The 53,809-nt window shown below is 38.8% G+C and overlaps 3 protein-coding genes across 5 annotated transcripts; 2 read left to right on the top strand and 1 right to left on the bottom strand.

Annotated features, from left to right (window-relative positions):
• The first annotated feature begins 347 nt into the window (after positions 1-347).
• Positions 348-16,673, top strand: GEMIN2 (gem nuclear organelle associated protein 2). Of its 3 annotated transcripts, none has more exons than XM_008519440.2 (11): positions 348-536; positions 938-1,022; positions 2,944-3,033; positions 3,284-3,343; positions 3,774-3,887; positions 5,597-5,641; positions 6,855-6,923; positions 10,761-10,871; positions 11,937-12,037; positions 12,641-12,699; positions 16,258-16,673. In XM_008519440.2, the coding sequence occupies exons 1-10, from the start codon at positions 367-369 to the stop codon at positions 12,672-12,674; spliced, it is 879 nt and encodes a 292-aa protein (XP_008517662.2). In that variant the 5' UTR covers positions 348-366; the 3' UTR covers positions 12,675-12,699; positions 16,258-16,673. The 3 variants fall into 3 exon arrangements, with proteins under 3 accessions (XP_008517662.2, XP_008517661.2, XP_008517663.1); XM_008519439.2 differs by having other exon boundaries at positions 11,937-12,032; XM_008519441.2 differs by lacking the exon at positions 11,937-12,037 and having other exon boundaries at positions 349-536.
• Positions 16,674-24,828: 8,155 nt separating this feature from the next.
• TRAPPC6B (trafficking protein particle complex subunit 6B) lies at positions 24,829-40,128 on the bottom strand. The gene is made up of 6 exons (XM_008519438.2): positions 37,202-40,128; positions 31,202-31,269; positions 30,327-30,444; positions 28,693-28,776; positions 26,964-27,057; positions 24,829-25,967 (listed from the first exon to the last, which is right to left on the bottom strand). The coding sequence occupies exons 1-6, from the start codon at positions 37,280-37,282 to the stop codon at positions 25,936-25,938; spliced, it is 477 nt and encodes a 158-aa protein (XP_008517660.1). The 5' UTR covers positions 37,283-40,128; the 3' UTR covers positions 24,829-25,935.
• A 140-nt stretch (positions 40,129-40,268) lies between these two features.
• On the top strand, positions 40,269-47,782 carry PNN (pinin, desmosome associated protein). Its single transcript, XM_008519437.2, has 9 exons — positions 40,269-40,643; positions 41,278-41,349; positions 41,750-41,818; positions 42,325-42,397; positions 42,514-42,608; positions 42,771-42,846; positions 44,206-44,361; positions 44,438-44,576; positions 45,312-47,782. The coding sequence occupies exons 1-9, from the start codon at positions 40,531-40,533 to the stop codon at positions 46,676-46,678; spliced, it is 2,160 nt and encodes a 719-aa protein (XP_008517659.1). The 5' UTR covers positions 40,269-40,530; the 3' UTR covers positions 46,679-47,782.
• The last annotated feature ends 6,027 nt before the right edge of the window (positions 47,783-53,809 follow it).

A 53,809-nucleotide genomic window follows, 5' to 3' on the forward strand; every position in this document is an offset into this window, starting at 1 on the left:
GCAAAAATTAAATGAGGAAATGTATGTAACATGTCTACAGGGAGTTAAAAAATTTAGAGCTCAATAAATGATCATTCAAAAAACATGTAAGGAGCCCTCACTACTACGGACGCAGAAAGGTTAACACCGCTCAGCTTTTCCCGGAGCCTTAGAAGAGAGACCAGAGGGTAACACGCACAAACGCTGCAGAACCGTTCCTGCCAGGAACTAAACTCGCAGGCTTCACGATACCGCCGGAGCCTTAATCTTGGAACAAACAGCAGGTTTGCGCATGCGCAATAACGCCTCCGAAGCACGGCCTCTTGCTCAACTCCCGGTGCCAAAGGTGCCTCCTTGTGCGCCTGCGCCGTAACCTACACTCGGCGCATGCGCTGGGTGGGACTGGCCGGATTGAAAACCATGGCGTGGGTACCGGCCGAGTCTGCAGTGGAAGAGCTGATGCCCCGGCTGTTGCCGGTGGAGCCCTGTGACCTGACAGAAGGCTTCGATCCCTCCGTACCCCCGAGGACGCCTCAGGAATACTTGAGGCGGGTCCAGTGAGTGATGTGGCCCCGTGCATGTGGGCCGGTCGTCCTCCCTGCCCCTGGGCACAGCGCCCGTGCGCCCCTGTGTGTGATAAAGCGCCGCCTCTGTTCCCGTCCCTGGTCTCACGCCTGTTGGGGTCGGCTCGGGATCCCTCGATTACATCTTTACGTGGACGCGTTTCTATGATCTTAGTTCTATTAAACTTGTGATTACCCATGTCAAGATGTGTGCTCTTAGATTTCTTTGCTTTCAGTCCAGATAATTTCAGAAATAGATTGTTGAGTATCTCAATTGCAATTCTAAACTTTTTTTCTGATTTCATAATGAACTGTCGAAATGCATCGCTCGTTTTACTACACGTGAACAAGGCACGATAGTAATCACGTTTCTTGCGTTTATTCTTTATTTGTAGGATCGAAGCAGCTCAATGTCCAGATGTTGTGGTAGCTCAAATTGACCCAAAGAAGTTGAAAAGGAAGCAAAGTGTGAATGTTTCTGTGAGTTTTATTACCCGTCAGGGGATTCTTTTACCCCCACAAATTAAAAGATCAAGGTTCTTCCTATAGTGTCTGACAGTGTCAGCTGTGATGTAGGTAAGATTTGATTGCACTCGACGAAGTTAAACGTTTGCTTGTGCTTTTTCCCCCAAAAGGAAAGTTGGTATTTATGTCCTCAAAGAGGCTTTCAGTAACCCCAGCTTTGGCGGAGATTTGCTCATCATACTTTAGGGACATGATCCAATGCTAAAGAAGTCTTTAAATAGGTTACTTAGGCTATCCTTTATTTTTTTATTTTTTTTAATTTTTTTTTTAAAGATTTTTTATTTTATTCCTTTTTCTCCCCAAAGCCAGTGCATAGTTGTATATTCTTCGTTGTGGGTCCTTCTGGTTGTGGCATGTGGGATGCTGCCTCAGCGTGGCTCAATGAGCAGTGCCATGTCCGCGCCCAGGATTCGAACCAACGAAACACTGGACTGCCTGTAGCGGAGCGCGCGAACTTAACCACTCGGCCACGGGGCCAGCCCCTGGCTATCCTTTATTTTTAAGGAAACTTTCTCCAGCTCTTTATAATAATTTGACCAGTGTTTAATGTGTGGTTTGCATGTTCTGATTTGACTGGGTTTTGTTTTTAGAAACTCAAATATCTTACACTTTTCTAGCTACTTGCACACTGTGAACATTTTCACTCATTTATTTATCCAGCACATTTTTTTTATTAAGCATTTGGATTGTGCCAGGCACTGGGAATACAACAGAGGATGAGACAGAAAAAGTCCTTACCCTTGTAGGGTTTACATTCTCCAGAGGAAGACAGAGTAAACAAGTAAACAAATTAAATAATTAAATATTGGGACTATTGCTGTGAAGACTAATAAATAACGGAGAACTGCTTTAGATAGAACAGTCACAGGTCTCTCTAAGGAGGTTCTATGTAACCTAAGGTCAAAGGAGAGTAACAGTTTTTAAATTGTGGTAAGTCCTTTTCCTTTTATGTTCTAAATCTGATGTTTATAATCATGAAATTTTAGTTTAGACACTATAATGTTTCGTGTAATTCCTTTTCAGAAGTTTTTAGTTGATGGAAGATGATGTCTTACATACCTACTTTGTGTGTGTGTGTGTGTGTGCGCGCGCGCACGCGCGCACGTGCATGCGCTGAGGAAGATTCCCCCTGAGCTAACATCTGGTGCCAATCTTTCTCTTTTTTTTTTTTTTTGGCTTGAGGAAGATTCACCCTGAGCTAATATCTGTTCCAACCTTCCACTATTTTGTATGTGGGCCACTGCCACAGCATGGCTGATGAGTGGTGTAGGTCCACGCCCCTGATCCAAACCTGTAAACCTGGGCTGCCGAAGCAGAGCATGCAAACCCAACCCCTGGGCCACAGGGCCAGCCTCAATACCTAGCTTTTAAAAAGTGGCTACACTAAGTTTTACTTCAAGGCAGTATGTGATCAGTTGTGAACTATGTGCTGTTTTAGGAAGCGGAAGTAGCCTTGTAAAGTCAAGTGTCTTAAATTATTTGAGTACATTCTGCTCATACCCAAAATTATGTATTTGGGGTATATTTCTCTTTTTGTATCAAAGTGTTCTGCTATTATAGAAAGGTAGGACTAGGTTATATCCTCAGGGCTCATTTCATTTAGGTTTTTTGGGAACTCCAACTATAAACCGTTCCAGATTGCTCTTCTGAAGTCACTATAAAAGATCTTCTCCTAATGTTTTGAACTCAGACATAAATAATGAAGTGAGATGCCTACTTTTTTACATCTGCAAAAAGTACACTATCTTTCTTGTCTAGTCTTAATCGTTTCCTTTATTATTCACTCTTCATCTTGATTCTGCTTTTACTTTGCAGAGGCGTGAGATTCTAGTTCTAACACTAGCATTGATTCTGACATTTGTGAACTGGTCTCTAGCTTTCAGGATGCCAGCCTGCTCCTGAGGGCTATTCCCCCACACTTCAGTGGCAGCAGCAGCAGGTGGCACAGTTTTCAACTGTTCGACAGGTAAGTGTACTGTAATCATTTAATTAAATTAGACCCCCCCCCCTCAGATTTATTACTGTTCCTGAGACTGTGCTTGGAAAAGTAAGATGATTCTGAAATATAAAGCTTAGCATATTTTTAATCAATGATCAAATTATTATAATCATTAGACATAATAGTTTGAAACATATTTTCCAAGTTTTAGGATTGATTGTTGTCTTTTCGTTTACCACTTCTCTGAAGATTACTTGTGTAACTTTTCTTCCTTTAGAGTGTGAACAGACATAGAAGCCACTGGAAATCGCAACAGCTGGATAGTAACGTGACCATGGTATGTAAGTTTCTCTGTTGAAGTTGTCCGGTTTGATTTCTCCTGAGGTCTCTCTGGCTTTCAGGTGGCCGTCTGCTCGCTGTGTCCTTATGTGCTCTTTCATTCTGCACACGCATCCCTATTGTCTCTTTCTATGTCCAGATTTCCTCTTATAAGGACACCAGTCAGATTGGGTTAGGGCCGCGCTAACAGCCTCATTTTAACTTCATCATCTCTGTAGAGGCCTTTTTTCCAAATTCAGTCACATTCTAAGGTACTGGAGTTTAGGACTTCGACATAGGAATTTGCAGGGGGGCACAATTGAGCCCATAACAGGCACCATATCTTTGTTTTGAGGTGATGGGAATAGGGAGGAATCCTCACTTCTTTTTTCACTTTTCAGTATAAAAAAAATACATAGAAATATGTAAATTTATTTTTTTTCTTTTAGCCAAAATCTGAAGATGAAGAAGGCTGGAAAAAATTTTGTCTGGGTGAAAGGTTGTGTGCTGAAGGGGCTGTTGGACCAGCTGCAAGTGAGAGTCCTGGAATCGACTATGTACAAGTAGGTGATATGTGGTTAAACAAATCGAAAAGGGTTCTAATTTTGGTGTGTCATTTAGTATAAAGACTCAGCAAACGGCAGCCTCAGCCAAGTCCAGTCTGCAGCCTGTTTTAGCCCATGCGCTAAAAGTGCTTTTTATGTTTTTAAACAAACAAGTAATATATGACCAAGGCAGTGTGTGGACTGTAAAGCCTAAAATATTTACTGTCTAGCTTTTTACAGAGAATGTTTGCCAACCTCTGACTTATTTTATTGGCTCTTTAACTTAAAACTTGGCAGCCCAGTTTCTAAAACAATGTAATGTGAGTTTTTTAGGTTGGCTTCATATCTCTTATGCTTTAGTTATGTAATAATTTTGTGAGTTAGATAGGATTCTGTTTTTTTTAGTGATTAGGCATGGGTCAAACAGTGAGTTATAAGTAATCAAGGAAAGAAAGGAAAACATATGATAACAATTAGGTGCTTAAAAATGCTCAGTAAATTGCATATTCTGGAGATGGAATGTTGAGGGTATCTTTCAGTTTCACTTGGCTTTATTTTCATCGTAAATTACATGGCCAGCTGCTGCTTGTCCTTCAGGATTCACCCGCCCTCAAGATTGCAGGTGTTCCTGTGAGCCCACTGCCTATGTCCACATTACCACTGACTCCCCGTACTGCATCGTCTGTTCTGTTCAATAGACATTTATTGCTTGCTGTGTGGTACACGGTGTGTTTTTCCCATTTAAAACAAATTTATCCCAAAAATGTAAAAGCTCTAAAAATCAATAAAAAGACCAAGAACCCAAAAGGAAAAACGGGCAAAAGATATAAATAGACATCTCACAGAAAGAAAATACAAATTGTTATGTGAGAAGATCCCCAAACCCACTTGTAGTGGAAATGTAACTTATAACTCCACTGAGCTGTGATCATTCAGGTAACGTTGGCAAAGAAACTTTGATATACTGTGTTGACAGGCCCTCTTACACATGGTGATGGGAGTGTAAACAGATTCAGATCTCTAAGTGAGCTAATTCAGCAGTTTCTTATACAACCTGTTGTTCTTTTGGATAATATCCCTAGTATATGTTACATTTCAAAATGTGTTTTAATTTGACAAAGAATTAAAATTTATTTATTTAGCTTGTTATTACAAAATATATATAAAGTAAATATACAAGTAAAATACACCATATGAAAGAATCATTTAAGGACACAAGAGTTTAATGCATATCCTCTTCAGTTTCTCTCATCTCGGTGCTGTTTTCATAATCAAGGCTCTCAGCATTAAACTCCAAAGTACTGTTTTTAATTGAATCAGATTAGGTTTGAAAGAAAATCATTCTAATTCAAGTTCCCTTAATTCCTGAAATGTTGGCTTTAGCTGAAGATTTTGAAAAAGTTGTTAGTATCATAGTATCATTTTTTAAATGTGTCAATAGTATCAATAGTGTAGTATCGTTTTTTCAAATGTCATACTTTAACATTTTAATTACTAAAATCATTCTTTATTTTTAAATTTGCATGTTCAGATTTCAAGACATTATTTTCTTGGGCATTACCAACATAATAGTTTATGGAATATTTGATTGTAATGGGCAATGAAGGAATTTTCTTTTATCCATGGTTTGTTTTTAAATAACCGTGTGGTGAGAAATTTACCAGTTTAAAAAAATGAAACCCCCTTATAATATCATTTAGTAAATTTCAGTCTCATTTTTCTTTCAGATTGGTTTTCCTCCTTTGCTTAGTATTGTTAGCAGAATGAATCAGGTAAAATCCATCTAATAATAAGGATATATATATATATATATATGCATTCTTTTGTTTGCAGCGTGTGTGAAAGTATTTGAATACATTTACTGAATACTTAACAGTATGTAAGACCCCTTCTTAAACTCTCTAACAGTTCTTATTTAATCCTCAGCACAACTCTAAGTGGGGAGTTGTTGTTAATATCCATTTTTTTAATACATGAGGAAACAAAATAGCAGGTTAAATGCCTTGCAGGTGGTTTTTCAGCACATTTTAATGGCGGCAGTGGGATTTGGTCCTAGCTTGATCTAATTCCAGAACTCATGCTCTCAGTCATGGTGCGAACTATTCAGTTGTGTGCATTTCAGTTAGAAGTCTTAGGTTCTGGGGTTTGAGGTAAATACTGAGATGAGATTGCTATTTCCAGTTCCAGATGTCCTACACACTCAATTAAGGATGAAATACATAATTTCTTGGATCAAAGGGGAAAATATGCACTTTGATTCTTCAATCTTTTAGGACTAGGAGCTCTGTGATCCATTTAAAGAGCAAATGAAACTTTGTTTCGCCTTCACATGGCGTCTGGTACCCTTGGAAGATCAGGTTTTTTTAAGGGTCATCCTCGGTTGTAAATCATATACTGGCTGACAGTTTCACTTACTTGTAAATCATATACTGGCTGACAGTTTCACTTACTTGATCATTTGCATGAAGATACTGTATTAGTCATACTAAATTCAATGAGAGCGATTTTTCTAAGTGTCCGACTCTATTTGAGTAAGCCAGAGAATATTTTCAACAGTTTGATAAATTCTATCTGTAATATCTTTAAAACAGATCTTTCTCTAGCTAACTTTCTTTTTAGATTTGTACTTTGATTTAATGAAAATAATCTGAAGGTATTTACACAACGATTTTTTTTAAGAGCACATGGAATTTTTCAAGTAGTTACAAACTAAGTTAGTCGTTACAAACTAAATCCTGGAATTTACACCAAGGTATTGATACTTGACAATATATAAGAATATTTGTCTAAAAAGCCTCCTCTCACTGAGAGAGAGCCATCTAATCAAATTACTAAATAGGGTAACAATTTTCTCTGGAAATCTAAAGAATGGGGCCATTTTAAACATCAGAGTTGCTTTCTAACTAAATTTAATGAAACTTATGTTGAACTTGTCAATTTTTTATTACTAATACAATTCTTCCATCTCCTTCCCCGTTTTTTTAGGCAACAGTAACTAGTGTCTTGGAATATCTGAGTAATTGGTTTGGAGAAAGAGACTTTACTCCAGAATTGGTAGTATTGCATCTTTTTGTTTTCATAATACAAAATTATATATACACTTATCTATGAGATATGACTCTACTGTGTTTATATATATGTATTATACGTGTATGTATAACTATGTACGTAATGCAAACAATGCTTGTTTGCAGGGAAATAAGGAATTTCCACTAGAATGTAAATCAGCATACTACTTCCTTCATTGAGAAAGTCTTGCTTTGGGAAGAAATGTCAATTGTATCCTGGGTGAAGCTGCTTATCACTGCAGACCAGTAACAAACAGGTCACAGACTGGCAACCAGTCTGCAGACCCCTTTTTGAGTAGCACTGGCTTAAAGAAATTTGAAATGCATTTTCTAAAGTGGCCTTGAAATCGAGTCCACAAAAAAATGCAGAAATAATAGCAAGCACTCTGTGCCAGGCATCATTGTAAGGACTCTGTGTACAATAACTCTTTGAATCCTCCAATAACCCGTGAGCTCTTACTTCCACTTTACAAGTAAGGAAAGTGGAGCACATAGGGATTCAGTGACTTGCTGACGGTCACAGGAGTCCTAACTGGCAGAACTGAGACTCACGCCAGGCCCTCAGGCTCTGCTCTGAACAGCTGTGCTGCACTGCCCCTCTATTTTATTGCTTTATGTTCACAGCTCATTTTCACCTTCAAAACTGGGTAAATTTGGTGGGCGTTATGTAAATGAATTACCTGCTTAGGCCCCTAAGAATAAATTTTATCATCCTTTGAAGTTAGATTTAATTTTTAGAAACAAATATTTTTCACAGTTGAGGATATTTGCAAGAGTGTATCTGAGCTTCCAAAGCTCCCTGTCAAAGCATCTGAGGTAACCTTTGCTCTCTAGAAGCTTATACTGCAGTGTTCGCAGTACAGTGCGTGAGTTTCCCAGCCTGCCCTGCAGCCAGGTGGCTTAGCTAAGTCTCTTCATAAGTATAGTGACCATATTCTTTATCACTAGATTTTCATTTTTGATTGTTATATGTTCATTCTTTTAAATCTCTACTGTATAACATACTTTTTAAGGGGAAAAAATTCATGTTTAAAATCACTGTTTCTGATTCAGTGGTCATACCTGTCTTTTACATAGTTGTAATTAATGTATATATTCTGACTTTTTAAGCTCACATTTCGTATATATATTCCTATATGATAATGTAATTTACATAATTGCCATTGTCTTAATGTCTCATGGTTCACTTTGATTCTCTCATTATTGACCGTTTGGGTTCTTCCTTATGTTTTACAGTCACGACTAAATTATAAACATTTATGCTAATTTCTTTTTTATTAATTTCCTAGGATATTTCTAGAATAGAATTATTGGATCAAGGTTTTATAAGCCTTTGTTACATTCTGCCAGATTGCTTTCCAGAAGAAATTAACCAGCTTATAATGCTGTCAGCAATGGATTCTTAATTTCTCTTTCCTACAACCCTACTTTAAGTTGAATCATATGGAATTGCCATTTTTGTAGGGTAAAAACATTTGATTATCAGCAGTTCCATATGGTTCAATCTAATATTTCATAATTTGTTTTTGTTTTTGTTTTTCAAATTTAGTGAATTTATAGCAGTACTTCAAAGTAAATGTAATTTGCATTTCTTTTGGTGTCAGTAAAACAGTATTTTTTCCATGCATTAGCATATTCACTACACCTTCAATAGATAACTTTATTCATATTCTTAGGCTGCTTGTTCATAGGAATCTAGATGTTGAACTTTAAATTCTGTATCAGTTCTTTCTGTCTGATAGTGACCTTTTATCAGTATTATTTATCTTACCTGTTTTCCTTCTCTTTTTTTAATCTTCATTTTTTCTTCCTTGTAAGATTTTTTTGGATTTTTTTTTTAACTTCTAAAGATTACTTACTCAAGGAGGTGATAAGTTTGACTTTTCCTGTTAATTAGTGGAAGCATATTACCAAAAAGTAGCTGTATTTGCTAGAGGAACCATTAAAGTGTTTCACTGACAACTGATGCGCTCCATTTTAACCTGATTAATCCTTTGAGTCTTATTTTGAGTATTCTGTGTCTTAAATCAACAGTATTTAATTCCTCTAACCAAATAACTGGACTATCAGAACTTAGTACTGAGAATATCGGTGTTTAAAGTAAAAACCTGTGTCACAGGAAGTAAGTTTGTCATAAACCAGCAAAAGGAGAAAGGGTCCCTGTTTTTTCTTATTTCTTTACTTGAGATTACTTATCTAATATTTTTTTGAGAAATACAGCTTTATTTTGTCATCCAAGTGTGACACTGTTAAGGAAGGTTTTCAGCTGTTTGGGTTTTCTTTTTATTTTTAGTATTGTCACATTGTACTTGTTGAGTTTGTGAAACGGAACCTTTAATCAGTAAAGGTTTCAGCTCCTTCTAAGTGTAGGGGCTATTTGCATGCCTAAATGCCAGCTTTATATAGGAAATGTATCCCTCAAAATTTGAGTCAAGTTTAGATTTATAATAGCTTTCTTAATGTAGAAGAGAATTCTGCTCACTGGTTGTAAAAGAAATCTGGATGTGAATCTTTTTAAGAAAAAGTCATATTGATTTTATATTCTTCAGGATTCCCTAAAGTGATATGTTGCTCAGATAAACTCAGTCATATACACTGCTGGTGGAAATATAATTTGATATAACCTTTCTGGGGTACAATTAGCGATTATATCTCAGAAATTTTTATGAGCATATATACCTTTTGATACTACCATTTCATTTCTAGGAATTTAACACAAGAAATCAGAGTGCTCTACAACTTATTTTCAAAGATATTTATCACAGTATTTTTTATATAACAGCAGCAAATTAAACATCCTAAGTGCTTAACAATAGGAAATTGGTTAAGTAAATTATGGTGCATCCATGGAACATTCATTCCACAAATATTTTAATTAAGCTATTGTGTCCCAACTCTAGACTGAGTTCTAAGGGTGTATTATCTATCTTTACACTCTCAGCGTTTGGGGAATGAAAGAATAAACTAGCAGTGACAGGAAAGTGTGTTAAGTGCTTGGTTTAAAAGTATTTATATAAGTGCCTTGTTGAGACTAATAACAGCTCCTTGTTAATCCCATTGAAAAACACGGGAAATGTTTATTTTGTATTGCAAGTAAAAAAGGTGGCTACCAAATGGTATTACTACATTATTAACATTATTGCAATGATGGAACTGTGTTTTTAAAAGGGGTACCTATACATAGGAAAAAGATAAACATTTTAAAACTTAGCAGAAATTTTATCCGGGTGGTGAGATTTTAGGTTTCTTTTTTCCTTTGCACGTTTTGTATTCTTCGGTTTTTCTGCGTTGAATATGTATTCCTTTTGTAATTAAAAAGAAAAACCAATTTTGAAAGGGAATGGGGATAAATTTAGCTTGCCATGATATTTATAGAAGTATCAAAACATTATTTCATCTAGAGCATAGTTCCTACATATAGACTCGGGACAAAGTTATAAAATTATAAAATGACTTGTCTATCTGTCTATAAAGGGCAAAGAAGAAAATGTTTCTTAACTTTTGATAGGATTTTTACCCAGCTTAATGTAGTTTTCTACCTATGAATTAGGATTTCAGCTGTAGTACGAATCTCTGAAACAGTCTCTTTGGGGGTAAGGATATTTTGAAGGGTCTAATATTATGTGTCTATAGTTAGAAGATACAAAAGCTGTCACCTGGCTGGCTAGATGACCCTTTGCTGTCCATGTCCAAACAATACAGTTAAATGTTCCATGAGTTTGTTCATAGCAAATAACCAGACACAACATTGGACATTTTTTAAAATAAGTTAAACTTATGGTGCAGTATTTGCCTACTTACTACTTTTTAAAATTCTATTTAGGGAAGATGGCTTTATGCTTTATTGGCTTGTCTTGAAAAACCTTTATTACCTGAGGCTCATTCACTGATTCGGCAGCTTGCAAGAAGGTGCTCTGAAGTGAGGCTCTTGGTGGTAAGTTACAGCTTACTGTTTCAAGTTAAAAGCACTCACCAGTTTATGTGGTGATAAAGAAGGATTCCAATGAAATGGGACAACGTGTAATATTTTATTAGCTGGGATTCGATTTAGCCACATAATAGAAAAGCCCAAAATAACAATAGTTTAAATAAAATGGAAATGTTTTTGTCTTATAAAGGAAGTCTGACGTAGGCAGATCAGATCTCAGGTGGCAGTGTCCAGGCCTTGAGCTCTGCCACACGTGGCTTCCGTGCTCCAGCTCACCCCGTGATCCAAGATGGCTGCTGGAGCTTTGGCCATTATGTCTCACTACAGGAAGCTGAAAAGAAGACGAGAAAAAGGTCATCCCCTCTAAGGAGCCTTCCCAGAGGTTCCACAAGCACATCTTTGTGGCTCATTGGCCAGAAGTTAGTTGCATGGCCATAAGGAGCTATAGGAAATGTTTACTTTTAGCTGGGTGGCAGTGTGCCTAGCTAAGACTGAGCTTCATTTGCTAAATAGTAAGGGGAGATGAGAAGCTCAAGTGGGCAGCTAACACGCCGGCACAATGATTGTTTTGAACTTATCCAGTCAGACCCTTCCTCTGCCTCATGCCTGCAGCATCACGATATAAATTAATTTGATGCCAGGTTAAGCCACTTCTGAGTTTTTTTCTTTCATCCCTCCTTTCTCCTCCATAAAATGTATATTTGCTCTCCATTGACTACTCCAGAATATTTTCATTAAACATCCATGATATGGCCGAAACTTATCTGGCCTGTACCTCAAGCAAGATGTACTTGCTGCTCACTAAATATTCCCCAACCTTTGTTCCTCGACTGTCTTCCCTCTCCGGAAGTGCCTTTTCACTCCCTTCCCATCTGCATCTAAATACCATTTACTTTTCACAATCTGACTCATATTCTGCCACTTTCAAGGATACTTTCCCTTGTCCTAAAAACTGAAAAGAACCTCTCCATCCTCAGTTTTCCCAGTATACTTTGTATCTTTTCTGTGGGACTTGACACATTTTTCCTCTCATTAAACCTAATATGGATATTTCATCTTCTCTACTGTTAGCCGGTGATGTGTTTTGTTCAACTTTGTTCCCTACCGTGCTGGGCATGTAGAAGGATTGAATACACTAACGTCATGGAAGCCTGTCCCGAGTTTGAAGTAATGTATGACATATCTGTTATAACATTCCTCAATAGATTATTCTATTCCTCACAACGCATAAAAATAAATTTCATACTCTGTAAGACTACTTTCTATGTGTCTTAGAGCTGTTATTTTAACAAATATTTAAAGTGAACTTTATAAAATGTCTAGTTCAGGAACAGCCTCCGTCATAATTCAGAACCCTAATGTGGAATATTTTCTGGTCTGTCTATGCTGGAAGCCAGGATTTCAGTCCGTCTCAAATAAGTTCTTTAAAATATTTCTCTATAATGTTTTTTGTTACTGTCCAGTTAGGACCTGGGCTTTTTTCGCTCCTCTGCTTGGAACCAGGCAGTATCTCCCTCCCAAGTCGTCCTCCTTAGAACCCTCAACTCATCTGTTCCCTGTTCAGGACCTTGCTTTAAAAGATGCTCTCAGGTGTTGCTCAAAGGACCATTAACTCTACACTTTTCCCCTTTTTGCTTTGAGGTTATCTGTTTCCCTGTGATTATTACTATCATCTGATAAAATTTTCATGTTTTGCATCTTAAAAGGAAATTTGTTTCAAAAATATTAGGGGAGAAGAGACTACATTTTAAAGTTTCTTTCTTTCTTTTTTTTAGGACAGCAAAGATGATGAGAGGGTTCCTGCTTTGAATTTATTAATCTGCTTGGTGAGCAGGTCAGTAAGCTTTGGCTCCTGGCTTTATAATAGGGTTATTAGTGATGGTGCAGAGTACTGTTTCCACTTTACAGCAGAGGAAATTGAGGTGTGAGGAAACAGTAGTATGTGTCACAGTTCCCTTTGTTTCTAGTTTTTCTCTATAAATAGTGCAGCATTGAAGATCCTTATACCTACAGCTCCATTATTTCCTAAGGGTCAATTCCTAGAAGCAAGTTAAAGGGCATGCATGCGCTTTAAAACAGATATTTATTGCCAGTGTGCCTTCCAGAAAGCTCATACCATTCTGTGTTCCCTCTAACGTGTCAGCAAGAGTGCCCATCTCCTGTTCAACACGGGGCACTTGCAGTTGATATAAATATTTCCATTCTAATAATAAAAGATACAAATTATTTTTATTTGCACTTATTTGGTTACCAGCAAGGGTAGAACATGTTTCATTTTATTGAATTGTATTTTTTTTTTAAATTTCCTGTGTCTTTTGTTCATTTTCAGTATGGGCTTATTTTTATTTAGGATGTGTTCGATTTCATTTCTTGAAATTCCACCTGGAAGTTAGTTGAAAACTTTTTCATATTCTGAATGCTTGTGCGTGAGTGTGTGTATATACATACTTATACATATACACACACCTGTTTATTTTAGGACATATATTTATTTTAGGTCTCTTTCTGGAGTTGATACTTTTGTTCATTGGTCAGTGTTGTTATTCCAATGCCAATACCTTTTTAAAGCTTTATGATATATTTAAATATTGGGAAGGCAAATAATCCTGTGTCCATTTGTCCTTCCCCCAAACAAGATACTTTTTGAGAATACATCCACATTCAACACGGAGTTTCTTGATCTACAATAATTATGCTGCTGATGACAATTAACACTTAGTGGGCATTCATGCCAAGCATTTTCTTAGTGCTTTGTACTAGGAACTCATCGAATTCTTAGAAGGTGGGTACTATAATCAGTTTACAGACGAGGAAACCATGGCAGAGAGAGGTTAAAGAGCTTTGCTACCATCACAAAGCTAGTAAATGGCAGAGCTGGGATCCAAACCCAGACAGCTGTACTCCAGAGCTAAGCTCTTAACTGTCGCAAAGTTAGTACCTGCCTCATCTGCTGGTAGTAGGATTAAATGAGAGGGTGCAGCGTGGCCCTGAGCACTGTGTTGTACTGGATCTCTACTCCTTACAACAACGCAGGCGCTTCTTACTTCCTTTTATAGATGAAGACACAGGTTCAGTAAGCTAGTACTTAATAGAACCAGAGACTTAAACATATCATCTGACTGGTAGTCCTCTGATAGTTTATAATATTATGCAGTTGTGAGAGAAGAAATATCCAAATGTATTGGTCATTTATTTTTCCTGAAAGTTAAATAAAAATGGTAAAAATTCTAGGCTAGAAAAGTTTCTGAGACTATAGGCTTCGCTTGGGAAAACTTACAGAAGATTATAGTAAGTTTAAAGTAAAGATAACATAGGCCTTGACTCTCTCTTGCAGCAGCTTCAATGTAAGTATCAGGTGTTGTTTTAAGTCTCGTGTTTTTTATTGTTGGTTTTGCTTATTTTGGTAGCTTTAAGGCATAACTGCTAATTGATAGAAATACCTACTCAAATGAGTGGAAACCCATTCACACTGGATCCAATAGTTATATGTCAGCCACCTTCATTATTTTTACCCTTGATAATTTTTTTAAGCTGCTTCTTATGGAGATTTTCAAACACATAGAAATGTAGTAGGATAAACCCCCTAGACCAATCCATCCCCCAGGCTCAACAATTGTTAGCTCTTCACCAGGATATTTCATTTATCCCATCTTTTTTGTCAGTATATTTTGAACAAATCTCAGACTTATCATTTCTCCTGTCTCAGTATATCTAAGTGATAAGGACTTTTTTAAAAAACATGACTGCGATACTGTATCACACCTAACAAATTTAATAACTCCACATTATCATCTGATGTCCAGTCCATGTTTCATATTCCCTAATTGTCGCAAAAATCTCTTTTTACATTTGAATTGCTCCAGTGGGGATCAGAGTAAGATGCGCTCACTGCGTTTGTTTGAAGTCTCTTAAGTCTCTCCATCAACCCCCGAGGTTTTTTCTTTGCCATTTATTTGTTGAAGAAACTGGGTCCTTTGACTTGTAAGATTTCCCACATTGTGGTTTTGACAACTGTATCTTCATAGTGGTATTTAACATGTTTATGTGTCCCCCGTATTTTCTGTGAACTGGTAGGTAGGTCTGAAAGCTTGGTTATATATAGCATTTCTTGTTTGTTTGACGAGATTCCGTGGGTGCTGTTGTGTCGCATCAGGAGGCACACAGCGTCCAGCTGTCCCACTGTCAGTGGTGACGAAGCTGATCACCGCGTCAGGTGAAGGGCGGTTGCACGCAGGGTTCTTTCTGCTGGTTGAATTGTTGCATCTCCGGCCGGTGGGAGCCCTGCGGGTGAAGTCCTGTGCTTTCCGTTACATAACCCTGGTGGTCTTATCTAGCTTTCCTACTTGCTGGGCTACCAGGATGAATCAAAGGTATCTGGGACCTTCCTGGCTCCGGATCTGGAATCAGTCTTTTCTCCCAGGAGTGCTGGTTCCTCTTTTAAAGTAGAAAATGGTATTTAGACTCCACAGTGTGGGCATTAGGGAAGCCGGTTTGTATTGGGTTGGTCACTGCACCTAGGCCTTTTCAGGGAACATAGCTAGGCAGTATGTATTTTTTAGAAAGAGAAAAATAAATTTGTATGTTCAAACTGATATTTCAGTTCTAATTTAAGATTACGTGATTTTCTCTAATGATATGTTTCTTTTCTCCTGTGATGAACATTCTGGTTTCTAACAACATTAACATAATTATTGGCTGTCTCCTACAATGTGCACATAATTGTTTCAGAATAGCAATACTAACGGTGTTACTGATAGAAAGCCATTGAAATCAGTTTAAGAATTCTTTGCAGTTCTTTTTGTCTCTGGTATATCTCACTGGGGACATATATCAGAATTCGTGTTTAAGATCACTTGAAATTATTCTCCTCTGTGTGGTTATGCTACCAACCTGATATATGAGAAGATTCATTTGGTGGAGTTCGATTAGTGATTTTCTCTTTTACTTATTCTCGTTTTATAAATACATAAAATATTTACATTGTTCCAAAGTTATTATAATTTTAGAATCCATCTTTATCCTCTAGCCTCTTTCCTCCCTTCTGTAGTTATCCATTTTATTATTAATTTTTGATTTTCCTTGCAGTCATTATTTCTTTTTAAAAGTGTAAGCAAATATATGTAAATATATCTGCATCCCAACACGTGCTCACGAAAGGCAGCGTCTTAAACTTGCGGTCTTCTACCTTGTTCTTTTCACTCCATAAATCCAGGAAATCGCACGGGAGCAGTGTCGATATTTTCCTCATTCCTTCTTTAGGAAAGCCTCTTAGTCCTCCACTGGGTAGATGTGCTGTGGTTTCTCCAGCCAGTCCACATATTGATGGACGTTTGGGTTGTTTGTGGTCTTTTGCTATTACAAGTAGTGCTGCAATTGCTATTTTTTTTACCAGGTATTTTGACCAGCGTGATTTAGCTGATGAGCCATCTTGATGTCGCTGATCCCTCGGGGCTGGAAGGGACTCGTGATGAAGGCAGCCTGGTGTGAGGGAGCGCAGCGCCTCTTCAAGTGCAGATTGCATCTCGGCTTCAGCGCTGCGCCCCGGGCTCCTCTTAACCTGTGCGCCTCCGGTTGATATCCAGAAGATAGATGGTATTGATTTCAGTATCTGAAGTATCTTTGGAAAATCCCACCCAGTTTTTGATGAACAGTTTAAACAGTTTTCTGTAATCACATGCTTTTAAAACAAATTTTGTGTCATTTATTGGTGAAGCATCCTTCACAGAAACTCTATGATGACGTTTTACAGAGGCCCTTGGTGCTGTGTCATTGTTATTTACATATATACATAAAAAATTTTATTGAAAATATGGTTTGCTCACTAAAATTTTGTTTCACTCTTGAACAAAAAACAATGGATAAATGTCCTTAGTATTAGAATTAAGATAATCTAGATTAAATGGCAAATGTGTTCATAGTCAGCAAGAAAATTAATCAGATGTTTTCCGTTTAAGCTCAATAGTTTTATTTTTAAATGCTTTATTGTACAAGCAAAATTTTTTCTTTACAAATCTTTTTTTTTGAGGGAGGTTAGCCCTGAGCTAACATCCACCGCCAGTCCTCCTCTGTTTTGCTGACGAAGACTGGCCCTGAGCTAACATCCGTGCCCATCTTCCTCTGCTTTATATGTGGGACGCCTGCCACAGCATGGCCTAAGTGGTACATAGGTCCACACCCGGGATCCGAACCTGCAAACCCCAGGCCACCAAAGTGGAGCATGCAAACTTAACCGCTACAACACTGGGCTGGCCCTACAAATCATTTTTAATAATACCCTAACAGGTCAACTGTTTTAATTTTTCTGACATATCTTTTGTTCATATCACTTATAGTTTATTTCTATATCAGGTAGGAATGTTTTCTGCTTTAAGTAACAGAAGATCTAAGTAGCAATGATTTTTCAAATAGGGGTTTGTTTTTCTCACATAACAAGAAGTCTGGAAGACTGGCTACTGGCATCGGTTCAGTGACTTCATGGCACCAAGATCTCTGAGAGTCTTTTGGCCTTTCCCTCCTGGTAACAAGATGGCCATTGCAGTTCGAGGCAACGTGTCTGTATTCAAGACAGGAAAAGGGGGGAAGAAGGCAGAGCACTCCACCTCTGATCCTTTCTCATAAAAGCAAAACCTTCCCCAGAAATCCCCAGTAGACTTGTGTTCATCTGTTGGCCACAGGTGTATAAGATGATCACCTCCAGCTCTAAGAAAGATGGAGAAATGCAGTTGTAAGTCTTTCTAATCTTTCTAGTGGAAGATGGAAAAGGAAAAGAGGATTGGGAGTAACTGGGGATCAGGCAACCAGTAGTTTTGCTGCTAGTTATAAATGGAGCAGATGTAATTTTATATTTGAATCTTTTTCGTTGCTATGTCATCGTGAAGCTAATCTTTTTTTTTTTGAGGAAGATTAGCCCCTGAGTTAACATCTGCCGCCAATCCTCCTCTTTTTTTTTTTTTTCCTTTGCTGAGGAAGATCAGCCCTGAGCTAACATCTGTGCTCATCTTCCTCTATTTTATATGTGGGATGCCTGCCACAGCATGACTTGATAAGTGGTGCTAGGTCTAAGCCTGGGATCCCAACTGGCAAACCCTGGGCCACCAAAGCAGGGTGCAAGAACTTAACCACTACGCCACTGGTAGCCTAATAGTTCAAGCTGTGTTTTACTATAATTTAAACATCCTCTCACTGTTGGATATCTAATCCATAATATTTCTAATGTTAAACCTAGGAAATGCTGCTGTGAGTACCTTTGTGTACATGACTTTCCTTTCATTGACCAGAATTCCCAAGAGAAGGGTTGCAAGTCCTACGAGTCTGTCAGTTAATACTGCATTTGAAAACTTGGCTTAACTGAGGTTTTAAACTTAGGGATTTATTTCTGTTTCTCATGGAATGATTCTGGTGTAAGAAGATCAGGGCTGGTGCAGCAGCTCTACAGTATCTTAAATGTCCTGGGCTTCTGCCACATTTCTTTCTCGGCAGTTCCAGTGTGGTAGCTTTCACCTTTTTAGTCATGATATGGTCGTTTTATCTCTTGCCTCATATCACCATTCTAGGAAGGACTATAACGCACCACCCCTTCTTGTTAAAGGCTCCCCTGATATAGGGGAGCGAAGCGTTACAAGAAACCCTCAACTTATATGTCATTTGCCAGAGTTGTGACATTTTGTAATTATAAAGGAAGCTGGACACATTGCCACTCCTATCAAAAATAGTGTTCTGTTAGAAAAGAGGGGAGAGTGGATATTGGGTAGGCAGCCAGCAGTGTCCACCATAGAGAGTTCAGATTTCCAGCCTCTCCCACGACTAACTGGGTCACAGCCTCCCGTCTCTTTGCTGATGTGATGCTTGGACGGGGAGGGGCAGGGCTGACTTAATAAGGGTAAAGTGTCTGTTACTGGTTTAATTTACGTTTCCTCCGTGACTAGTGGCTGAATATGTAGTTATGCACTCTACTCACACGGAAGAATAAAATTCCTAAGGACTAGATAACAAAAAGGAAGGCCATTTTGCATGTGCAGAAGACAAGCGGTATAAGAAATCATTTTAATGCAGTTGCACCTCTGCTTTCCAGCAAGCTGTAAGATCTCTAATAGTTAACTGAGAACTCATATTTATAGTGACAACTTGGCATAAGGATACATTTCAGGAATGTAGAGACAAATAGAAGTAACAGACATTTTAAACCGCTAATGTAAGAAAGTATGCAGACTACCAGTGCAGCCTTAGGGCTTTTCAAGCCTTTCACAATTAAAAATAGCTTCTAATTGTAATGAGAAATTGAAGAGAAAAATTTCCCCAACTCTTAACACAAGTAAAAAGCCTTAAATTCATTGAGAAATTATACATTTTAAATATAGAATTTAGGGGTAGTTATTTTGAAAATTAATAGTTACCAAATGGTAGTTTATTCAGGTCTGTGGGAATGGTGACAAAGTAAATTAGACTACTTTTTTTTTCCCACATAAAAGTTTCATTACTACTTTTGGCCAGGAGAACATTATACATTTATTGAATTGTGATAATGCTGTTACTAAAATTGTATTCATTTCTGCTAATTTTTAAAAATAAGATTATTTCATCTGTCTCTCTTAAAGTAAGACAATTAGAGGCTGAATTAGATTAAAAGTGGTTCAGGTTATCTGTTCTACCATCTGGGACAAAGAAAAATGTTTTAGAAATTATTGAGAAAGATTGAGTTGACCTGTGTCCATACCAAGATTATATTTTGCTATTCATTTTACCAAATTCCCACCAAATCTCCAAAAAAGAATGTTTCCCAAATACTGTGCCCTAGAGTATTGATTTATGTGAGTTGTTAGTGTCATTGTTTTGTTTTGTTTTTGCTTGAGGAAGATTGGCCCTGAGCTAACATCTGTGCCAGTCCTCCTCTATTTTGTATGTGGGACACAGCCACAGCATGGCTTGATGAGCAGTGTGTAGGTCTGCACCCAGAATCCGAATCTGTGAACCCTGGGCCGCTGAAGTGGAGTCCAGGAACTTAACCACTTATCCCACTGGGCTGGCTCTAGTGTTCCTTGAAAAAATGGTATTGTGATCAAATACTAGGTTAAACAAAAAAGTTGATTATTGTTTGATTTTTCAGAACCTGTAGCATACCATTAATGTGCCTTAAAAATCTACAAAAGAGGCTGGATTTCTAAACTGTATTTGATCACAGTACTCATGTTTCAAAGAGCACTTTAGAAAACTTATAGGTTCTGTCCAGTTTCTTAACTGTGATGACTCCAAAATTTGTGCCAGTCCGTTCCTGCAGTCAGTTTGTTGCCTTCCCAGGCCTGAGTCGAGCTCCCATCCTACAGCTGCATTCTGGTGGGACCTGGAAACAGTTCCCTAGGTGGCCTTGGCTCTGGGATTCTGCTTCCCTTTAGTCACTGTATGTTGGGTTCTGCTACGGACTGAATCTTTCTGTTCTCCCAAAATGCATATGTTCAAATCCTAATTCTCAAGGTGATAGTGTTAGGAGGCAGGACCTTTGGAAGTGATTATTAGGTCATAAGGGCAGAGCCCTCATGAATGGAATTAGTGCCTTATAAAAGACACCTCCCAGAGTTAGCTCGTCCCCTTCCACCAAATGAGGACACAGTCAAAAAGCATCTGTCCATCTGTGAACCAGAAAGCAGGCCCTTACCAGATACCAAATCTGCTGGTGCCCTGATCTTAGACTTCCAGCCTCCAGAACTGTGAGAAATAAATACCTTGTTTTGTATAAGCCTCCTAGTCTAATGTATTCTGTTACAGCAGCCCAAATGGACTAAGACGGTTCTGATGACATCTCCAGTCCTAAATCCCCTTAATGAGGTTTGACTGCTAGACAGAGGGGCTGAGCCGTGTCATTATGGTTGGCATAAACTGCTGACTAAACAGTGCAAGTATGCTGTCCTCACAGCCTGTCAATCAGACAGCGTAGTTTTCTACTTTTGAAACATACATCTGCTCTTTAAAACCAGTCTATTCATTTAGGGCCCTTGATGACTATGATTAAGATAAAGTCATGCAAAAGGATACTGAAATCTAGGCTGCTTTCTAACTGCAAAAGAAGTATAAACCAAAACATTCCGTGTGATATTTTTGTTCTTTATTTTCATGTATACACGCAACATACACTGTGCTGTTTACATAGATTATCTCGATATTTACACCGATCCTGTGATTATCCTTTTTTTTTTTTGAGGAAGATTAGCCTTGAGCTAACATCTGCCAATCCTCCTCTTTTTGCTGAGGAAGACTGGCCCTGAGCTAACATCCATGCCCATCTTCCTCTACTTTATATATGGGATGCCTACCACAGCATGGCTTGCCAAGCAGTGCCATGTCCGCACCCGGATCCAAACCGGCGAACCCCAGGGCACCAAAGTGGAACGTGTGCACTTAAGTGCTGCGCCACCAGGCCAGCCCCTGATTATCCCTTTTCACAGGGGTTTTTAACCTGGAGTCCATGAATTTGGGGAAAAAAATTACCTCTCTCTTTTTACTATCTTCTTGTGACTTAGCATTTCCTTCAATTATGAATATAGGCAACAAACCATAGTATTCATCAATACCTGTGGCTTTGCTAGCATCAGAAGTCACAAATGTTTTCATATCAACTTATAGTTGCAGATATTTCAAAATATTCACACTATACTTCAAAATATGGTAGTTATTAAATTAAACCTACCTGTAGGTCATGTGAGATGCAGACTTCCCGTCTATAGCTTCTGGTGGCATGTGGGAGGCCAAGTAACAGGGCCGGAAGCCAACTCCAAACGTCACAGTTGTGTGTTCTCACAGTGGGGCCCCGGCGTCCATCTGCATTCCTTTCCAGCCTTCCCTCCGCGTGCGGGATCTATAGGTGGAGGGAGCTGAGTCACCAGACCGCCCACAGTTCAGCGTTCTTAGCCAAGCTAAGTAACAACAGCTGTCATTCTGACGTCTTTATAAAGAACAAATTTTAACTTTAACTTACCTATATTTTAATATATTGCCTTTTTAATGTATTAAAGCATACATGTCTCGTGTATGTGTGTGTGTGAGGAAGATTGGCCCCCGCCACATTGTGGAGGCATCCTCCCCCCAAATAGAGGAAGATTGGCACAGATGTTAGCTCAAAAATAATAATAATTTAAAAAATCACTGGTTTATCATATGCTCTCACCCCAAAAGGAAATATCTTTATTGTGGGGATGATTATTTTAAAACCCAAATAATATACAGCTAAAAGTAAAAAATCTCAGATTGCCTGTACAATTTACTTGTAACTTTCCAATCTCCTTGATAAAATCATGTATAATTACATTCATAATGTATATTTCTATATTCCATCTGCAGTATCCTGTAACAAACTTTTTCCTCTTAATACCAACTAATATCATTCCATGTAAGTAAATACGTATAGATCTATTTCATCTTTTACCAGCTGCACAGTATTTCCTTTAATGCCAGCACCATAATTAAATCAAGTGCCATCAATGAACACTTAACCAAATAGTGAAAATCCTTATATATGCAAGTTCGTCTACTCATTTTTTTCCCAGCCTGAGATGTAATTGACATGCTATGTTGTGTAAGTTTGTGTACAACGTGATGATTTGATGTACATATATATTGTGAAATAATTACCACAATAAGATTAGTGAATACATCCACCACCCCACATAGTTACAGTGTTGTGCGTGTGGTAAGAAATTTTAAGATCCAACTCTCTTAGCAACTTTAAAATACGCAATACACTATTGTTACCTCTAGTCACCATGCTGTACATCGCATCCCTACACTGACTCATTTTATAACTAGAAGTTTGTGCCTTTTTTTTTTAAAGATTTTTTTTTATTTTTTCCTTTTTCTCCCCAAAGCCCCCCAGTACATAGTTGTATATTCTTCGTTGTGGGTCCCTCTAGTTGTGGCATGTGGGACGCCGCCTCAGCGTGGCTTGATGAGCAGTGCCATGTCCGCGCCCAGGATTCGAACCAACGAAACACTGGGCCGCTTGCAGCGGAGCGCGCGAACTTAACCACTCGGCCACGGGGCCAGCCCCTAGAAGTTTGTGCCTTTTGACCACCTTCCCCCTCCTTTATTTTCCTAGGTTAAATTTGTCAGTGGAATTGCAGAGTTAAAGGAGATTTGTTTTTTAAATTGATAGTGCTCTTTTAAGCTCAGCTATTCACTTCTCTCTGTGGTGTGCAATACAAATATTTTTCCCTATTTAACATTTTTATAGTGTTTTCTGCCATGCAGTTTTAAAAATTTTTGTCCTTAGTTTTTTTCGTGTGGTAAAAAACCCTTATTATGCTATCTGCCCTCTTAAATGTTTAAGTGTACAGTACAGTATCGTTAACCATATGCACATTGTTGCACAGCAGATCTCTAGAACTTTTCATCTTGCGTAAGTGAAACTCTCTACTGACCCAACAACTCTGCATTTCCTTCTCCCCCTGCCGCTGGTGACAACTTTCTGCTGCTGTGAATTTGACTCCTTTAGATGCCTCATACAAGTGAGGTCCTGCTGTTTGTCCTTCTGTGACTGGCTTATTTCACTTAGTGTAATGTCCCCAAGTTTCATCCATGCTGTCGTGTATGACAGGACTTCCTTCTTTTTTAAGGCTGAATAATATTCCAGCCAATGTATAGACATATTTTATCTATTCATCTGTCAAGGAACATTTAGGTGGTTTCCACCTCTTGGCTATTGTGAATAACGCTACAACGGACATGGGAGCACAAATATCTCTTAAAGATCCTGATTTCAATTCTTTTGAATAAATACTCACAAGTGGGGTTGCTAAATCATACGGTAGTTCCATTTTTTTTTCTTCTTCTCCCCAAAGCCTCCCCATTACATAGTTGTAGATTTTAGTCGTAGGTCCTTCTGGTTGTGCTGTGTGGGATGCCACCTCAGCATGGCCTGATGAGCGATGCCATGTCCACGCCCCGGATCTGAACCAGTGAAACCCTGGGCCACTGAAGCAGTGTGTGAACTTAAGCACTCAGCCACAGGGCCAGTCCCAGTTCCAATTTTTTATGGAACCTGTATACTATTTTCCATAGCAGCTATATCATTTAACATTCCCACGAACAGTGCACAAGGGTTCCAGTTTCTCCACATTCCTGCAAACATTTGTTGCTTTCTGGTTTTTTGTTTGTTTTTATATAATGGCCATTCTAATATGTGTAAGGTGATATTGCGGTTTTGATTTGCATTTCCCTGATTTGTGATATTGAGCATCTTTTCATATACCTATTGGCCATATTGTACATCTTCTTTGGAGAAGTATGTAGGTCCTTTGTCCATTTTTAAATTGGGTTCTTTTTTTGCCATTTAGTTGCAGGAGTTCTTATATATTTTGGGTATTAATCCCTTAATCAGATATAGGCTTTGCAAGTATTTTCCCCATTCCATAGCTATCTTTTCTCTCTGTTGATTGTTTCCTTTGCTGTGCAGAAACTTTTTAGTTTGATATAGTCCCACTTGTCTATTTTTGCTTTTGTTGACTGCACTTTTGGTGTCAAATCCAAGAAATCATTGCCAAGACCCTTACGAAGCTTTTCCTGTTTTCTTCTAGGAGTTTTATAGTTTCAGGTCTTAAGTCTAAGTCTTTAATCCACTTTGATTTTTGTGTATGGTGTAAGGGTCCAATTTCATTCTTTTGCATGTGGATATCCAGTTTTCCCAATAGCATTTGTTGAAGATATGATATTAATTATTTTTTTAGTTTTCCTTTATGATTTTCCACATTTTGAAAAGGCCTTCTCTACTACAAGATCATAAAACTAATCTCATATATTCTTTAGTACTTGATGGTTCTACTGTTTTACATGTAAACCTTTAAGTGTCTCCTCCTCCCCTGCCCCAGATAAAAGGAAATTCAGTTCTCTCATACTATTTCTTATATAACCTAATTCTCCCCTTGTCTCTGCTAAGAGAGACCTCTTTTTGGGTGCAAGTAATAAAATACACAACCAAAAGTAGATTGAACAATATAAGGAATTTATTATCTTACATAACAAAAAGTCCAAAGGTAAAGCAGTTCCAGGATTGGTTAATTCAGGAGCACAATTCACGTGCTTTCTCTCTGTGCATCCTGCTCTCAGTGTGATGGCTTTCATCTTCATGCTTGTCCTTTCATGTCAACAGATGGAAGAGGAGGTGAGAGACCTACTAGACGAGCACTGACCCCAACCCACTGAGAAGACAGGTTCAATGAATGTTGGCGGGACTAATCCAATTACCAACCCTCTGCCCCTGGGGAAGAGTAAAGAAGGGGATAAAGATAAAGATGTTAGACGCTTCACCAGCACTTCCACACATGGGGAGAGAAGTTGAAAGTCAAGACTGTAACAGGACTAAGTATAAAAATTCCTTCCTAAAATACCTAATATTCTTTGGCCCTGGAGTCAATGAATTCACATTTAAACTAATCTATATTTCACTTTTATTACATTAATCAAGCTCTCAAGGACTGAATTCTATTAAAGTAAAATTAAGTTTTTAAGCAATTTAGGCAGTCAGATATGATATATATATCACAACACACACAAATCTATATACAGGCATAAAAATTTTTAATAGAAATAAATTATAAGCAATAAAATAAAAATTAAGTTTAATTTAGTGTACTGTTTGCTTTCTTAAATAACTAAAACAAAACCAAAATTTGTTCATTATTACACAAATGATTCTGAATGGTGCATACTTTTCTTTATGCTAATTTATCAACCCCTGAGTTTTGCTTCTCCATGTGTGTTAAATACACATCACTCTAAGCAAATCAGAATGTTGAAAATAAGGGTCCTCCATCTTGGTGTGTAGTTATTTGAAATCAGGTTTCATTCTGAAGAGTTTTAGTAAAGTGTATGTTATAGAATGTCTCTATCTGCTTTAACTTGGTCTGTATTAAAATGATAAAATACAACCTTATTCCCACTTAAGAGTGCATCTTTCATTATATGAGATAGCACATAGATTATATCAATACAAACGTCCAACCATGTAGTTAAATCATTGCTACGTGGAATACTTTATCCATGAATAATGTATCCTTTACACTGTTGAAGCCTTGCACTTCAGTATGTTCTACAGCTTCTGTATCATCACCTGAAATTTACCTAAAAAAGGAAACATGAAAACTCATTCTTTGATTTTAGGTACAAGGATAACAAGCCTAAACATCAATTTTCTGCTCTATTTGGGAAGTTGCTTCAATCAAGAAACTTGTGATGTCAATTTTTCACACTCTTCACAATATTCAATCAAGTCAATTCCATTTTTATGAGATGATTATCTGATTTGTGAATAGGTGCCTTTGTTTCTTTTTGTGATTCCTGCCTTTGGGGTATTTCATTGCTAGACATCATTGTGAAAAGAAAGGAAATAGAATGATGTTCAAGTCAAATTTATTCTTGGTTGGTAGCTCTGGTGAAAAGATCTTTGAAAAGGGTATAGCAGTAAAAGTCTACTTGGTTTTATCTAGCTTTATATAATACATATATATCCTAGAAAACTGTTAAAACATTTTCAATGCGATAGAAAAATCTGCTATCTTAAAAGAATACTGCAGAGCCAGCCCCTAGTGGTTAAGTTGAGCGCTCTCTGCTTCAGTGGCCTGGGTTTGGTTTCCAGACGCAGAACCACACCGCTTGTCTATCAGTAGTAATGCTATGGCAGTGGCTCACACAGAAGAACCAGAAGGACCTACAACTAGAATACACAACCATGTACTGGGACTTAGGGGAGAAAAAAAAAAACAGAGAGAGAGGAAGAGTGGCAACAGATGTTAGCTCAGGGCAAATCTTCCCCAGAAAAAAAAGAATAGTGCAGAAAAATTTCCTTTAAAAGTTAAGAATCATCCTTCAAATTCTCATAAATTTGAATTTCTTTAGCACATTTCTTAAATCATTGTCCATTATGAGTTAAAAAATAATTGAATATGAATATAAGTATGCTACATATTACTACACCAAATGTTAAAATTGATAAAAGTAAAATGGGTTTAGCATTTTCAATTTCCTCTAAGTTAACAAAAACAAAAAACAAACAAAAAAACACTAGACCTGAAAAAAAAATCACTAAAAACATTTGCAAGAAATGTGAATTCAACTTACAGGCAGGCATTGAAGACACTTCAGCTGTCACAATACTCTTTATCCCCAAATTTGATAAGCCACCTCTGATTAAGCCACATGTAAATGCTAAATACTAAAAGGAACAAAAAATGTAAAAAATATTAAGGATTTACTAAGATAGTAAAGCTATTGATAAACATGACATTTGTTAAGCCTGGCTATGAATAAGTCATTGCTGTTTAAAAAAAGGGTTGTGGAAGAATTTTTCAAATTACTGAAAATTCAGATTGCTAGATTTCCCACCTCCTTGACAAATAAAATATGGCCACATGATTTAAGCTTGGCCAATTGGGTGCTCCAGTTCAGGACTCCTGAATCTAGAGTGAGTGACAAAACAAGCTGGAAGCAGGTTAGAACTGGCTCTAGAAGCAGCAAAGGCGGCCTGCGTCTAACGTCAGTGCTGCCCGAAGGATTCTAACCAGACCGTCCCTGTGGAGTGATCTGGGCTGTCTTTCTGGCTGCCCTAACCTCCCATGGTTCCTGCCTATTTTCTGAGCCTTCCCATCAATGCTGTAAGCCAACTAATATTATTCCATTCAATCAGCATTGGTTTCTGCTTTCTACAACCAAGAGTCTTGATTTGTTCAAGACTTATAGCCTGCCACAACAAAGAATTATCCAATTCAAAATACCAGTAGCGCCAATACTGAAAAACGCTGTCATACCGAAACAAGGAAAGGGAATGGGACTGAGTTATAGCAGAGTAAGCCAGGATAAGAATGGAACTAAAAATGAATAATCCAAGGAATGCTTGATTATCTACATTTTTTTGTACTGCATGATATTCAACAACACTACACATTTATGAGTAATATAGAATATTATTTTATAATTAATATACATAAACGGGTAGTGACATGTAATTATATCTGGAGTCATGAAAGTCTGAGCTAGAAGAGATTGTTTATAATATAGGTATTATTATAACCAATTTTATTAAAGAGGAAACTAAGATCCAGAGAGGTTATATAACTTACCCTATGTTACCAACCTATAGTTGTGGAGTTAGCTTAAAATCTAGATTTATTTGGTCCCAAGTCCATGCTCTTTCCACTATACCTATACTGCCTTTGTATTACATAATTTAGGTATGGACAAATTTTTACAGACAAATAGCCCAGATATACAGATATACTGCCCCAGATATTAATCACTTCAAAGGAACCCTTATATTAAAACTTGTCAGCTTTCTTTAATACATCTGATTTACCTACTGATTCCTACCTGAGACCAAAAAACAAAAACTATATAAAACCCAGAAACAAAGATATACTTAACATAAAACATGTATTCTGAGAAATAAATGTTAACTATATTAAAAAACTTTTGTAATTTGCTAAAGGAGATTGTAAACATAAACTCTGAGGTGAAAATCTGCACAGCTAATACTAGTTTTATAAGCTTGAGTAGCTTTTCTGATGTACCTATGCTATGTCCAAGAATCTACCATTAATCTACACTTCCATGCCATTTAGTGACAGTATTTCTTTACTGGACTATCATAAGCCAATTTAGCTACAGGTTAATATAAGTTATTTTACTATAGTGAACATCTTTTTCCTATTTAATACAAAAGTGTTTAAACAAATAAAAAAATACTTTAAAACCTATTTTAAAATAAAAGTCTGTTGTGAGTGGCATTGTACTTTTCCATATGGTTCTACCTTTTTCATAACAGAAAACCTCAATCTTCTATTCCATTAAATACCTTAGAAGCATGTTCTAAATACTGTTTTCCTGCAGACATCTGAGTGAGCAGACGAAATTTGTTGTCCTGAAGTACATAGATGCCCTGTTCCAAAAAGACAAAAAACATCCAAAGTCAGTGTAGTCTGTAATCCTTAAAAATGATCTCTTCCCTTCAAAACGATTTAAGAGTTTTTTAAAGTTATTAAAACTCTCCTTTCCATTGGTCAAATTTTCTTTAAATGAAAGAATTTTGCAATGTTAAAGCTGAAGCGGGGGCCAACCCTGTGGCTGAGTGGTTGGGTTCGCGCACTCCACTTCAGTGGCCCAGGGTTTTGTCCGTTCAGATCCTGGGCGTGGACACGGCACTGCTCGTCAGGCCATGCTGAGGCGGTGTCCCACATGCCACAACTAGAAACACTCACAACTAAAATATACAACTGTGTACTGGGGGGCCTTGGGGAGAGAAAGCAGAAAAAAAAAAGAAGGTTGGCAACAGTTGTTAGCTCAGGTGCCAATCTTAAAAAAAAAAAAGCTGAAGGGTTGTTCAGTATTTTGTAACACTAATACGTATTGAAGCTTTTAGATACTAAAGAGACAAAGATGCATAAGAAATAGTTCCTATCCTTAAAGAACTCATAGTCAAGTGCAAAGGAATGAGAAATATATGTCCAGGTGAAATTAGCAGTTATGTATTATTAACTCATATCTAGAAAGCCAATAATCAGAGTCACTCCTTCCTATTAGCATTTCAAGACTTTCCAAGCTAAGGCTGACACTGTTATATAAAAAACGAATTCTATTGGTATTAGATACATTATTTTCATTTTTTTACTTAATCAAAATGCCAAATCCACTCTAAATATTTTCTTGAGTTTTATAAAGTAAATCTATTTAAATGCATAATTTTCCATGCAATTTTTATATTTTTTATATTAAAATTTTTTTAATTTTCTTTTTAAAGATTGGCAGCCGAGCTAAGAACTGTTGCCATTCTTCTTTTTTTTTTTTTTCCTGCTTTATGTCCTCAAACCCCCCCGTACACAGTTGCATATCTTAGTTGCACGTCCTTCTAGTTGTGGGATGTGGGACGCTGCCTCAACATGGCCTGATGAGCAGCGCCATGTCCGCGCCCAGGATCCAAAACCTGGGCTGCTGCAGCAGAGCATGCGAACTTAACCAATCAGCCACGGAGCCGGCCCCTATATTAAAATATTTTAAGAACAGAAAATATGACAGCAACTAAAGAATGGAAAAGTTATTTAAGAATCAAATATACTCCAGAAATTAGACATCAGAAATTATTCTAAAGACATAAATGTGATATAATTGTGGTTCTATGTATTATCAGCACTAACTAATAACAACTAAGGAACCAAATCCTAAAGCCTTTATCATTCTGACATTTGCTACTTTTAAAAACTTAAAATAACTTATTTAACTAGGGGAATAGAACAGCTATCATTACTGATAATTGTCCTTGTCTTTATTCTTAATTCCTGATCAGAGAAAAAAGTAATGACATATTCTTAACAAACAGAAACATTCCATAGTTGACTAGAAATTACATAAGTTTTATATAATAAGTAAATCACTAAAATAGGACATTTATATTGTTAAAGGACTGAAAAAATAGGCCTTAATTTATCCAAATACCTGATGATTTGTCCTTAGATTGTCGATTTGTTTCTTGAACACTGTAGTCCAAAAATCTTTACAAATGAACTTCATGATATCTAACTCATCTTTGAACCTTGCAGTATCTTTTGTAAACCTAAAAAGATCAACTAGAAGTAATACAGTATTTTTCCTCCAAAGAAAGCAAGAGGAGCAAATTATTCACTAGTTTCCAAATGCCAGAACAACATGGAACATTTACTGACAGTCATAAAGTGACAAGCACCAAGCAAAGTAGATCCCATCTCAATGGATTCACATTCTGTTAGATGATTACGAGGCTAAAATTAGTCTAATGGTATATTCTAACAGTAAGCCACAATTTTAGGTACAATTCATTCTAGCACATTAAAAAAAAAACAAAAAAACTGAGCATGATCACAATACTGTTACATAGAATATAATCAGAGTTGAACTATTCAGATAGAAAGGAATACTAAAAAGAATTGACCTATAAATTTGAAGATTATTATATGCATAAACATAGACTCTAAGGCACTTCCATCCCTATGTGTTTAAACAAAATTCCATTTAGGTCAAAGAACCCATTAGACCTTAACTACGAAATGCAACACTATTTTAGATAGCTGTTTCAGAACACCAAAGTTTTCAGGAAAAAATAAGTCTAAACATGTAATATATATATTTTATTCAAATATTAAAACATAAAAGTTGGATAAATGAGTTAAAATAGCATCAGACCTCAAAAGAAATTTCAATCTGTGAATTAAAGGACAATAAAAAAAAATTGGGAATTAAAATTAAGGTATCTCAAGTTTTATGCAATCTTTTGAAATGGATCATCTTTGTTCATCACCTACCTGGAAGAAAATTTTCAAATCCATACTGCTCACCTTTCTATCAATCCTTGTCCCACTCGAAACCCCATGTTTTCCAGCTTAGTAATACAGCGTCCATTTTCCTATTTTTAAAAAAATAGTTTTGAATACTGTTAGATTGCCAGAATGTTAGTACTCAAAAATTGTTTTACGATGTTGGCTAAAAATATTAATGTAAATATTTATAATTTTTTCACTAAAACATTATAAGAAAAAGTGAATTACAAGTCATACTTGAATTTTCTTAGTACTAATCATTTTCATAAGACAATAAGATATACAGGGAAATGTTACTTATTATTACTTTTCAAAAATGCCAAAGCCTCTTCCTAATTACTCTTCTCTCCACCTTTTTTTCCCATTTTCAAGTATTCTTCCTCTCTCTTTAGCTATAAAACTGAGGTCAAAGCTATCACCTTTGACATTTTTCCGTCAGCCATTCCCCTTGTGCTGTCACTAAATTCTATTGTTCCTTGCTTCAAAATGTCCCTTACAGGCATCCAAGCTTTCCAGTTCCCAGTGTGTCTTAGTTGATGGCCCCACCATCCTATGCCTGCAATCATGCAATTGCTTTACTCTTCCTTTGACAATCTCACCTACTCTTAAGGCCTTAAATACCATCCCTATGCTGAAGACTCCCCAAATCCGTTGGATGCCCTACAAAGCCCGATACCATCCAGACTCCTGTATCTCTCTGGCCTCAACCTCCTATTCTTCTCCACTCACTCGGCTCCAGCTGCCTGGTCTCCTTGCTGTCCTTAAACATGCCAGCCACACTCCAGTCTCAGGGCTCTGGCATAGGCGGCTTCCTCCCTTCAAATCTTTGCTCACATGTCGCCATCTCAATAAGGCCCATTTTAACCATTTTCTTCAAAACTGCAACATCATTCCCTTCGGAAACTCTCTATCCTAGTGATTCTCAAAGTGTGTCCCAAGACCAGCAACATCAGCATCACATGGGAGCCTGTAAAAACTGCAAATTCTGTAATCCCAACCCCAAATTCTGAATCAGAAACTGTAGGTGTGGGGTCAGTAATCTGTGTTTTAAGAAGCCCTCTAAAAGTGATTCTGGTGCCCTAATCCATTTCCCTGCTTAATTTGTCTCCAAAGAACTTCACCATTTAATGTCCTATACCTTTCACCAATTTTATATTGCCCATGTCCCTCCACCCCCACCCTCTGCTAGGATACTGCTCCAAGAGGGCAAGGATTTTTATCTGTTCTGAAGCCTCTTTGTCTCCCACTAAGAAGTACACCACAGGCCTCATTATTTGCTGAACTTTGTTCTAAGGAACACTAATGGGGCTGTGACTACTAAATCTGTATTTCTAGCACAGACTTCATTGGACATAGGCACCTACAGGTCCCTTAGGTCCCTCAAACTAGGCATATTTAAAATGATATTCACTATCTTAATGTCCTCAGCCTGCTCTGCCTCCAAAAATCTTTGACTTCATTAATGGCACCCACCATGCACCTAGTTACCCCAATCAGCAAACTTCCATTTTCTTCACCTCTTTGCTCCCCACTCTGCACACACACTGCCGTCCTGTGGAGTCTATGGGCTACACGCTTTTCAAAACCCATCTGCTCTCTCCATCCTTCCTGCGTGAGTTAGCCCTATCGTTTCTCTCCTGGTTTTCACTTAGAGCTTGCCAACCGATCTCCTTGTTTTCTCTTCCTCTGATTTATCCTCTGTATTTCTGATACAGACGTTCTAAAAAACAAATCATATTATTTCTCTACTAGACCTTTCAGCACCCCCTCCCCTTTCCTCAAAATTAAGTCCAAACTCCTTAGCATGGCATTATCTGCCATTCCCTGGCTAGGTAACCGATTCACTAACAGCCACATATCCACAAACATCCTTCCCTCTCCCACTGTGAAACTTCTGCAGCAACTCCAGAGTGACATGCTTTCTTCTGCCTCCATGCCTTTGCACATGCTGTTCCCTAGACTGCACATCCTTTAAATTCATTCAAGTATCACATCCTCCCGGAAGCCTTCCCTGATATTCCTTTGGGCCCTATGCTCTCATAACACTCTCCACATACATCTAACATTGTACTTATCACTATCCTTGCTTTTTCTGTTATTCTCCACACTCATTCCCAAACATGCCCAGGTGGAATGAGTATCCTTAAGTTATGATGCTCTTTGCGGAACAATCTGCTCTTTGTAGAATCACTAAGAATATACTAATTAGCAGGAAATATGCTTATAATGTAGACATTCTCAAATCCTAACTATGATCACATGAGCTTCTAAATTAAGCTCTAGTAAGTACCTTCTGAGGTTGCTACTTGTTCATTCACTTTGGCATCTGTGAGTGCTCTCTAGTAGATACCAAATTTTTAAGAAAAATTGAACTTGGGAATATCTTATCCATTAACTTTTTAAACACTATTCTCTATAAACTGGTAAATTCCCAATTATTCAGTTTTTAGAGATTTGGTTCTTCTTCAAGCATAGTTTGAAAATCAGTGATTTGCAGGGTGAAAACATTGGTTCTTTCCTTTATTTCATTTCAAAACTTATGACTTTATGTCTGAAAAGATACATAAAAACTGTTTCCAGATGACAGGATTATGGGGATTATGTGTCTTTCTTTTACTTTACTTATTATGAAAAATTTGAAGCACACTCAAAGTAGAGACACTAATACAATGAACCCTCAGGCACCAGATTCCAATATGGATTCTAATGATCAAGACTTCCACATGACTTTTTAAAAATCCTTTTTGCTTATAGGCACTTTCAAATTTTTTCCCCACCGTAAACAACTGCAATAGGAAAAGAAAGTTATTTTTAGGTTAAATGATTCAAAACTTTTAACAGCTCTGTTTTGTTTAATTGAGGTTACTCCATTGGAAAAAAAGATTTTTAAAAAAGACTTCCCTGGGCAAGAGATGGAAGAGGGAAAGAAAGTAGAGAAAGGAGAATGAAGAGAACTGATTGTGCATGTGTGTAGGGGGCTGGGGTTTTATGATAAAAGAGTAAAAGAGGTGTGTTGCTAGTGATTCTTTGGGGAAAAGGGGAAAAAGAGGGCAAAGTCTGCACAAACAGCAAATGTTTGCTACTTAGCACTTAGCACGGATGCTAAGCATTAATAACTACTGGTTGTTGATGATGATAAAGTCAAAAGATTGCAGCTTGGAAAAAATCTCTATTACAGATGCGTCTGAGTAAGAATAGATTTGCTTCATTTCCAACTCTTGTGATGTCTTCATAACAATATCTCCAAATACATCATGCCTATCTGCCATAGACTGAACATCCGTGACCCCCCAAAATTCATACGTTGAAATCCTAACCCCCAATGTGATGGTTATTAGAAGGCAGGGCCCTTGGGAGGTGATTCTTTCATGAGGATGGAGCCTCAAGAACAGGACTAGTGCCCTTATAAAAGAGACCCCAGAGAGCTAGCTAGCGCCCTTCCACCATGTGAGGACCAGCCAAAAGACATCCGTGTATGAACCAAGGGCAGGCCTTTCTCAGACACCAAATCTGCGGGCGCCTTGATCTTGGACTTCTCAGCCTTCAGAACTGTGAGAAATAAATTTCTGTTATTTATCAGCCACCTAGTCTGGTATTTTGCTATAGCAGGCCAAATGGACTATGACACTATCCTTCTAATAGTTTACAACTGGCAGTACCTTTTCCTGGATATCCTACAGGCATCTCAAAGATTCAACCTGTCCAAAATAATTCTTTATCTTCATCTCTTTCTTCTCTCTTATGCCCTTTCCTTCCAACCCAGCTGCTCAAAGTAAACACCTGGAACAATTTTCAACTCTCACTCCTATACCTAGCCAAGTCCTAGAGATTCTACCTCCTCTCTCTCAAACCATTCTCTCTTCTTCTCTCTATCCTTGTCTTAATTCAGATCTTCATCATCTCCCGCCTGGACTCCTGCAATAATGGATCTTCTCACTAAAAGGATCTTCCCCCTGCAGCCCAAACACTGGGATATCTTTCTAAAATGCAAATGGGCCATGTTGTTTCCCTCCTTAAAAATCTTCCACTGAGAATGGTGAAATCCTTTACTCACACAACGCTCTTTCTAGCTTCAGCTCTCAATACTTCTCACTCTCTGCCTATTCAATATAGTCACGGTGCTATGTATGCTTTAGCATACAGTAGACCCCCTTATCTGTGGTTTCACTTTCCACGGTTTCAGTTAGCTGTGTTAAACTGTGGTCCAAAAATATTAAATGGAAAATTCCAGAAATAAACAATTCACAAGTTTTAAATTGTGTGCTGGTCTGTGTAGTGTAAGGAAATCTCAAGCTGTTCAGCTCCGTCCAGCCCGGGCCTGAATCACCCCTTTGTTCAGCGGATCCACGCTGTATACGCTACCTGCCCATTAGTCACTTGGCAGCTGTCTGGTTTCAGACCGACTGTTGCCTAACACAGCGCTTGTGTTCAAGTCACCCTTATTTTACTTAATAATGGCCCCAAAGTGCAAGAGTACCAATGCAGGCAATTCGGATATGCCAAAGAGAAGCCAAAAAGTGCTTCCTTTAAGAGAAAAGGTGCAGGTTCTGGACTTAATAAGGAAAGAAAAAATATCATATGCTGAGGTTGCTAAATCTTTGGTAACTTTTATTACAGTATATTGTCATAATTTTTCTATTTTATTAGTAGTTGTTAATCTCTAACTTATAAATTAAACTTGTTTTTTTTGAGGAAGATTAGCCCTGAGCTAACATCTGCCGGCAATCCTCCTCTTTTTGCTGAGGAAGACTGGCCCTGAGCCAACATCTGTGCCCATCTTCCTCTGCTTTATATGTGGGACACCTACCACAGCATGGCTTGCCCAGCGGTGCCATGTCTGCACCCAGGAATCTGAACCAGTGAACCCCGAGCAGCGGAAGCGGAACGTGCGAGCTTAACCACTGCGCCACCAGGCCAGCCCTAAATTGAACTTTATCATAAGTATGCATGTATAGGAAGAAACATAGTACATACAGGGCTCGGCCCTATCCGTGGTTTCAGGCATCCCCTGGGTGTCTTGGAACAGATCCCCTGAGGAAAATGGGGGACGACTGTATTTAAACACACCACACTCTTTCATCCTTCTAGGCCTTTATGTTTGCCTAGAATGCTTCTCCTACTCCCACTTTCCAGCTCTTTTTCAACAGCATTATAGAAAGGGCTTCTGACTTGAGGATGACTTTGGAATATCTCATTTATAAAATCTGTTTCAACTCCATGATGCTATACCTAATTACTACTCAATATGTTCACTATTCATGGAAGCCCTATTCCCCAACAACTGTGAGGCAGGGGTTTCATCTTATTCATTTAGCACAGCGTCAGGCCCACAATACACACTTAAATATTCTCTGAATAAGTCAATGAGTGAATGAGGACTCCCACGTTTTAGAAGTAACCTCCAGAGGATGGGGCCATTCTTTCGTTCATTACCATATCCCCAGCACCTAGAACTAGCTCTGACGTTTAATGGGCACTAAATATTTTTTGAATTTATTAAATCTGTGTTTCCTAACTATAGTAACGCCTGCAAAGTTTCCTCTGCTTTGACCTCAAATCTCATCAACCTTCTGTCCTCGAGGCGCGTGGAGTGGTATCCGGGTTAGGGATGAGGAGAGAGGGACAGGATTCTCAGGCTGGACAGCCAGCGGACGGCTCGGAGGTGCTGGAAGTGACAGCAGAATTAAGTAGTGGTGCCAAAATCAGCTGTGCAGTTAACCAGGCCATAAATCACGGTAGGGACAACACTAAAAGTAAGAAAATCTGTGGCCTGCAGGACCCGGATATGGGAATGGGCAAAAAAGTATCAGCTAGTAGAAGGTGCGAAAGAGAGGAGGATGCCAGAGACCGAAGGCAGCTGACAGGTTCCAGAGCTTTGGATCTCTGGAGGCGGACCAGGCTGTCTACACCGCGGGAGGCGTTGGGGGGCGATGGGACAAGGGTTGAAGGAAAGAACTGAGGGGATACGAGGAGTGTCACCGCAAAAGGACCTCCTCAAAGGCGTGTGGCAGCACTCACCACCTCCCCCTGCTCCGCGGACTTGTACACTCCAGACACCATCTCGTTATGCAGCAGCAAAAACAACGCCTCGTCCGCCATTTCCTGCTTATTCTTCTAGGCTCCGGTGTCGGCTCCCGCCGGGGCCCGGCTCCGGGTTCCGGCCAGCGCCTAGGCGAGCTGGACCGCGCCGCCAAGCCCGGAGGCCGCAGCCCGACCCTCGTTGCTGGGAGACAGGAATTCGCTCGGCTTCCGGAAGGCTGGTCCTGGAGGGAGCCCGGTACCGGGACGAGCCCACCCCAGGGCCACCCAGCCCTCGGGCCCAACGAGACAGTCTGACAGCAGCGGGAACCTACTAGAGCCCCCGGAGACCCGATCCGGCCCCGGGGCGGGGGTCGAGAGAACAACTTCCGGTCCCCTCTACCCCGGCATTCCGCCAGCTCTATGATCACAGAGTTCCTCCTCTGGGTGGACTGCTGGCGCCCAGACAGGAGGACAGTTCCTCTCGCCTATGATGTCGGAAGTGGCGGGTGGAGGGTAAAATCAGACAAAAGGAGCTTCCACTGCCATCTCTGTTTCATTAGCTATGAATTAGAACTGACATGAATTTTTATTAGCTTCACCAAAAGCTTCCACTTCTGCTGTATGTTCAATAAGAAAAGTTGTAAAAAGAGTGAATAAATCATCATATTTCAGGCTATAAATTTTAGATATATTGAGAAACTACCCCAATCCATTTTGGATTAAGCCTGTGAATGCAAAAAGATTTAGAGCCATTTTGGCCACCAGGAGGTTTACTGGAAGTGGGGTGTGAGGAACAAAGAAAACGGACTAAGCAAAGAACAAGATGTATTCGAACCAGAAATTAGAAATTAATCAGAGGATTAGGTGAACAGAAAAATGCTAAAGACTTCAGAAAGCGACGTTACTGTGGGATGGAGTTCATAATCTATCCCAGATATGAGACACAACTCCTACAGAGGTGCAAATACATATGTTAGCTCATACGCACCTCTTAAATTTGGCAAACTCTGGCTTGAACGTGTTGCTTAGCCCGTGATTCGTTCTTTTCTTAGTAATTCGCAAAGCAGATTTTTTCCCAATTAATTCATTGCTTTCCCTAAATTAACATTGAGTTTCCTCAAATTGTTAACAATAACCTCTCAACTCTTCATACCCTTTCAGAGGAATTTAAGATCATGTTCCATAATTGGAATTATGGCAGCTTTTTTTTGACATGTTTGGATGTAATTTTTTGATGTTTGAATCAGTTTCTTCGATCATCACATAAATCGAGCATAAAAGTTCCACGTAAGCCTTTGAAAACACTAAGTAGTGTAAGTTTGAAAAGTATTTTGCAACCACAATCTTAATTTTTCCAGCACTAAAACTTCCTGTATGCAAAATCAAGTTTTTATGTCCTGATTGCATTCTCCCTTCATCACCACGGTCAAGGAACAGAAGTCCAAGCCCACTGAGGTCAAAGAGTAAGGAACTGACCAAGTTGCTAAGGTTAATTTCTCAAACTACAATAACAAGGGGTTCTCAGAATATTTTGGAGAATAGAGGGGAAACTAATATTTATTGAGCACTAACTAAATGCTGAATGCAGCATCCCACTGATTGTCCTCAATAAAGCAGACCATGTTAAATTGCCCAGGATCCTAATGATAGATCCTGTGGAAGTAGGAATAGATCCTATATATTTTTGGTTAACTCTAAAAGCATTTTCCCATGGAAACACTGATACACTTGGTGGTTAGGATGTACTATCACCACACTCTCATGCTTTCCGTACTGCTTACTACACAGGGTTGTGATAAGGGTCAATAAGACTAAGTATGCTCACAATCAGAATTAAATAATTGTCAACTCTCGTCCCTCTTACCCAGCTTTACTTTTTCTTCTTTTCTATAGCACTTCTCGATTTCTTACATGCAATGTAATTTGCTTAAGTTTATCGTCTGTCTCCACACTCTTCCTGCCACCAAGCTCATTGAGGGCAGAGATCTTTACTGTACACTGATGTATCCAAGTGCCTAGAATAGTGCCTGGCACATAGCAGGCGCTCAATAAATATTTGTTGAATGAATGAATGAGTACATGACTGATCTTTGCTCCCTAATGAGTCTACGAACCCCACTGAAGCAGGACCACAGCTATCTTGTTCTAGGCTTTATCCTCAGAACCTAGCTTACTGCCTCTATACACTAGGAGCTTTTAAAGACAGTTGGATGAATTAACAAGGGTAACTCCAGTTAAATATAGTTGGCTCACTAATGCTTAGTTCAAGGAGGATGCTTAGCTGACCGATGGAGGATGAGAACCCAAAGATTATACATAACATCATTTCCGTGTGGAAATGCTCTCTGAGCTATAATTTGCAAATATATTTCTGGAACAAAACCGGTTCTCACGTTGGCAGTGCAGGTAGAGCGGAATGAGAAGCTGGATGACACTCCCTCACATACACAACTAATAATAGTGCCCCTCGCCAAACCCCATCTTAAACCAACCAGCTCTAGGCCAGGTGTAGAGGCTAGGCCTGTCTCGTCTGTCTCACCGTCGCTTCTTTCTTCTAGTACATCCTTGCACAGGGTCTGATCGGACGGCGATTCCCGGCTGGTGTGACCTAGGGACGGTTACAATATCTCCAGACTCAACGTCCTTATCAGTAACAGCAGGCATTTTATTCAAGCTTTTGGTTTGTGAGGGATAAGGCACGTAAAGCGACTGACACAGAGTACAGAACAAAATAACTGTTAGCTATTACGGTTAATGACTTTTCCTGTTCCTTCATTCTTTGCTTCCCTCTGCTCACTTTCGGCTCACCTAATCGAGGGAAGCCTGTGCCCCGCAGCCCCTCTCTGAGCATGCGCACCAACAGAATGGCCGCACCCTTTCCTAATCAAATCATTTACCGGGGAAAAGGGGGAAATAGCTCGCCTCCATCCCACCCTGATGTGGTTAGGCAGTTAAAAGAGTTTAAGGCCCGTCATAGCACAGGCTGAAAGGGCCGGAACGCTCCGCGCTACCCGCCAGAAGAGTAGGCCCGCGAGCCAACGTCTCGGACGACCCGGGGACTCAGGCCCGCCCCGGCCTGCGCTAAAAGCGGAGCGCAGCCACCAGCAGCTAGCTGGGGAGGGAGGGGACTGCCCGGCCGACTTTTCATTGGCCCGGAGTCACAAAGGCCGGCAGGCTCTCCCCCTTCCGGCCGCTGAGTGGTTGAGGCCGAAAAGCAACGCCTGTCGTCATTGGCTGAGCCCAGCTGTCAATCCGCCCGCGTCTCGCGGCGCGACCCGGCCAGGCGCGGCCTGTGGAGCAGTCTCGAAGCCTGCTGCGGGGAGAAGATGGCGGTCGCAGTGAGAACTTTGCAGGAGCAGCTAGAAAAGGCCAAAGAGAGCCTAAAGAACGTGGACGAGAATATTCGCAAGCTCACCGGGCGGGATCCGAATGACGTGAGGTAGGGGCGGTGGGAAATGCCGGCGCCGAGGGGCAGCCAGCAGCCGGGGGGACCGGGCGGGCGGCCAGCCTGAGAAGGCTGGAATATTGAGGCCTGTGCCGGGCGGCGCTGGAACCCCAGCCTCGGCGAGCGGGGAGTCCTGAGGCTCCGCCGAGCGGCCCCGGGCTCGGCCGTGTGGGGAGGAGCGCCGGCCGCGCCGGGCGGGCTTCCCGCCCGTGGGGAGGCCGGGCGGCCGCTTCCCGCCCTCGGCCTGCAGGCCCGGCAGCGCCGCACAAAGCCGCTTCCCCCGCCCGGCCCTGTGCCCGCAGCCCTCCCGGGACGCGGCCGCCGCCTCGCCGCAGCCCCCTGCCCACGTGCGCCTTCTTGGGGTGGGCGACTTCAGGACCCAATCCGAACTCGTTGATGTGTAGTGGCAGCGAGGTCAACATCATTCCTGTGATGCTGGTCTTGGAGAAACAAGGAAGTTGAATAAAATGGGACCTCCTGCCCTGTTTCCAACACGTGGGTTCGAAACCGTCTTTTTAGAACTTTTCTGGTCATTTTCTCTTTGGGCTGCACGGCGCCCGTGGAAGAGTCTGGTGCCGTTAGACGTGTGCACATGCGATTTTTGTACTGATTTGTCGCTCTCTTGTAGGCCCATCCAAGCCAGATTGCTGGCCCTTTCTGGTCCTGGTGGAGGTAGAGGACGTGGTAGTTTATTGCTGAGGTAAGGTTTCCTTAGGACTGAATCCCTCTGCTAAGACTTGGGGCTTCCTATGCTAAGGTCATGTATCGGGTGAAACAAAAATCGTGGTAGAGCCAGTGTTCGGAGTGTCTCGTTTGTTTTGTTTAAAGCTGCGATCAGGTGTAGTTTTCTGTGGACTGATCCTGGAACTTCATTTACATGCCAAACTAGACACGGGAGAAAATATTAACTGTACCCGTTTTCTGTAAACTTAATTCATTTTTGTAGTTTTTAAAAGCATGCTTGCAAGTATCTTGAGCGAGTGCGCATTTAAGGTTACTTTCAATGAAAGTGTTAATTAAAAATTTAAATTCTCTTGCTGAATGGAGATATCATTTATCTTAAACTTCAAGTGCTTTATGTCGGACTTCTTTAATTGCAGGCGTGGATTCTCAGATAGTGGAGGAGGACCCCCAGCCAAACAGAGAGACCTCGAAGGGGCAGTCAGTAGGTATGTTGGAGGCAAAGATTGTGCAGGTGTGCTTGTGTGCTCTGTGTTCTGAGGTAGCATGCAAAGATAAATACTGTCGGATTGGGTTGGGTTAGAATGGAGTAGTATACCGTTTTTTCTGAGTCTGTTCCCTTGGTATTTGACTGAACTGAGAAAGCCAGTATCCCCCAGAACTCAGTTCTTCACTAACAGTAACAGATATTTTACCAAAAGAAAAGGTCACAAGAAGAATCAAGATTGGGAAAATAATCAGTCTGTGCCACTCTTCTGTCTGGTACTACAAAAATTTAACCAGCTTGAGAAATATATCATAGGAGATCACAGTTTGGATATGGCATTGGTGATAACGTTTTATGCTTTTACTACCAGAGGAAAGAATAAAATGGGATTGGAGATTGGTAGAATGAGGCTTCTGGAAATGAGTCCTAGAAAAGTAGTCATTTGCCCTTGGCATGCACTTAAGGCACATTCTACAGCGGTGGTTTCAATTCTTTTCCCTGTGTCAGGCTGGGCGGGGAGCGTCGGACTCGGAGAGAATCACGCCAAGAAAGCGACCCAGAGGACGATGATGTTAAAAAGGTAATTGAGATTGAAAGAACTTCTTTGAGGATGAATATAGTATTTTCACTTTGCTACGTTTGAAAGAGTGCCACCCATGTGCTAGTAAAATTACTGAGATTTCTTATCTCTCACAGCCGGCTTTGCAGTCTTCAGTTGTAGCTACCTCCAAAGAGCGCACACGGAGAGACCTTATCCAGGATCAAAATATGGATGAAAAGGGAAAGCAAAGGTATCTTTAGTCTGCTTCTGGGGGAAAGAACTCCTGTCAAGTACGGCCATTTTAAGAAAACTTAAGGAATTGTTCAAGTGTCTATAGTATGTTTCTTTTAGGAAATGGTGGGCCTACATGAAGTGGAACATTGGAATTGAATTTTCTTTTTCTGTTCTTTAGGAACCGACGAATATTTGGCTTGTTGATGGGCACCCTTCAGAAATTCAAACAAGAATCCACTGTTGCTACTGAAAGGGTATTTATGCAGTAAATTTCCTTTTCTTCCTTTGTTTAAATTACCAAAGTAGTTGATTATATTTTTTAAAAAAGAGCTGAAAAGCTCTCGCAAGACTTCATTGAAAGCCTAAAATGAAGCCAAGGAAAAACTTATAAAACTTTCTGGAGTCGTTCTATTTTTAACTGGTCTTTTTTTGATGTGCTGTGAAGTAAATGAGTGAACCTGGTTTTGTAGTGCAAAGAGCCCTGGTCTGTGAGTCAGGAGAACCTGAGATCTGCTCTCGATTCTACCGCAGTCTCATTTCCTGGTCCTGGACGAGTCCCTTTACTTCTTTAGGCTTGAGAGTGCTTTCTCTCAAATAGGAGAGTTGAACTCAGTCTTTGTAACTAGTTCTGTAATTCTCTTTTTCAAGACTTATTTACACACTCAGAGGCAGTACTTAGCACTCTGGAAGCAAAAGCATAAACATTACCTGCCCTCTACAGTTTATGTAACTGTGTCATCTTTCCAGAAGTTTTTATTTTTTATTTATTTATGTTTTTCTGAAAGATTTAAAAAATGTTTTCCTTTTTCTCCCCAAAGCTTCCCGGTACATCATTGTGTATTTTTAGTTGTGGGTCCTTCTAGTTGTGGCAGGTGGGACACCACCTCAGCGTGGCCTGACGAGCCGTGCCATGTCCGCACCCAGGATCCAAACCTGTGAAACCCTGGGCCAGTGAAGCAGGACGCACGAACTCAACCACTCGGCCACCAGGCCAGCCCCAGAAGTTTTTATTTTATTCAAGCTGCAAAATTGTGTCCTCAGAGTTGAACACCAACTTTTTGCTTCTCAGGGGAGAACTATAGTAGAAAGAGAGGTGATAATTCAGTTATAGAAGGTTTATAAATTTTACTTTAGCATTTGTTTACTAGGGAATTTAGAAGGCTTAAAAGCATTTTAATGTTTGAAGAATAAGGCAGTAGATGTTTTAAAAGGGAGGGAGAGTTGACTAGTTTGTTAATTACTTCATTAGGACATCGCTTCTGTTAAATTCTTTGATATGGTCAGAGAAATAACTGAAAATTTAATCTATAAAGGCACTGCTTTTTTTTTGGTCAATTTATGAACGAAGCTTAACTAAAAGTTGTGTTGAAATGGAACAGTTATTGATATTATGGCTAATAGCCTTGAAATTTAGATTTTTATGTGAACAAGCTTTGGTCCCCATTTCCTGAAAAGAGAAATTGCAATCAGCCTCAAATGCTAAGTGCTAAGTTTGAATTAGCTGATATCCTGAATTGCAAATGTGAGATGTATACAGATAGCTTGGGAAAATTGTAATGTTTCACGTAATCAGGATGTGTAATAAGCTCTTAAAGATTATTATTTATCTTTAGCAAAAGAGGCGCCAGGAAATTGAACAAAAACTTGAAGTGCAGGCAGAAGAAGAAAGAAAGCAGGTTGAAAATGAGAGGAGAGAACTATTCGAGGAAAGGCGTGCTAAACAAACAGAACTGCGGCTTTTGGAACAGAAGGTTGAGCTTGCGCAGCTGGTGAGTAGTATTTTGGAATTCTAAAATGGGTGATCATTCATGTTTACAAAAGCACTGACTTTTACCTTTTCTTTAGCAAGAAGAATGGAATGAGCATAACGCCAAGATAATTAAATATATAAGAACTAAGACAAAGCCCCATTTGTTCTATATTCCTGGAAGAATGTGTCCAGCTACCCAAAAATTAATAGAAGAATCACAGAGAAAAATGAATGGTAAGTGTACTGAAGCAGTCTGTTGAAATTTTCTTAATGGGTAAGGTAACACAACACACATTTGTTTCCTGTAATAATTGTGATTCAATAGTTGATTTTTTAAAAAAGTTATTCTAAGGTGCTAATATGTTTGGAATGCAGGGGCGTTTGTTTCCTGAAGAATTTTAATCTGAAACTTACATTGTAGGCAGTGCTTAATACATGTGAATTTCTTAAATGTTTGAGCTGGCTTCTTTTTGCTTGGTACTCTTAGTAACCAGATATAAATGCTAATAAAGTAAGGGGGAAAAGCGAACACTGATGTAGTCGATAGAGAAAGCATACATGGAAGGATGGGCATTGCTAAGATGGCAGTTAGATGATTTCTCTCTCCTTGGGATCAGAAAAATTAATGCATCATATGATACCATGAAACTGATTCTGTTTAAAATAAATTTTATTTTTTATCTAGCGTGAAGTAAGATAGCAAAAGGTTGTTCTCTTTCCATCAGTTAGATAATGGGGTATAGTTTTGCCTGCTACTAATTTCTTACTATATAGGTTTCCAGTGGATCTTTGCTTTTATCATTTTATGTCAATGTGTAATTACTTATTTGCCATTATCAGTCTGGTCATCATCTCTTTACAAAGACATTGAGATAAAGCTCAATAACATTTTCTGACCAGGTGTCAAATTACGACTTTGAATTTTCTTAATGATGGTAAATTTTACACATGTAAATTTTTATCCCTTAGCTTTATTTGAAGGTAGACGCATCGAATTTGCAGAACAAATAAATAAAATGGAGGCTAGGCCTAGAAGACAATCAATGAAGGAAAAAGAGCATCAGGTGGTGCGTAATGAAGAACAGAAGGCGGAGCAAGAAGAGGGTAAGGTGGCTCAGCGAGAGGAAGAGTTGGAGGAGACAGGTAATCAGCACAATGATGTAGAAATAGAGGAACCAGGAGAGGAAGAGGAAAAGGAAATAGGTATAGTTCATAGCGATGTGGAGAAAGAACAGGAGGAGGAGGAGCAAAAGCAGGAAATGGAGGTTAAGATGGAGGAGGAAACTGAGGTAAGGGAAAGTGAGAAGCAGCAGGATAGTCAGCCTGAAGAAGTTATGGATGTGCTAGAGATGGTCGAGAGTGTCAAAAATGTCATTGCTGAGCAGGAAGTCATGGAAACCAATCAAGTGGAAAGTGTAGAACCTTCAGAAAATGAAACTAGCAAAGAATTGGAGCCAGAGATGGAATTTGAAGTTGAGCCAGATAAAGAATGTAAATCTCTTTCTCCTGTGAAAGAGAATGCTAGTGCTCTCGAAATGGAAAATGAGCCTGAGGAAAAAGAAGAGAAAGAATCTGAGCCCCAACCTGAGCCTGTGGCTCAGCCTCAGCCCCTGCCTCAGCCCCCACCCCCGCCCCCATCTCAGTCCCAGCCCCAGCCAGTGCTCCAGCCCCATCCGCTCTCTCAGCCTGAGACTTTGCCCTTAGCTGTTTTTCAGCCACCACCTCAGGTCATTCAGGAGCAAGGGCACTTACTGCCTGAGAGGAAGGAGTTTCCTTTAGAATCTGTAAAACTCACTGAGGTGACAGTAGAGCCAGTCTTGACGGTGCATCCAGAGAGCAAAACCAAAACCAAAACTAGGAGCAGAAGTAGAGGTAGAGCTAGGAATAAAACGAGCAAGAGCAGGAGTCGGAGCAGTAGCAGTAGCAGTTCCAGTAGCAGTTCAACCAGTAGCAGCAGCGGCAGCAGTTCCAGCAGCGGTAGCAGTAGTAGTCGAAGTAGTTCCAGCAGCAGCTCCAGTACAAGTGGCAGCAGCAGCAGAGACAGTAGCAGCAGCACTACTAGCAGTAGTGAGAGTAGAAGTCGGAGTAGGGGCCGGGGACATAACAGAGATAGAAAGCACAGAAGGAGCGTGGATCGGAAGCGAAGGGATACTTCAGGACTAGAAAGAAGTCACAAATCTTCAAAAGGTGGTAGTAGTAGAGATACGAAAGGATCAAAGGATAAGAATTCCCGGTCCGACAGGAAAAGGTCTATATCCGAGAGTAGTCGATCAGGCAAAAGATCGTCGAGAAGTGAAAGAGACCGAAAATCAGACAGGAAAGACAAAAGGCGTTAATGGAAGAAGCCAGGCTTTCTTAGCCTATTCTTTGCAGCAGAAGATTTCTTGATGAGTAAAAGGATTACCTTTCCTTGTAAGGAGGATGCTGCCTTAAGAATTGCATGTTGTAAAAAATCTTTTTGGAAAATACAGACTGTTTGTTTACCAGACATTCTTGTACTTTTTGCATAATTTTGTAAGAGTTATTTATCAAAATTATGTGAGGTTCCAAAATATGTAAAATAATAATAATAAAAAAAGATTAACATCCCTTGTCATCTTTTTTAAATATCCTATACTCTGCAGTAAGAATGTATATTTTAATAGGTAAATCTTTAAGTCTGTTCCCTTCTAATTCTGTATCATACATTGCTTTTGTAGAAATAAATGTGCATTTCTTTCATTAGTTTTGAGATGTCCTCGTTGACGCTTGTATAATAAATATCCTCTTGATACCATTTTCAGCTTTTATCACTAGATACTGAACGTGATTAGAATGTCTTTGAAAGTTTCCTCACTTTTATTTGCCTTAGGCAGTTATTTTGAGTTGTCAAAATCAGATCTTTGCAGCTTTGAGGGGGAACATAATAGTTCTCCGTGAAATCATTTACTGTTTTTTCTAATCTCCCTTGTTATTTTAATCTAAGCATTTTCCCCTCCTCATCTTTAAACCACGTATTTGGTAGATAACTTAAAATAGTATAATTTGGTTGGCATTTTCTTCATGATTATGGGAGCATCATTCTTTTGTCTCCATGGTTACTTGTGTGATACAGCATATATATCTGTTAAAGAAAATAATCACTTCTTTCTAGGGGAGGGAGGTAGAAAAGTATATTCTAAATTTGGTTTTTGAGTTTGTGGTCTTGTCTTAACTTTTGTGTTGGCTCTAACTCTGAAACATGCCAATAATGTGTTTTCAAGAATTTTTGTTTAAGTATTGTATGAAAGTTTACAAAATGAAGGAAGTTAATCTACACTTGAATCTGTGAGCAAGATAACACGCAAGTGTACCAAGTGATTATTAACTTTGTTTTATAAATTTGTATGAATTTGGAGTATCTGTTGCCCATTACTATACATGTGCAAATAAATGTGGCTTAGACTTGTGTGACTGCTTAAGACTAGTACTTGTATTAACTTTTTGATGGCTTTATACAAGACAGCACTTAAATTTCCTTTTTTGAATTCATAATTTAACATTGACTGTAGCTTTAGTTTTGACTAAATACTCATAATGCCTTCCCTTGACAAGGAAATGGTAACAGTGAAAATGTCAGCAGCATTTCTAGCATTGTGTAAATGTAAACAAACATGTTAAAAGAAAAATCTTTAAAAAAATCCTTTCTTGGAATAATAAACAGGAAATGAGCAGAACTTCTCAAACTGCAGAGTTAGCTACCTGCATCCCTGGGCCACTTGTTTCCACCAAGAGTCACTTCATCCAAGGATTTTAATACTTTCCAGCATGCAGTACAAATTTTCTTTTCCTATGTGTCGTGTGTCATGAGGAAAAGGTTTGTAAACACTTAAAAGGGATGGCCATAAACTTAACCTAGTTCTTAAAAAAAATTTTGTTTAGTGAATCTAAAATAATTGCATGCATTAAGATCCTTTGTACAAATTAAGTATTGTTCACTTATTTTTACCCAGGAAAATTTGAACAATTGTGGTGCTAATAGAAAAGAGTAGTTTTGGCTTAAAGCTCAGTTGTTGGGAGTGGTGGTGATGGGGCTGTAATACATGGGGAGAAAAAAAGAGATCTTGGGAATATGAAGAGCAATTTTCAGTTATCTTAAGCTCTGCTGATGTATATATAAAGAATTCTAATTTTAATTTTACCAGCTTTTTTTAGTGGTGTGCATTTAGAAATTGGTTTCATTTTAAAAGTTGAATTTTGGTTTTTTTTTTAATGTTTAAAATTAATGCTTTATTCTTAGAAATGAAATATGGAATTTATATTCAGGGAACAACATAATTGGTTCCTTACGAAGATGAGGAATGTTAGAATGTAAAAGCAGTGGCAGTTTCCTAGGGGGAAAAGATATAACAGGGGTCTTTAGAGATTACGAATTAGTGTTGACGGAGAATTTAGAAGCTGAAGAGGGCTAGGGCTAGTGTCTTAAGGACTGAAATTAGTTTGGAGCTCTGGTAATAATTAGCAAAGATATCTAAGGGGCTGTGTAGGAAACATCTCAGTTACTGTAAGGTTGCAAGTTTGTGCAGTCACAGGAATTAGAAGATAAGATGATAATGAGCTCTATCCAATCTAGGGCTCTGTGCACTACCTCTAGAACTCGGAACTCTGCACATGTATACTCTGGTAATTTGAGCAAAGCAATAAATTGAGTTTATAAACTAATAAATTGACAGTTTTAAAAGAAAGTTATTAATGATTACATGCTGTGGTAATATGGGCCAATGCCATCAGAATAACAAGTCACTAAAAGCTTCTCAAACGTATATAAAAATAGAAAAGGTAAAGAACTGAAAACTTGAAGAACTAGTTGAGGACGTACTCTACCAGAAAACGAGTTTTTATAAGCTACGGTAACTAAGACTGTGACAGCAGTGTAAGTGGAGTCAAATAGACCAATGAAATAGAATGAAGCCCAGAAAGAGATACTCACCACAATAGCTAAAATTGAAAAGAGTGGCAATACCAAGTGTTGGTAAGGTTGTGGAACAAAGGGAACTGTCGTATACTGCTGGTGAGAGAGTAAATTTGTATAACCACTTTAGAAAAGTAGCAATATCTGCTGAAATGCATTTCTGCATATCCTCTCTCCAAACAATTTTATTCCTGGGTATATATCCAAAGAAAAGTATGCACTGTTCACCAAGAGATGAACATGATGTCTCTAGCAGTATTATTAATAAATGCCTCAATCTGCAAATAACCCGAACGTCCCTCAACAGTAGAATGGACGAATTGTGGCATATTCATACCGTGGAATACTGTTCATCAGTGACAGTAAATGTACTACGTCTACATGCATCAACATGGATACCTCCTACAACCACAATATTGAGCAGAAGCCGGGAATAAGAGAATACATAGGATTCTATTGGCACAAATCTCAAAAACTAATTTATGGTTTTAGAAGTTAATCTATGGTGTGAGAAATCAGGATAGTGATTACCTTTGGGGAGAATGGAGAGGTTAATGATTGAGAGGGGGCATGAAGGAAACTTCCGGATTGATGGCAAAGTTTTGTTTCTTCACCTGGGTGATGGTTACAGTTTGTGGGAATCCACTGAGTTATATACTTAAGACTTGTGCACATTTCTGTACCTTCGCTATATTTAGGGCCATCTCCATCATGGTTATAGATTGTTATTACTTCTGAGTCAGCCAAAACAAGTTAGTCTCTCAATATATCAATGTTAACAATCCCAGTTTATCTTTTGAGTTATTCAGGAAACATTTATTGAAAACCTGTTTACTGAGTAAAAGGAAGTCACTTTCGGCGTTAGAGATTGAGTAGTAGTCCTTGCCTTCTACTATTGAAAGAAAAACTTTAAGCTGATTTCTTTTACTGTGATCATAGTCTTTCATTCTACAAATATTTAAATTGAGCATCTGCTGTGTGCCAGGTGTGCAAATAGGAACTGGGAATTGAGTGGTGATTGAAAGGGAGATATTAATTTCAACATTTTCAAAGGAAAAAGCTAAGATAAAATAATTTCCTATAATACGTTAAGCTAAAGAAGTTGGGGTTTTTTTTCCTGAATTCAGTACTTTCAAATAGAGCACATAGACCTCACTGCTTCCTAGAGAATAAAGATTCAGATGCATATAATACATCGTGGTTTTAGCTTCCAAAGATTTTTCTCAATTTTCCCACAAGAATATTTACCAAAACTAAGATTCTAATGGTTATATCATAGGTCAGTTTCCTATGAGGTGATACCTTCGTTTAATAAACAAATAAGTACTTACAATGAGAAGTATTGTATGCTGGGATATTCACTGGCCCTGAGGGAGTTAGGGAAAACCTATGTTAACAAGGCAGAGGGTTTCCAGGGACAATGAGTAGAACATGTTTGGTTGCTTGTGGTTTGGAGAGATTTAAGGTTAGAGTGTAGGTAGCCCAGAATGTCAGCCTATGGAGTTTGTACCTCATCATTTTTCAAAGTATATTCAGTTAAAAAATATATTAAAAGTCTAGTCAAATATGTTTCAGAAATTACAGCTGTATATCCCTTCCTTAGAGATTTATAATGTATATCAGCATATTAAAGACCCTGAGAAATTCTGTGGCAAATCATACCATTTAACTTTGTGTTCTATGTTTATTTGACCGTGGAATTATTTTCTCATTTAAATGGAAAACTATTAGAAGTTTTTAAGTTAGGTTTTTGATTAAGAATTAATAAAATAAAATTCATGTTTTAAAACTTATTCTTCAATATAAACAAATAAAAAGATTATTCTTCCAGTTCTCCCCTTTTCCTGTTATTATAGGTTTTATTTATCAAGAGAGGAGGAAAATAGAGTAGGAGTATAACGTGGCCGGTGAAAGACCCTAACAACCTTGATGCTGTAACCAGTGCCGCTTAAACTGATTTTCCCAAATTCCTCTTGTCTGTAGAAGAGAGAAAATGCCCACAAATGGAGTATAAGGATGAGCCCAAAGCACAAAATTTTTGGTTTCTTAAGGGTTTAGATTTTATTTTTTTTATTTATTTTTTAAAGATTTCATTTTTCCTTTTTCTCCCCAAAGCCCCCCAGTACATAGTTGTGTATTTTTAGTTGTGGGTCCTTCCAGTTGTGGCATGTGAGATGTCGCCTCAGCATGGCCTGATGAGCGGTGCCATGTCCACGCCCAGGATCCGAAGCGGTGAAACCCTGGGCCGCCAAAGCAGAGAGCACAAACTTAACCACTCGGCCACGGGGCCGGTCCCTGGAATTTATTTTTTAAATTCATGAAATTTATATCATAGTTCAGTGTTATGCTGAATTAATAGAACTATGTTTTAAATTACTTATAATCAGGAAAAAAATAGCTCAAAAATTTTCCCACTTATCTTGTTAGTTAATAAGCTAAACTGCTCATATATTGAACTTTTCAATTTTGGGACAAAACATGTGAGAGGTTCACCCTCTGGCGATTTACCCTATGGCAATTTCTTTCTTTGTTACCAACAAATGTTATAAATGGAGAAAGAGAGCTGGAAAGTGGCTAGAAATATATTATAGTGTGTGGTTTTCATGCTACTCTTGATTGAATTTTCACTGAGTGTATCCTGTTGATGATAATTCAAGTGTTAAATACTGAGTTTCTGACCTGCTGGTTTCTTTCACTCTAATATGGGGAATTCTGAAAGAACTTTCTGGAAGAAGAAAGATGACTGGTGATGATATTCCTTTAATATAAGTTCCCATGCTGTTATTTTCGTCATTTTCTTATAACTTCTCAATGGTGTGATTTTCTTCACATGAAAACGAACTAACAGGTATGAATGACCCCAGAGTAAGGTCACCTCTTCATTCCAAATGCAAACTTCATTTTTACAGCAGCAATCTTTCCACACGTGCTAAAACATTCACAGTTTTTTCTTGCCTTTGTTAATCGAGATCATTACAACTTGAAAAACCAACTGCTCAACAAGCCAACACTATGAGATACTCTTTATCATTTACTTTATCCAGGTTTTTTTCCCCCTCCTCCGAGGAAGAGTTGCCCTGAGCTAACATCTATTACTAATCCTCCTCTTTTTTCACTTGAGGAAGATTAGCCCTGAGCTAACATCTGTGCCAATCCTCTATTTTTTGTACGTGGGACACCTCCACAGCATGGCTGGTGCGTGGAGTAGGTCCTTGCCCTGGATCCAAGCCTGCAAACTCTGGCCACTGAAGCAGAGCACATGGAAATTTAATCACTTGGCAACAGGGCCGGGCCCTACTTTATCCAAGTTTTTACAATTAGTATGATATTTCTTTCTTTTACATTTGCGTTGTGAAATACAACTACAAAAGGGTGACTATGGTGAACACCCATGTCACCACCACATGAGTTAAGATACAGAACATTGATGGTAATTTAGCAGCATTTTGTGAGTCCCTCCTCCATTGGATCCTTCCCCCGAGGACTTGTGATAATCATTGCATTACTTTATAATTTGAATACCTGTGCATGCATCCCTAAAGATATATCTTAAAAATCTCACTTAACTTTGCCTGATTTTGTATTTTATATAAATGAAACCATACTACACTTGTTTGTGACTTACTTCTTTTGCCTAATCGTGTTTGTAAGAATCATCTGTTGTAGTCAATCCTTTCCATTGCTGTATAGGGTTCCGTTATACATATGTATACACACACGGATATCTATGAACATAATTTATTCTTTACATTTTTGCTAATGATTCTTTGCGTTCTTTCCAGTTTGTGGCTGTTACAAAAAATATTGTTTGTAAATATTCTTGTACATCTCCTGCTGCATATGTGTGAGAATTTCTCTAGGACAAATATCCCAGGAGTGACATTGTTAGGTTATTGGGTTTATTGAACGTTACCAGATATTGCCAAACTGGTGTCCAAAGTGACTGTGTTCACTTTCACTTGAGCCGTCCGTGCATGGATCTTCCTGTTACTCTATTTTTTGCTTTTTGGTTAGTATCTTGTAATTTGAATTTTAATTTCTAAGATTACTAATGCATTCAAGCATATTTTCATAAACTTATTATTGGCAATTTGGACTCATTTTTTTATGAAGTACCTGTTTCTTGCCCATTTTTCCATTGGGTGATGTATTTTTTTATTTATTAGTAGGAGTTCCATATATATTCCAGATACTAGTCCTTTGTTGGTTATATTTATCACAGATATTTTCTCCCAGAATTTCTTAATTTTAACATAGTCAAAACTATAAATCATTTACATCTTAAGAAATCTTCTCCTACCCTGAATTTGTGTGCATATTCCCCTATATTTCATTCTCAGAGCTTTATATGTCTGCATTTCACACTTAAGTCTTTAAATACTTAGGTTTGAATTTCACGTATGGTATAAGGACTCCAATTTCTTTCCTTTTTTTCTTTTTTTAAACAGATGGCTTACCAGTTTTCCCATTACAATTTTTTGAAAAGACCTTTCCAGTTGGGTCTGTTTCTGGGTTCTCTACTCAGTTCCCTGGGTCT

The sequence above is a fragment of the Equus przewalskii genome, chromosome 1 (assembly GCF_037783145.1).
Source record: "Equus przewalskii isolate Varuska chromosome 1, EquPr2, whole genome shotgun sequence".
Lineage (NCBI taxonomy): Eukaryota > Metazoa > Chordata > Mammalia > Perissodactyla > Equidae > Equus > Equus przewalskii.

Excerpts from the sequence above, each read along its gene's own strand:
- GEMIN2 (XM_008519439.2), top strand. The coding sequence starts at position 367 with ATGCGCTGGGTGGGACTGGCCGGATTGAAAACCATGGCGTGGGTACCG. Across the intron at positions 3,034-3,283 it reads AGTTTTCAACTGTTCGACAG|AGTGTGAACAGACATAGAAG; the intron begins GTAAGTGTACTG and ends TTCTTCCTTTAG. Across the intron at positions 12,033-12,640 it reads AAGCCTGTCCCGAGTTTGAA|GACAGCAAAGATGATGAGAG; the intron begins GTAATGTATGAC and ends TCTTTTTTTTAG.
- TRAPPC6B (XM_008519438.2), bottom strand. The coding sequence starts at position 37,282 with ATGGCGGACGAGGCGTTGTTTTTGCTGCTGCATAACGAGATGGTGTCT. Across the intron at positions 31,270-37,201 it reads CCGCGGAGCAGGGGGAGGTG|GAAAATGGACGCTGTATTAC; the intron begins GTGAGTGCTGCC and ends TTTTAAAAATAG. Across the intron at positions 30,445-31,201 it reads GGACAAGGATTGATAGAAAG|GTTTACAAAAGATACTGCAA; the intron begins GTGAGCAGTATG and ends TGATCTTTTTAG.
- PNN (XM_008519437.2), top strand. The coding sequence starts at position 40,531 with ATGGCGGTCGCAGTGAGAACTTTGCAGGAGCAGCTAGAAAAGGCCAAA. Across the intron at positions 41,819-42,324 it reads CTCGAAGGGGCAGTCAGTAG|GCTGGGCGGGGAGCGTCGGA; the intron begins GTATGTTGGAGG and ends TCCCTGTGTCAG. Across the intron at positions 42,609-42,770 it reads GATGAAAAGGGAAAGCAAAG|GAACCGACGAATATTTGGCT; the intron begins GTATCTTTAGTC and ends TCTGTTCTTTAG.